Source organism: Amaranthus tricolor, chromosome 6, assembly GCF_026212465.1.
Source record: "Amaranthus tricolor cultivar Red isolate AtriRed21 chromosome 6, ASM2621246v1, whole genome shotgun sequence".
Taxonomy (NCBI): Eukaryota; Viridiplantae; Streptophyta; class Magnoliopsida; order Caryophyllales; family Amaranthaceae; genus Amaranthus; species Amaranthus tricolor.
In genome coordinates this window covers 29,444,991-29,512,532 of record NC_080052.1, presented here as the reverse complement: position 1 = coordinate 29,512,532, position 67,542 = coordinate 29,444,991, and the positions used below count along the sequence as shown (strand labels likewise).

Sequence of the window (67,542 nt, the reverse complement as noted above, 5' to 3'; positions counted from 1 at the left end):
TAAAAATTTCAGTCCTAATGTTGAAGTTCGGTTTGATGCACATTCTAAAGGATTACATGACCCATAGAACGTTTCCAAACTAGCTTAAACTAAGTGGTTTCGGTCTAAAGGACCATCATCTCATCTTTACTGTGCCGTATGTGAATATTTCCTTAATTTTTCTCGGCACCCATTATTTTTGGGGATTCGGAAATTATTTGTTAATGATGAAGATTTAATTTGAAGATCATTTTGCTATGAGGAAAAGAAGGTTCCCACTCGTGTGTGATCGTCTAATTATGTGATATATTATATCCAGCTCTTTAATTTCACCATTTTTTGTCAACTCCAGCTATGTGACCGTCTAATTAATAAGCTATATATCATAAGCGATTCGGATGCGATGAGTCATTCTGTACCATCGAATAGCCGGATTCTCTTGTCTAAGGTTATTATACAAGTTTTGTCTTTTGCCGTATCATCAATTTGTCCGAAATATTAAAAACTCGGACCCCCCCCCCAGGGCCTCCAATAATTTCGCAAAATTGTCTAAGTATTGAAAGTAGCCGAGTTATGCTACATCCGAATCATCGAAGACCCGGTTGAGTAATTGTCATGACGTATTATCATAAAGTCGGACCCAAATTTGGTTTGATGCACCTTCTAAAGGGTTATTAGATCCATAGAACGTTTCCAAACCAACTTCAACTGACCAAAAAATTCAGCCTCATTGTTGAAGTTCGGTTTGATGCACTATCTAAAGGATTATGTAACAGGCTCAAATTTCTTAATCTTAATCTTCTTCCGAAATTTCTTTTCGAATTCCTAATCCTTTGGTTATCTAATTCAAATCACCTTTAATTCTAAACCTTATTCCGATTTTTGTAATTTCTTCCAAATATTAAACTTAAAAATATATTTATATTCTTAAATTTCTTTATAAGCACTAAAATATTATTTTATTATTTTATACTACAAAAAGTAAAATTTTAATATTATATTTACGGTTTTATTAAAACGTTACGTTTCAATTTCGTTTCCTTAAACTAACTTTACTACTTATCATTTTAACTTTAAAACTTTGATTTAATTATTTTATACCTAAAAATTAACTATATTTTTTTATTAACTTTAAGTATAGTTTTAACTAAAATTTTCTAAGTAAACTTTCATATTTTCATAATCAAACCTTAATCATACTTTCCCATTAATCTAAAACATTTCACTAGCATAAACTAGAACAAAAATTTGATGAATCAAAATCCTTTCTACATCAATCCATAATGTTCATCACTTACACAAGCTATCACCATTTCCTTACACAAGTTAACCTTCTTCTACACTCCAAATTCTTACACATCCACTTACACACTCCAACTCTTACACATTCACTTACACACTCTAAATCACTTACACAAGTTAACCTTCTTTTTCATACAATCTTATGAACTAAAAAGTTGCCCAAAACCCATTATAAATACCCCTCCTTAGCCATGAGATCACTTACACCCCCATCATCAAATCTTTCTACCATTCTTTCTTATATCTTCACTTCATTAACATCTTACTAACTTTATACCCTTTTTATTTGTTGAAGAATCAAATGAAGATGGAGCTTGATCTTATCACTTCTTAAGCCGATAATCATCAACTTTTAAAAAGTCAAGTATTATCTTTTGGAGCTTGGATATCTTTTTCTTTTGGGTAATTGAAGATCTACTTCTTTGAAGCTTGGAACCTTGAAGACTTTCTTTTGGAACTTATTTCCTTAAGTTCTTATTTTTCTATTATTATTCTCTTACTTGGTTTAGCACCACCTTCGGAGGAAAATGGTACACATTTTCTTAACTCTCTCGTTATGTGATATTTATTTATGGTTACTCGATAATATAAAAGCATGATCAACATGATTTTATTTTAGTCATTTAAACTTTATATGGTAATATTAAAGTTATATCCAGTTTAGTGATATTTTCGTCAAAACAATAATACTTTTGGGACACTCAAAAAAAAAAAGTCATATATATGGAAATTTTTGATTAATATGATAATATAGATATATATGAATTTTACTAGTTAAATAAACTTATGTGTTTAAAATGATTTCATATCATCTTGGTGTTTTGATATTTTTTTGTTGGACTCAAGTAATTATAAAGAATTATTAATCGGTTTATCGGTAAAATAGTCAAACAAATTTGTTAAAATGCTTAGCATTGTTTTTCTTGAAAACTCATTTCATATAGATTTTGGACCCTTAATAATTTGTCGGATTATGTTATTTTTATAGTGATGATAGATCCGTTTTACTATTTTACTGGTTATTTGATAAAATATGTTATTAAGTACTTAGAAATATTACCCTTGACTGTTATGATTATTTATGACACAATAATGACTTAGTTTAGCCTCAGGAATCTTAGTATAGCTACGAAAATTTGTTATTTAATTAAATATTAATTTATTAGATACTAGTAATTTGTTTCTACTAAAAGGGTAGAATTGTCAAAAATTTGACTAGTGGAAGTTTGACTTATAAGAATGTAAACTATTTCGGTTTAGAGTCTTGTTTGATATTGCATGATATTGATTGTATGACTCTGATAGTAAGGTAACGTCGAACCATGGACCGGCATGTAAAATCCCGGCGTCCGTGTTAGCCGGCACGTAAAATGCGGTGTCAGACAGGGGGTCCGAGAAAAACCCATCCTGTGAAGTCTCGAGCATAACAGTATTGAGAGGAGTGACGACTCCCACCACAGTTAGGAATTAGGACTACGGTCCTCACCTAACCAGACCCTTACATATATCAGTTGTCATTATTGTTGTGATCTTGTGATGTGCTATGATGGTAAAGCTATGAGGCTTAATTGAACTTGATTAAATAAGCATTAAGGTTACCAAGTATTTAGTAGCAGTAATGAACTTCTGCAAGTATTGAGAATGTAACTTAATGGCTTAGTAAAGGTCAATAATGAGTAATAACCTTCTATATTGTGCTTGATGATTATTTTGTAAGCATGATTTAACTATCGCATCATAAGCTTATTGAGAAAATTGTACTCGGCTTTATCGCTGACCGATTTAATCGGCTGTCATCCGTATTATGGATGACAGTATTTTGCAGGAAAAAAAATTAGCTCAGGTTTCGATCCAGGCCGCAACTTTAATTATTCTATCGAGGACTTAGCTTCAATGATTTTACTTGATGACTATATTGTACTTATGTTTTTTTATAGTATTTAAGTAAACCTTATTTTATATTTTCTCAGTTGTAAGATATATTTTTACTTATGTTTTGAACATTTTTTTTATTTCAAATGGTTTTTAGCAGTTCGGCGTTTTACACTTCCGCATTATTTATCTTAAGTATAATTATTAATGTTAATTATGTAACGAGAGTGCCGCTCCTGCTACACGTGGTATCAGAGCTAAAGTTACTCGAATCTTGGAATTTTAGTTCCATGTGACTCGATAGCTGACTAAAAAAAAAAAAAATTAAAATTAAAAAAAAAAAAAAAAAAAAGTGGAAAAAAAGAAAAGTATTTCAAATGATTTTCAAAACAAGTCTTCCTAAAAATTCTATTTGTTTTCTATGTGCTTATGTGACTATGTGTAAAATTACGTGCTAGATTAATTAAGTTAATGTGAAAGTTAGTCACATGTTTAAAAAAATATTTTAGGTAAGAAATGGCGTAACTTCATCTGATCACGAAGCTAGAGTTCGAGAGCTAGAAGCACAACTAGCTCGGATGGAAAGGACAAATGAGCGACTGATCACCCTCATGGAGAATCAGGCTCAAGAGGCCAATGACGACGGGAAATACTTTAAGAATATGGCATATCATCGTCCGCCGCAATACGACGGAGAAGCTGATCCGGTTCGCTTTGAGAATTGGCTCGCAGAGATGGAGAAACTTTTAGAGGTCATTAACTGTCCAGCGCACCTAAAAGTAAAGCTGGCTTCCTTCTACCTATCTGGTCCAGCAGAGTTATGGTGGCGTTCTGTCAAGGCCACTATGACTGATACCTTTTGGGATGATTTCCTTATAACTCTTCGTCAACAATTCTATCCGCCATCACTCCAACGGAAAAAGGAGAATGAGTTCTTACATCTTCGTCAGGGTCTTATGACCGTGATTGAGTACAGTTGTAAGTTCAATGAGCTATCTCGATTTGCTTCTAACATCGTAAGCAAAGAAAGTGTTCGTGCATCCCGCTTCTTTGAGGGTCTTAATCTTAAGATCCAAAAGGGGATCGGGAAGTATTCTGACTTCCGAGATCTCTACGACCGAGCGCTTGAGTATGAGAGGATCCTTGAAAAAGAGGACAACGCCAACAAAAGAAAATTTAGTGGAGGCAACAACAACAGGAACAAGAAGCCGACCAATTGGGATCGCAAGCCGTTCCAACCAACCACTTCAACAAGAGTCACAGTTTGGAAGTGTCGCTTATGTGGTAAGGATCACCGAGGTCGTTCATGCACTGGGAAGATCATCTGCTTCAAATGCAAAAAGGAGGGTCATGTTTCCACTAACTGCCGAGAAGGGATCCAGTTGGGAGCTAGTAGTACTGGTAATTATGGAGCTCCTAGTTCTTCGGGAAATGTTCAGAGTATTGCAGCTAGGAGGACTGCCGGTTTGCACGCTATTAGCAACCATGTAGACAATCTTCATCAGGCGTTTGAGGGTAAGGTCATTTCTGGTCACTTTGTCGTAGGAGACTCTTTGGCTCATATTCTTTTTGATTCAGGAGCTGACCGATCTTTTATCTCTTCTTCTTTCCTTCATAAATCCTCTATCTCTCTTGAACCTCAAAAATTTAATCTCCAAATTCTATTACCTGACGGTTCACCATTCCTGTGTGACCGTATCTTTCCTAATTTCCCACTTAAGATTTCGGACAACCATCTACCTGCCGATTTAATAGTGTTTGAGTTGGGTACATATGATATTATTTTGGGGATGGACTGGTTGGGACGTCATCATGCGGAGATTTTGTGTAAAGAGAAGATCGTTCGGGTTAAGGCTCCAGGTGGAGAATGTTTGATTAGGAAGAATTCTGTGTTTCCCATTCAGACCATTTCTGCAGTTCAAGCCATTGAGATGATTAAACATGGAGATAAGGGATATTTGTGTTTTATTGCTAGTAGTGAGGAGAAAATCAAGTTAAGTCTTGAGGAAACCCCAATTGTTTGTGATTACCCTGATGTTTTCCCTGAGGATCTACCTGGTTTACCTCCAAGGAGAGAGGTTGACTTTCATATAGATCTAATTCCTGATGCTACCCCTATCTCTAGGACTCCGTACCGTTTTGCTCCAGCTGAGTTAGCCGAATTGAAAAAGCAATTAGATGAGTTATTGGAGAAAGGTTTTATCCGACCTAGTGTGTCACCCTGGGGAGCCCCTGTTCTGTTTGTGAAGAAGAAGGATGGAACGATGAGATTGTGTATTGATTATAGGGAGATTAATAAGATCACCATTAAGAATCGTTACCCTTTGCCCAGGATAGATGATTTGTTTGATCAGCTAAGAGGCGCTCAGGTGTTCTCGAAGATTGATTTAAGGTCTGGATATCATCAATTGAGGATAGCCAAGGAGGATGTTTCTAAAACAGCATTTCGGACCCGATATGGACATTATGAGTTTTTGGTGATGCCATTTGGGTTAACAAATTATTTGTTAATGATGAAGATTTAATTTGAAGATCATTTTGCTATGAGGAAAAGAAGGTTCCCACTCGTGTGTGACCGTCTAATTATGTGATATATTATATCCAGCTCTTTAATTTCACCATTTTTTGTCAACTCCAGCTATGTGACCGTCTAATTAATAAGCTATATATCATAAGCGATTCGGATGCGATGAGTCATTCTGTACCATCGAATAGCCGGATTCTCTTGTCTAAGGTTATTATACAAGTTTTGTCTTTTGCCGTATCATCAATTTGTCCGAAATATTAAAAACTCGGACCCCCCCCCCCCCCCCAGGGCCTCCAATAATTTCGCAAAATTGTCTAAGTATTGAAAGTAGCCGAGTTATGCTACATCCGAATCATCGAAGACCCGGTTGAGTAATTGTCATGACGTATTATCATAAAGTCGGACCCAAATTTGGTTTGATGCACCTTCTAAAGGGTTATTAGATCCATAGAACGTTTCCAAACCAACTTCAACTGACCAAAAAATTCAGCCTCATTGTTGAAGTTCGGTTTGATGCACTATCTAAAGGATTAGATGACCCGTAGAACGTTTCCGAACTAGCTTCAGCTACATGATTTCAATCTGAAAAAATTACTCCAAATATTGCCCAATTCAATGTATTGGCTGAATCCGAATATGATCCGACGGTGGTTCAATCTGAGGTGACTCGATGCATGGAGAAAAATCATCATCCTCGCCTTCGAATGAAATGCTACATAAAGGAAGCAAATCTTTGATTAGTATTGCCAAGTGAAGAATATATTATATTAATCTGATGATGATCATACAGTTACTCTTGCTTTTATTTATCAACTTATATCGGGTGTTTTATATTTGTTATATTCATGGGTCAACATGAAAAGTGATGAAGTATGATATTGACACATTGGAAGAATATTATATTATTTCTGCATGGGAATTCAATACTTCACCATTATTATTCTTAATATATTGGGTCTTACTTATATGTGGTTTTCAATGATGAGTGTATAAAGTCATCTGAGTTTTCACCTAGTTTGAAAGTCATATTATTATTGAAGTTCCAACACGTGGGCGTTATTTGTCACATTATGGAATCATCTAAGCTTTCAACTAGTTTGAAGTCATATTATTATTAAAGTCCCAACATGTGGGCATTATTCGTCATATTATGGAATCATCTAAGCTTTCACCTAGTTTGAAAGCCATATTATTATTGAAGTCTCAAAATGATTGATTTTGGGCAATATTTTCAAAGTATTTATCTTATTTATCAAACTTTCACCTAGTTTGAAAGTGAAATCCTTGCGAGTGTCACCTAGCTTGGTAACTCGGACTCTTATTAAGCCCCAAAACGATGATTTTGGGCGTTATTTGTCAATGTATTCATAGCGAGTATCACCTAGCTTGATAACTCGATCACTTATTAAGCGGACCTATGTCCGATCAGTATATTCATCAATGTTTTCGAAGGATTCACCTAGTTTGATTCCTTATCTAAGTCCCGGATGATTGACGGCTGGGCAATGCGGACTTATGTCCGATCCAAATATTTCTTAAATGCAGACTTGTGTCTGATTCGAATATTCATCAATGCTTTCGAAGGATTCATCTAGTATGATTCCTTATCTAAGTCACAGGTGTTTGACTGCCAGGCTATATCATCATATCAAGCTCAAATGTCGAATCATCATATCAGGCTCAAATGCCGAATCATCATATCAGGCTCTAAAAGTCGAATCATCAAAAGTGGCCCAAAGGCCAAATATTTATAATTCATGGGGCTTCCACCATCATGGGTCCATCGAGGCAAGAATTCGAAGTTTACCTTATTCGGACCTTATTGCATGGTTTCTTCCGAATATTTACTTGATCTGCATCACAGGTATGATTTTTTCCGCATAAAGACTGATACCCTCGCTACATTAAATTCCCTCATCTATCACTCTTCATGCGTGGGGCTAATGTTATGGGGTCAAATAAATAAACCCGTAATTTATTTAGTCAAACCCTAACCACCCAACTCGGTCCAATAACTTCTTAAAATAACTACCCATTACTCACCATAATCTACCACTCACCCATCATCCCCATGATTCCCACATTTATTCACCATTTAACCTCCATTCTACCATGATAAATACATGTCGCGTACATCATTTGCACGGGACTAAGCTTTTATATTGCTATCGTTACACCAAAATAAATATTCACCCTCCTACGTACAATCTATACTGAACCAAATATTCCTTCAATTGATCTGAACTCATCCTACAATCCGTTAATCTTGTATTCATTCATTATCATATATTCATTACTTTCTGTCTCCCGATCTGACTTGAGCGTCGAAGGGGTTTTCCGGGAAATCACCCCCCGGACAAGGCTAACGTTGTATTGAAGGATTTGAGGTCTCATCAGCGGAAGGATCATAAACATTTTCAGCATACTGACAGTTATCCCCGACCACACCTTTTATCCAGGTATTTAAATGTCTTTTACAATTCATCGTTTCATCACCGAAACAGTCATTATTGATGTTTAATGAATGGGGGAAAATTAAATAATGTATAAGAAGATGTTTGTGATTAAAAGAATTGCTTTGAAAATAAATCAAAAAAAAGAGAGAAGAAAAATATAATTAATAAAATTTAATCCTATAATTATTGCTATATTAAGTAAAACTAACACCAACTATTCTACTTTATTAATATGTTATTTTAATAGAAGTATAATTTTTTCTATATGAGGGATTTTCAATTTGGGAGTCCTGTGTGGTTTTGCACACTACACCTCCTAAGAATCGCCCATGAACATACCTTAAAGTTGGTATTAGTTTTGATAATCGAAAGTTTAAATTATTGTAGAAAAATCAGTCAAAGTTCACATTATTCACGGTAATTTTTCTTTAATATTTTAGATAATTATTTTAACTTTCAATGAAAAAAATATAATAAATAAAGTAAACTAAAAAATCTTATACTTCCAAAGGCAGAGTAATATTAAATTACATTACAAAAAATAAAGCTTGGGAGAACATAACTATACACCTTAAAACTAAGTACGGAGTAATTAAAATTTAATATGAAGCCAACTACATTTATTCGGAACTCGGAAGATGATATTTTCATAACCCAAGAATTTTGTATAATAACCGCATTCCTCTCTTTTTCTCTCTCCAAGTCTTTAAAAAAATTCTAATCTCCATAGTTAGTTTTAGGCTATTATCAATTTTTTGATTAATGATAAGTCTTTAAATTTGTCCGTTTTAAGTCTTTTGAATTAATAAGAATAAATTTTTGTCCTCTCTCAACAGGAGAGTTGTTCTAGCCATTCATTATGTTGATTTTACTTATATATTGCATTTTAATCTGTCTCTTCGTAAGAGTTTGGAGTTATGAAGTTTGGTTTGTAATTGATTTGTTGGTAGAGATTAATGCGATGATACGGCAGACACCAAAATTACAATTACCATGAACAACATCAAATTCAATTCTATCTCAAAACTACAACAGATTGAAAACCCCCTCTTAAAAGGCTGTGTCAAACAGCGATGTAAAAAGGAATATTCAGAATTGTCAGATCTCATTGAATTATCTTTAATTAAATTGTTATGTACTAATTATTATCTTTGATGTAAATATAGTATGACTCCTTATTAATAAATCAAGTATTATTAAAAAAAAATTTGTATAATAATCTATGGCGAATGACACTATACTAGTATGGGGTCGCAAGTTGTATTTAGAAAAATACATGCTCGTACTTTTCAATTGAATAAAAAAATGAAAATTGATGATAGTTCAATTAGTAAGTACTTAAATCACGTGGTCTCGAACTGTAAAGTTTGAAATAGTTGCTACAAAGTAATTATTAATTTATCCATCGTTTTAAGTATATTTTATTTATTGTTGTTAATGTGTAAGAAAAAATATATTTAGATTAAATCTTATTTGAATTATCTTATTGCATATTTTTATAAGGTAATTTTTTATAAATTTTAAATATATGTAGTTCAATATACAGATGATCAAATGAACAAATTAAATTGCGTAAAAAAATCAAATATAACAAGTATAATAAAACAAAGAAAATATTAAATTTTGTCAATCTTGTTTTAAATTTATTTTCTATATTCTATATCCTATAAGTGACATTTATTAAATTTAGTATTTCTTTCCTTTTTAAAAGTGAGTTTATAACTATTAAGTTGGTGTTTATATTTCATATATAATAGGTAGGTACAATTATGTTTTTATTTTAAACATAATATACGTGAAATTTTACATTATATTTTCATTAGATTTTTATATCTGCTATTGAATCAGTTAAACTAAGATTGAAGACAAAATAGTAAGTATATAACATTAACTCACACTCAATTTTCATTTTCTATTTAACATAATAAGAACTTATATTTAGTGTATTTAAATTATGAAAACTATGATTAGAATATGAAAACAAATAGAAAATGACAATTATACCCTCATGATAGCAATATTAATATATAAATACATTATGTTTAATAATTAATTAAGTTTGGGAGCCACAAAGAGCCCAATTAGCTTCACTTCCAACTCGAGGCATAGTAGTCTTCTTTGAGTTGATATCCACCTTAAAATTAGAGCCACACATTGCTCCTTCACTATCTATTCTTGGCATTGCCTTCATTTTATTCTTTGGATGCTCAAAGCTCATTAAACCTACTTCACTATGGAACATACATCCTGTGAAAAAAAACATTTGTAAATTTACAATCTATCTATCTATACATTATACTAAAGCAAAATACAAATGACAAAAGCACACTTAGAAAACAATGAGCTGTCAACTTCTCAAAAAAAATTTTCCCTCCATTTATCAAAGATGATGTCATGATTTGCTAATAGAATAAGTGGAAAATATATGACTTATCATTCATCATCATCCTACCCAGTATATCCCGCTCTTAGAAAAACTAAGGCCAGGGTTTGGGGAGGGAAAGACGGCGGCAACTCATACCCATAAAGGAAAGCGCGGCCAAAGGAGTCCCCCGGCTCGAAGAAGATAAAGAGACGTGAAAAACACGTGCAAGACAACTTAAAGTCCTATAAAAGATAATTTAGTAGCTTTCATTTTCAAAACCAAAAAATTTGTTTTTTGTAATAATAATAATTTGCTAGCTTTCGTTTTGGAAACCAAAAATAATAAGTTGTCACTTACAATCTTATAGTAATCAATAAGATAATTGAGCTAATTACATAGGTCCGTCTCAACATTAAGATAGTCTCATACAAGACAAGTTATTTTTAACTTTAAATTTGTATTATTATTTAAATTATTTTTAAATATATAAATATTATCATCATTTAAATATTTTATTTTAATTAATATTGTAATATGTGTTCAAAACAATTTATTAAAATTAGAATTTAGTTTAACATAGTTCATTATGCTTACTTAGTAAAGATTAAAACAATATTAAAATAAATTATTTAACATCATACATAACTTATAAAAAAATATTTTAAAAATCAAAAATGAATTAAATATTAGCTATTATATGCTATTAATAATTCATAGAAAATGAATAACCAATAATTTAAAATTTATTTTCTTTGTTTTTTTTAAATAATGAAAAACAATAAATAAAAAAAAATTGTACATCGGACAGGGATTACCTAGTTTATTAATGAACAAATTGTCATCTTTATTTGAACATAAAACCTATAGTTAGCTGATTTTGAGCATATACAAATAAAAATTGCGTTTAAATTTCATTTTATTTGTATAATTTTTATGTTCTTTAAAGAAGTTTTCACTTTTTATTTAGATGTTCTATTTGTTGTTCACATAAATAAATTTTCCATTTATATCACAAATTTTGGAGAAAAATAACCTTTGTTTTTACTCATTTTAATATTTTATTAATACTTATAGTCTCTACATATCTTCCACTAATTTCATTTTAATTTTGTTATTGTCTCTACATGTTTTTCACTAACTTCATAAAAATATTTTTTTATTAGTTGTAGTCCCCATATTATTTTCCATTAACTTTCTTTTAATACATTTTTAATATTTATATCCCCGCTTTTCCTCCATTAAATTTATTATTCTATAAAATAATATTTCTATTATCTAAAATATTCTATTTTCCTTAAATCTCGTGAACATTTGCTTGTGAAAACTTTATTTAAAAACAGAAAGAGTACATCTTTATAACGTAATCAAAAATATGAAATGAAGTGAGTAGCTAAAGTCGAACTTACCGGAAGGAAATGGTGCAAAAGATTTAGCACAACTTTCTTTAATTACAACCAAATTATCAGAGATAACCACAGATCCATCAGCAGCAATCCCCCAAAATAATTGCACTCTCTGATCAGTTCCCTGTTTTCAAAAATATGTTAATAAAGACCTTTAAAATAGTTAATTAAGTAATTAATTTGTTAATCAATTACAATTAATTAGGAGTAAAATTTGATTAATACCAGAGCAACAAATACAGTGCCAGCTTTTTGATCAAAGATGACAAACCCGAAGCAGCCTTCAAAACCCTTAAGAACTTGATCAGCAGGGTATGGACCCCGGTCTCGGAGGGTTCGATAAGCTTCAATTGTGAACATGGCTTCATTGGTAGTTCTTCCTAGACCATATTGTTTGTTTAAGGTGTTCAAATTATGCAAACTTCCCAAGAATAAGCAGTACATGTTGTCCACCCCCATAAACAATCTATAAAAAATTATATATCATTAGCCTATGTTAAAAAAATAGTACAATATTTATTATATATTATTTTCAGTTTTTTAGAAATTCTATTAATACTAGTATATTAATAAAAATGTCATATGATATGTATATCAGAATTACTAGAATCCCAATAGTTATTGATCTGTAACTTGGATTTTATACTTTATTATTTTCATATTGTTGTTTGATATAACCTTTTGTTACACCTTCATTTCATTTAAATGTAACATATATCTCTCAAATTAAGTGTGTATACATAGTGGAATCTCGTATTTTCAAATACTACTATATTTCAATTTTAAGATCATATTTATCTCATATTGATTAAAGTGTTTTTCTTTTATCCATACAATTAGAATTTAATTCACGTACAAAAAGGTTTAGTTTTATTTTCCATTGTTATAGGAATTCTCTAGCCTTATCTCCAAATAAAAAAAATATTATATTTTGGAAATGTCTTTTTACACCCTTAAATTAAACAACAATAATTAAAAAAAAATGTGAAGTTTATTAGTACATAATTACCTTTGATCATGTATTTGAGGTCCCTTACGAGAGGAATGAGCAAGAAAAGCAGAATTACCAAAGCCAATAGAAAGAGGGACATTATGAGAATAAGATTGTTGGAAGGTCTTAACAATATCTTGAGGATACTTTGGCTTGTTACCCGACCCGGTTGAATGTGAAACCGGGCTGTTAAGCTCCTTGGGTGGATCCACCAAGTTCTTGTTGAATATTGCCAACATTTTCTTTGATCTTATCAAACAATTAAGAAACTTAAACTCTTTACTGACAATAATTACAGATTTGATGAAATAAATGTATTTTTTCTTAAGGGTAATACGTAGAATGAAAGAAAGATACTCCTATGTAACAACTAATAAAATGTGTTTATATAGGTGGTGTAAGATGGATAAATTGAGAAGATTATCTATAAATTAAGCAACTTTTAATTAATTAAATAATACATCGATATGATCTGTCAATCTAATCTAATAATAATCCATAATATTCCTTCTTTTTTTGTTTTGAATAAATACACGAAAGTCAATGCAATCAACAAGATTCATAAGAATTTCCCTTTACACGTCTCCAACGAGGCATAAATTTAGTTACTAAAATTACTTATTTTAGAAATATTTGAGGCATAATTTTATTTTAAGTTTTCATATTAATATAATATCAAGCAAAATACTCTTATCTTTTAATATTTATAATACACATCATGAGAATATGCGTAATAAATGAGTTTAATAGATCAACTTAATTATATGATTTATAAGAATATAACCTCCTTTTTGACGTTGTCTCACATCAAGAGAGACAGTCTCTCACAAAATTATCGGATATTTATATATATCAATATGAGCCTAAATCTATTTATGATCCTGAAAAAATTACAACAAGCTAGTTTTTAATATGATGCAAGTAAATTAGCTAGGAGTCGTTTTTGATTTTGTAATTAATTTTTTTAATATTCTTTAGTATTATGCTGATAAATAATAATATAATCATCTTAATTAGATAGCTATAAGAAAATACTTGGGAACTAAATGACATTTTAGGAAAATTTTGACTTATTCAACAATCAACATATAATCTCCATATATTTTCTTAGCAAACAAAAAGAAAATATATTATTAGTCAAGAGGAAGGAAAATTTTAGTCATTAATAGACTTTCACCTTTAATTTAAAAGAAGATGATATATACAGATAATACATTTTAAGAGTTGTATATAAGAAAGAAATCTTTTATTTTTTTAAATATAATTTAATATTATTTTTGCTTTGAAAATATAACATTCTTAATTATATTTTATTATTTTGTCATTATATTCTTTCTTAAGAATTTTAAATAAGTACAAAAAGTATTAATTGTTCCCAATTTCTATACTAGATTTTCTTAGAAAGCTAAAATTATTGATAATAAATAAAATTTATTAATTGTTATATACAGTCCTAAGGACTATAAATATCATTACCTTTAAAAGAATTTATAAGTAAAAAAATATTTTCATACCTATATGGAGTATCATTTTATAAGTTTCACTAATAGAGTATTCTTTAATACCTTATTTATTTCATTATACTTGCTATATTAGACTTTCTACACAATTTAATGTGCTATTTTGATTATTTATATCTTCAATTACACATAACTAAAAATTATTAAAAGTTAATTTTATGAAAGTTTGTGATTGGACGATTCAAACAATATTGCGTTTGACTATATAACAAATACTCCCTCGTACTCTACCCTTTAGTCCCATTTTTTTGTTACCATTTACTTATCACTATTAATTTGTATTTTATTCTAAATATATAGGTTAAAACATAGTCATGTTGGATGTTATTTAATTTGTCTTAATACAAGAGTAATTAATATTAAACTTTTTATAATTTTAAATAAAAATAATTAGAAATATTAAGAGTTAATATATTATAGCGGCAAGTTGAAGAAATTAAATGAGACAAATTGATTGAGAGTATTTGAAAACATGTAAAGTAATAATGATAATTTAATAATAATAATGATAACAATAGTAGCAAAGAGAATTGATAAACATTCTATGTGTCATACATGACTCATGTGATGCGTTTGAAATGGATGATCGGAAAATTGTGAGGATTGAGCTTATTTATTCTCCTACAAAAACCAACTGCGTAAATATGTGTGCTCATTCGTCTTCATCAAAGGTGACTTTGATATGAGTCAGCATGTCCGCTGGATTAATTGATACATCTACTAAGATATAATCTCATAAAGTTCTTAAAATCTTTTTATTTATATTATAAATTTTGGATAAAATTAATTTTATCCATCAACATTTTAATATTTTAATAATTTTTATGGTCTTTACATATCTGTCACTAATTTCATTTTAACATTTTTATATTGCTTATGTTTTTTCACTAATTATATTAAAATGTTTTTTTAATAGTTGTGACCTCATATATTTTTCACTAACTTTCTTTTAATATTTTTAATGTTTGTTGTCCACACTTTTCCTCAATCAAATTTATCATTCAATAAGATAATATATTCACCATCTAAAAGATTCAATGTTTCTTAATTCTCATGAATATTTCATGAAGGAACTTCTTTAAGGAGCTGATGGAGTATTTTGAATGTTGTATTATACGATTTATTTTAGACATTCTAATGTGTTATTTTGGTTATTTATAAAAAATATTTATATATAAGTATGTAATTGGACGATTTAAGGAAGATCATACTTGATTATATTTTTTCTTACATGTTAATCGCAATATATAAAATAAATTTGAAAAATAAATCATTCCAATGACCTTAATATAAATATTTCAAAACGAAGAAAGTATTAGCTAGATTACCGGCCAATATATCAACTCCATGAGATTATACTCCTCATTTGATTAGTAATTTAAATAATCTTCCAAAAATATTATAACCTTCGTTTCTGAAAGTTGTTTCCATTTATTATTTTGAATTGTTTTATTTGTTAGTCTCACAATAAATCTTTTTATTTATGTCACAAATTTTAGACAAAATTAACTTTTTCTATCCCATTTTAATACTTTAATAATTCTTAAAGTCCCCACATATCTTCCACTAACTTCATTTTAACATTTTTATGTTGCTTATGACCCTATATTATTATACCGAAGAAAAAAAGAAAAATGGATAACGTTGATACGTATTATATACTAATGAATATTTTTTTTCCTAGATGTTTAAAAATAGTTATACATTTATCATAATTATTGATCAATGTAATTTTATCCAAATTTAATATTAAAATCAAAATTATATTATAATAATTATATTCAATTTAAACATTTAGTAAAATATATGTATTTTTATGAATATCAACTTATAGTACAAGACTAAACACATAAACAACGTTTGAAGTCATGTGTTAGGTAGTATGCAACTCTTAAAAATAAAAAATTAGATGACATCAAGAAGTTTCCTTTTCATCAACATAAACGTACACATAGGTAGTATTCCCCCCCCCCCCCCCCACACACATCAAGAATGGGGTTAGATTAAAAATTAAAATTTACTTATACTACCTATCAAAACACAAAGAAGAAATAAAAAAATCCAACTAAAAAAAAGCAAAAAAAAAAAAGCCTAATTAAAAACCGTAAACCTCATAATTAGGCAAACATGACATTACAAAATTAGTTGTAATTAGAAAGATATTTAGTTATTTCGGCTATTTTCATATGTTACTAATTTAATTTTTGCGTTTTTAATAAGACGGACAAAAGTAAGAAGTTTTAAAATTGTGTCCAAAGAATTAAGCTTGAGAATTAGATAAGGCCCAATTAGCTTCACTTCCAACACGAGGCATAGCACTCCTCTTAGATGAAACATCCACCTTAAAATTAGCACCACACATTGCACCTTCACTATCAATTCTTGGCATTGCCTTCATTTTATTTTTTGGATGTTCAAAGCTCATTAGCCCTACTTCACTATGGAACATACACCCTGCAAATTCATACATAAATCACTCTTAATTACCGTATAATCGTCGTGATTAAGTGCTAATCTTGACATCATTTTGAGCTTCTAAACATTAAATTGAAATTAAGAGTTTACCTACTTTTAGTAATGCCAAATTAATAGATTTAGCATAATCGTCTTTTTTTTCTTTACTAAATTCTATATCTCTATATCATATATTATATAAAATTCTTTTGGATGCTAAATTACAAATTTATCATTACTACGCTTAATAGAGCTAAATTTGATAAGAATTCTAATAAATTAGGTGGAACTATTCTGATGAATTTTGTACTAATACAAATAGAAAAAAAAATTTAATTTTTTATATTATAATGATTTTATCAATCTATATCTCTATATCATATATTATATCATTTTTATTATCGATCTATTTATGATAATTAAACTTCTAAAAATCATAAATTTTAGAACTTACCATAAGGAAAAGGTGCAAAGGATTTTGCACAGCTTGCTTTTATAACATCTAAATTGTCAGACATAACCACAGACCCATCTGCCGCAACTCCCCAGAATAGTTGCACTCTTTGATCAGCTCCCTGTTTCACAACCCAAATAATAACAATAATTAATCTCTGTAATTAATTAATCAATTAGGATTTAAGGGTGTACTCACAAGTCACATCCATATAATTTTTTTGCAACATTGCAATTACTTGTACTATTCACTTATGTTCCCTAATATGTGATTAATTTTTAATTATATTTTTTAATATGTGATTAATTTTTAATCTATAAGTTAAAATATAGGCAAGTAGGATCTTATTTGGTTCGTCTCGATGCAAAGATTATTGATATTAAATTTTTATAATTTTTTATTATATCTAATTAGAGATATAAAAAATTAAATTAGTACATTAGACCGTGTGAAAAAGCAAATATTAAAAGTATTTTGAAATAGAGAAATGATAATTTTTCATTTTTAGATGGCTCACTTATTTCGCAAAATTTCCATATTTGAAAATGGACTATACGACTATGTTATATAGTCAATACATTTTAATTTCTCTTTAATATTACCATTATAATTATTTTATTTATTAATTAACATTTTATTAAATTTTCACAATTTTTTTATAAAAATTACAAAATTATAAATAATTCAAATTGAAGGAATATAGAGTAGTATAGATTGATAATTACCAGAGCAGAGAACACAGTTCCAGCATTTTTATCATAGATTACAAATCCAAAACAGCCTTCAAGACCCTTAAGAACTTGATCAGCCGGGTATGGACCCCGATCTCGGAGGGTCCGATAAGCTTCAATTACAAACATAGCCTCATTTGTTGCTTTTCCTAGCCCATATTGTTTGATCAACGAGTTTAAGTTGTTCAAATTCCCCAAGAATATGCAATACATGTTGTCCACACCACAGAAAATCCTATAAATCACAAATTAATTCAATACAATTGTCATATAAATTAAATCAATACATATTGATTCGAAGTATTAGCCTGTGTTAATACATTAAGAAACAAACTCAACTAAAACCTTAAAATTTGTGGTTTTATAACATAGAAAAATACGTGATTATGTTTATTTTTAATATATATTTGCAATTTTAGAGTTTAAAGTGTAATTGTCTGTCTTGTATGAAATCGTCTCACAATGAGACGATTTCAAAATAAAAAATCCTTAAAGCTAAAATTTTTTATTATTTGACTACTTAACCCAAGTACGAGGAACATTTCGCATAAGACTATCTCATACAAGAATTTGTTAAAGCCTAAATATTTAAACTAACCCAAAAACTAATGTAAGATAACATTTGAGATCATGTGTGGTAGACATCTTTTACATCCCGACAATTGATACTCTAGAATTTAGAATATATTTATATATTTTATCAGTTTTTTGAAATAGCAATAAATGTGATTATATTTTTTATTAAATTCAAGTTGAATATCTATAAGTGAATTTGATCCAATAACCAGAATACCCACCAATCATACTATTTAAAAGCATTGCTATTTGGATTTTGGACATTATGGGTAAATTAGTACCTTTGTTGGTGAATTGGAATGCCTTTGGAAGGGGAATAAGCAAGGAAAGCAGAATTTCCAAAACCAAAAGAAATAGGTGTATTTTGAGAATAAGCTTGCTGAAATATCCTCACAATATCTTCAGCGTACTTGGGCTTGTTACCCGACCCGGATGAGTGTGAAACCGGGCTGTTCAACTCCTTTGGTGGATCCACCAAATTTTTGTTGAATATTGCCAACATTTTTAAGTATCAAGAATGATTAATAAATTTATAAGAATTCTTGAGAAATGGAGATTTGCAAATTGGATGTAGAATAATACCTTCTTTGGATAAAGAGTAAATAATGAAAGATTTATGTGTCCAAAGGTTGTGTATATATAGGTAGTCTACACCTGGAAACAAACAAAATACATTATCCATAAACCGAGTGGTAATATAAAAATACAAAATAAATATTCGTAATTATCTGAAATTATTTTATTCAATCTTTCTTGTGGATAAGTCTTACTCTTAGGACACTTTTCCAATATTTAGCTTAATTTAAGCCAAAAGTGATGGACCTTTCTAAAAGAAAATAGTTTTAGCTTAGTTTAACTTATGTATATATCTTTTTGTTTAACCTGATATATTATGTGAAAAAAATATTATTAGTATTAGAGTATATAATATATTATAAAAATTTAAAAAATAAAAATAAAAGTATCAAATATTATCTATACTAGTTGGAGTATTCTCTTAGTGCTCTTGTGTTTTTCTATTTAAAATATTTTACTTTAAGGAGATTAAAATTTTTTTTAAAAAAATTGTGAGCTAGTCCATAAAAAAAAATATTCATAAATCACACCCAATCTTGCACCGGATGATATTTTGTTTTTGAAAAAATATTTAATTGTGTATATCACTAAAACTTAAAATTTTTGGTGGTCAAGTTGATGAGTTGGCTGTTATCCAATAATTTGAGGGTGATATACATGAAATAAAATTAATAACTCAGCTAAAAGTTTACAATATTAACAATTAACATAAATATTAAGAAATTAATGGAGACCATTAAATTGTACGGGTATAAATTAATATAAAATTAAACGTAAGAGAACATTAAAATAAATATGTGAATAAGAATTAAAGAAAAAAAATTTGCAAAAATATATTAAAAATAAATATGTGATTTTTTTCCTTTTATTGTAAAAGAGTTTTTAGATATTAATATATTCTCTTATTTGCAAAAATATAAAATAAAGAAAATAATGAAAATACTGACTAAATAAAAATATTCATAATTAGAAAAACATATTAAAATGAAAAATGACACTATTTTCGCAAAATAATACTCATTTAAAATATAATACTCCATCTTATTCATCTAAAATGTTCCATTTGCTTTTGGGACACTATTTATCTATCACTATTAAATTGCATTTTATTATTAATCTATAAGTTAAAACATAGTCATGTGGGATCTTATTTGATTCGTTTTGATGTAAAGATTGTTAATATCAACTTTTTATAATTTTTAATTATACATAATTCGATATATTAAGGATCGAATAAGTGCATTGAATAGAGTGCATAAAGTAAATGAGACATTTTAGATGAATAGGAGGGAGTTCAATTTGCTCGAGGCCTATAGTTTATAGAAGGAAGTACTTTATACCAAGATTAAAATAAAATTAAGAATGACATTGATATGAGTCAGCATCTCTAATTTTGTCCACATGACTCAAAAGTGGATAAGGATGGCTCCTTCTACCCACCAATTTCTGACGCTTAATCAAAACACTAGTTCATGGAAAATCAAATTATTAGTTTTTTTTATGATTTTCTTACGGTTACTTTAACTATTGTTTAATAATAAATGATTTTAATTTTATGGGATATTTACCTAGATTAAACTCGAACAACTGAATAATCTGCTATAACAAGTTTTATTATTTTGATAAAAAAATAAATTAAAAAAATGTCGAAAAGAATATATAAAAAATAAAAATTTTAGAATTCTGTATGTAAATTTTCGAAAATTTTCTCCAGCTTTATATGAATTTTCAATTTACTTTTTTGGTAAATTACCTACTATAGCAGGTTATCTGGATACTTAAGTTTGCTCTAGGCAAATACCACATGAAGTTGAAATTTTTCATAATTAATCAATAATTGAGATTATTATAATAAAATCATAAAAGGGTTATTTTAGATAATTTTTCCAATCAAATATTTTTGTCTTTTGAATCTCATCTTGCTTATTAGAATTCAGTGATCGAATACTCATTTATAGTTGAACTCTCCAATGATATACTATTTCGTTGTGATAATTTAACAGTCCGTTTGGTAGGTAGTAATAAACAGTAGTAATGAAAATGAAAAACTAGTGTAATTTTAGTTGAAAAATCTCTTGGCTACCTTTATGGCTATACTTGTCCAACTTCAATCATCTCATTTTCTTTATAAAATGCATTACCATTGGGAGATGTGGTATTAAGTGGTAATGAAAATTTGTAAACAAAAACTTTTTTGTGATCAAAATTTCATTACCATGGGAATGATATGGAATTTTTGATGAAATTTTACAATATAAATCATTTTCATTACCACTATTTAGTACCACTAACCAAACGGGCCGTAAGAGTAAGAGATGGGAATGTAAATGTCTATAATATGAACTTGTTTAATACTCACTCTAATTGACAACAAATGTTTCATTTAATTTTTCACTCTACTCAAGGCACTAATTCAATCATAATTAAAAATTATAAAAATCCGATATTAATAAAATTTATATTAAGACGAATTAAATAAGATCTCACTTAACTATATTTTGACATTTAGATTAATAATAAAAATAAATTAACAATGATCAATGAATAGTGAAATGAATCAAATAGAATATTTACTCTGCATTGCATCGGAGGGAATACTATATTTATTGTATACCATTTTTTATTCAACTTAGTCAGATTATACCTATCTCATACTACGTAAATTTAATTCAATATACATTATTTTTATTGTGGACTAAATACATAGAAGACCTACTCCACAATTAGAGGTATTCATTTGGGTGATCGGGTCGGTTTCGGACAAGTGTCATTCGATTCGGTTGTATTTCGGATCTGTTATTTTTCGGCTGTGTGTTACAATGGGTCACACTCGGGTCGAGTCGGTTAGTCATGGTTCGGTTAAAGATCAGTTATTCAAAGCTATCGGGTTAACATCGGTTCGGTGTCAGTTGAAGTTCGTGTCGAGTGTCAATCGGTCTCAGGTTGTCATTGGTTACTAATTGGTTCGGTTTTGTCGGGTACAGATCGGGTTCGGGTTTTTTTTTTAACAAGAATTCGGCTACGTATTATTAATTACTATTGATTGAATCAATATCAGTCATTTTTTAATTGATGACAAGATTCCCTTTACTTAAAGCAAAATAGTTAAAATGCAAATCAATTAGTAATCATTATTACTTTGTTACTTTTACTTGTTTGATCGGAAATTAAAATTATAATGTTCTATCAATTTTCATCTAATTTGATTAAAAATAGTTAAATAAACATTGACCATTGATTATTAACTCTAAACATATGAAACCATGTATTTATAAAATTTAATTTATTAAAATATCTAACACTTTATTAGATTAACTAATAAGGTGATTGAATATGAGTCTATCATACTTCTATGTTAAAAATTGGTTTAGGTACAACAGTTCGATCTAAAATTCGTTCGGGTTAAGTCGGTTTTAGCCGGATAGAATTCGGTTTCGAGCATGATTCGGGTCGGATATGACTTGGGTCGGTCATTATTAGGTTCGGGTAATCTCGGTTAACGATTATGTGTCGGTTACAAAAATCGGTTACAACTCGGGTTCAGCTTTCCCATTTTCAGTTGTCAACCGGTTCGGGTACTGCCGGTTCGATAAACCTAAAAAAGGAACACATTTTCGGGTCGGTTTACTTTCGGTTTCTGTTCATGTTTTCAAGTCGGGCCACTTTTGAACAACTCTATCCACAACACTAGAAATAGATAATGGGCAGCTATAAAATAGACTTTGTGATGATTATGGGCCGGCTGTAGTCCTAATATTCCGTAAATTTGAATCTTTAAGTCAAAAAATCAAAAAATGAACCAAATAATTCAACTTTCAAACTTTATCCAAAAGTAAGCGTGAAATTCTCAAACCTGAGGTTTGGGGTTGTTTGCAGTTAGTTATAACTGCGAACTGGTCAAAAAAGACAGCATGCTCCACAAAAACAAGTCAAATAGCTGTTCGCAATCACTAACTGCGAATAGCTATTTTGTCTTTTTTGTCTTGTTCGTAGTTACTGACTGCGAACAACCCCAAACCTCAGGCTTGGGAGTTTCACGCTTACTTTTGGAATAAGTTTGAAAGTTGGATTATTTGGTTCATTTTTTGATTTTTTAACTTAAAGATTTCAAATTTTCTAATATTCCTTGTTGATATAATGTTGGGTAAAACATTACAAATTCTTGTGAGAGACAATCTCTTTAAGAGAATATCTCTGATTAGATCGGCCCATAAAAGATTATGTAAAGTAAGAGTATGTAAAGTAAGAGTAGGTATTAAGCTTTAATAGACTGGGCCTGAAAGATGCCTCATAGAGACGGTCTCTCAGGAGACTGATTATGGGTAAAATGAGCAGATGATTCCTTGTTATATAGCAAAAAATTGAATAAATGAAGTTTTTATTTAAAATAAATTTTCAAAATAAGTGTCTTCGTATTTGGGGCTAATGTTAGGCTTGTTCGCTGTTATTAATAGCAAACAAAAGAAAAAAAATTACCACGACTTTAACAGTGAACAAAAGAAAAACAATGTCACAACATTTGAAGGAAAAAAAATGATTGATAGGCGAACAAACATGTTAATTTTTTTTGTCCCTCAAACTGTTACGACATTGTTTACTTCTTGTTCGCTGTTAGTAACAATGAAGTAATGAACAAATACCTAACCTCAGCTTTGACATGAAGATGCTTATTCTAAGAATTAAAATTCTTGTATTCTTTTTAGAATTTGTTTTCAAAAATAAGTTTATTTTCTCGAATTTTCTTATATAGCGGGAGGTTGAATTGTTCGATAAGGAGATGGCGTATTTACCAAGGAGTTCCTAAATGAGAAGGTTATCACTCTTGTGTGCGTGAGCTAAAACAAAGAAGTCTTATTCTTGCAATATGTCTTAGATGACACTTTAATTAATATATAGAGTTATCTTACAATGTGACCGTCTCATACAATAACTAAGCAAATGAGAAAGATTCAAGAGAGTTGGTATAATCTTCTAATTCAAGCACAGTCCGTAAGGATTTGAAGAATGATGGTCGGACATGTCCATTTATGATATTTTTGTTGTATGAACGAACTTGATAGAGCATCTTATATCTTAATGACATTAAATGTCTGCAGCCTATATATGAGCCTTGATAGCAATAAAAATAAATTTAAATTTTAGAACCTATTCAACAGTTTAACAATTATAAAATTTATTGAATTTTATTTGATTGGAATTACAAATTTTATTAATACAAATATTCATATATTCATAATATTTCTAGAAAAATTCATCACAATAGCGTATACAAATATCTAGTAAAACTTGCTCTTTTTTATATAAAATATAGTTTAACGACGGTCCTGATGGTGGAGTTGATAAGTGCAATTATTTGCACTTATTTATATCATTTTATACTCCTTAATGATGGTCGTTGTTAGTAATTCCGTGATTATTTTGAAGATTTATGCTACTTTACTCGTTTTGGTTATTCATGTTGATTTTGAGTTGGTTTTGATTGTTTTAAGCATAATTCTTATGGTTTTAGTGATGACGGAGTTCACTAAGAAAGATTTTAGCTCGGGTGAAGATGTTCTACAAAGAAAATGAGCAAAAGAATAGAAAAGTGTTTATAATGCAAAAGTTTTAGGTGAAATTTGATACATGTCTACTCATTTATCCATAACTTTTGATAGGAAGATTGAATTAATGCAAGGTTTCCAACATTGAAAACTAGAGTTTCAAGAGTTTTCCAACAGTATATTATAGACCAGTTCTATAATCGAACAAAAAATGACGATTGTTTGAAGTTTGTAGAAACTATCAGCCAAAAATGTCAACTCGGCTTCCTGGTCGTGGAAGTGGACGTCGAGTAGGCTTTTTCTTCTGGAATCCGTGCAGCCCATTTTTCAATACTTTAATTTTGTATTATTTATTTTTATCTTTATTTTAATTAATTTCTTAGGGGTTTATTTAGGGGTTAATGAGGAGCATTTAGGTGAAGCCTCCATTAGAGGGAGCATAAGGAGGATGATTGAACACCCCCTGCTTTCTCCTTCCTCCATCATCTTCCTAGAACTCCATTTTCAATACTTGTAAACTTTTAATTTCTTGTCTTTAATTTACTTTCTTATTAGTAGTTTAGTCTTTCTTTATCAAATTTGTATTAGTTTAATCTTTTCTTGTCAAACTTTAATTGTTTTTCCTAAAAATTCTATTCTATTAAAAGTAGTATTGTTCTTCATATTTTTGTCTTTTGGATCTATAATTGTGTGTCTCATAGTCTAATTATTGTTTTTCCTTTCAAATTTCAATATTATCATTTTCATTCATGTTTAGTATTATCTTAGGGTTTGTGTTCATCGCTTCCACCATGAAGAGTAACTAGATTTATTTTCTAGGGTTAGAGTTTGAGCCTATAATTGAAGTATGATTTGATTATTGAATGTGTCTATGAAATTAGGATTAAAGTGATTGAATTGTGCTAATAACACTAAATTACATATGTTTTGTTGGACTAGTCAATAGAGTGAGATTAGGATCAACTTTGCTTTAGAGTAAATTTTAGTTAAATTCTTATTAATTCATTCAATAAAACTAGCATGTGAGAATCGACTTAATAAGGTCTAAATCTAATAGTTAATCAACAGAGCGAGAATTTGTAATTAACAATATCATATTTAATAACGTAATTAATCCGACATTTCATAGACAGTAACAAGAGTTTAATCATATAATTATAAGAATTTATGGGATTTTCGACACCTTGAATCTCATCGGGCATGGAGGTCAGAGATAGAATCCTGATTTATAGATGAACTCCCTGGGGATGAATCCTTGGCATTAGCTACACTGTTACCATCACTTATGAACGGAGGATGAGAAGGAAGAGGCAGAGTGAGCGAGTGGCTACTAAGCATCAACACAACTGAAGACATAGTTGGTCGATCTTCTACACTCTCTTGAACGCATAACAATCCCATATGGATGCATCTTATCATCTCTGTTCTTGTTTCTGTTCTTAATCTTGGATCAATTATATTTACCACCGTATTTTCTCTCCAATTCCTCCATACCTGAAATTAAGTATTAAGCTTATATAATTCAACAAAAAATTTTAATTGATACATAATTATATGTTATATATTCAATCATTAATTAAAGAACCGTCGACGTTTAACAGATAAAAGGATATGGGTCATAGTTTTATTTTACACAATTTTTTGTGAGAGACTGTCTATTTGAGAAACCATCTCTAATTAGACCGGCCCATTATATATTTTTTAAAATATTGTAAGTAGGTATTAAGACTGATATTAGTGGATATTTAAGATATTGAAAGTAGGAGTTAGGAATAAGAATAATGTAAGTAATATTAAAAATACGATAAATATGCATTAATCTTTAATGGGCTGAATTTGATCACGTCTCTTAACAAGACAGTCTCTCAAGAGACTATCCGTTTATTTTAAGTATCACTTGTTAACTAGATTCCTTCACCATATATAATGCAAATAATATAAGGGTAACGCATGTATTATAAACATGTAGATAATGGATTTTATGTAATTGGTTCAAGGGATATTTCATTTTCTTGACCAATATTTGAGGATATAAGCACTTTTTTACAGGGTGATGGACAAGGCCACATTGGAGCTTATTAGGAGAGTATATACTTACAAAGCTTAAAAGGTCTTCTGAGTCTTCTTCATTATGTACACCGTAGCTCTTTCTACCTGTAATGATTTCTAGTACAAGTACGCCAAAACTGTAGACATCTGTTTTTACTGAAAAGAATCCATGAAATGCATATTCCGGAGCCATATACCCACTGCAAGATAAAAATAATGTCAAATTTACATACATGAAATGATATTTTCTCATGCATTAATAGTTTTCATGTGATGGAATTGGTTCATACAATAATAAGAAAGCAAGTGGTAGACTAAATAACTAATCCATATGGGTTACTTACTAGGTACCAACAATTTTATTGGTATCTCCTTGGGTTTGATCGATATCAAACAATCTTGCCATGCCAAAATCTGCAATCTTGGGATTCATATCAGCGTCTAAAAGTATGTTGCTAGCCTTCAAATCACGATGGATGATTCGAAGTCGAGAATCTTCGTGAAGATATAGCAATCCTCGAGCTATGCCTGTTATAATCTTATATCGGATATTCCAATCCAAATATGATTGCTTGCTTGCATCTAAACACATGTTAGAGTCATTATTAGGATTTAGCTAAAAGTTGTGTTTGGTTTGAGAAAAATAATTTCTCTCAAAAACTTATTTTTTAAAAAATTATTTTTCAACAGAAAATACAAATGACAACTAGTTTTATTTTTCTAGAAATCAAAGTGAAGACATTGGTGATGAAAAAGTGACGTATACTTTTGCATCCCAATTATTCATTTTAAACAACATATCAAAATCTAAAGAAAAGAAGAGATAATTAATTCACATACATCAAAGAAAGTTCACAACTAAAATCAATAGATAGTACTTCATATCTTAAGGAATTCAGTCAATCAAAAGTTTAAGTTGATGGATGAGGCCCCATTATAAGTTATATTATCTAACACGCTTCCTCATACGAGATCACTTTGGGCCAAAAGTGTGGATGCAGCACAAACGTTTCTCATACCTAGCACCAAATAAGGGGTGGATGAGATTCGAACCCCTGACTTCTTGACACGCTAACTTTTAATATCATGTCAAAAACTAAATCAACTAAAAGCTTAAACGAATGGTCGAGGCCTCAACATATATTATATACTATTAAAAGCATAGAGTTACTCCTCAAATTTATAAGGTGATGTATAATCTTTTTAACTCTTTTTATCTAAAATAAAACCACTCACATGTAAATAAATAATAAATAGAGATTTCAACATAATAATCTTACCGAATAAGAAATGATCTAAACTTGTATTGGGAACAAATTCATAAACAAGAAGTCGTTCATCATCTTCTAAGCAAAATCCAAGTAGTCTAACGAGATTCCGATGTTGAAGCTTGGCCACTAACATAACCTCAGTCTTAAATTCTCCATCACCTTGTCCTGATTCTTTTGACAATCTTTTCACAGCAATCTCTTGCCCATTTACTAATTTTCCCTGTTTCATTTATATATTCTACTTTAAATTTCTTAAGACACCCGTCAAGACGATATACAACTAACATATACTTCTTTCATTTTTAGAAAAAAATTAATTTCGCAACGTTTATACTAGCCAATAAATGCACATTACTACATTCTGATAAATGAAACAAAATTTTATATAATTGTGTTTTTTATAGATCTTACGAGAAAAAAATTAACGAGAAAGTATATTTATTTATGGATGACGCACTCACCTTATAAACTGTGCCGAATCCACCACGTCCAAGTTTATTAGAATGGGAGAAGTTATCCGTGGCCATTTTAATGGTGTCAAAACCATATTGTAGAGACACTAACATTCTGCTTTCTTCATCTTTCTCTTTATCATCAACACTTGTATATAATGATGCTACTTAAAATTAAGGTTAACATAATTAGATGAAGAGTATATAATTGTAGACCAAATAAATTAAATAATTAATTAACAGAGAATTTTTTTCTTACATTGAGTATTTTTTCTGGTCTTAAATTTATTTCTACACAAGAAACAAATAGCAAGTAGAAGAGCAATTGATATGAATACGGGAATACTAATTAGAAGAGCGATCTTTGTGGTGTTGCTTCCTTTTCCTGCAAATTCAATTGGATAAAAGTTGTATACTCAAAATTCGTTGTGGAAACAAGAAAATGAAAATCGATTATTATAAACTTGATTTAAAAAAATTTAGGTAATGAAAATAAGACATAAAATAATAAATTTGTTGTTTGTGAATAAAATATAAGCCCACTTTGATATGGGCCAAACCCATAACTAAAATAAGCCCACTAAGAGCCTCTACATATATACCTCTTAAGAGGTAAGTTAAGGGGTTGGAAAAATTGGTATTTGCTTACAATTTAGACAAAAGGCTTTATCTCTCGTAAAATACGACTATACATTATAGTAGCTTCAAACACCTCACATCAAAATAAAGTCCTAAGTAGTAATCTATCTTGCTGCCATTGTGCACTCGGAAGGACCTATCAAGCAATTTTAAGGCACGACCCTCGGGGACCACCCCAGCGTTGTTGGTGTTTATTTTCAGGTATTCAATGGTTTTCCGATCAACCACCGTTTGACCACCACATCCACCCAAAGGTACTCATTTATTAAATTGTTTCGATTTTTAACCGGAACACTTGCACTAATTATTTTTACTGAATTTAATTTTTTTATTCAATCAAACTTATTTTATTAAAATTAACCTTTTGTTTTATGAAAATTAACTTAATTCTATAAATTGAGGAGAAACCACCCTTTGATTACCAATTAGTCATCATCTCCACACAAAAAAAAAAAACTACTTCTTCCGTTCTTTTTTGATCTTCCACTTTGGGTTTTTCACACATATTGAGGAAGATAGAATCTTTGAGTTGTAGTGGGTATTATTTTAATTAAATAGTAGTGTGAAGTAATAATTGTATTGGAAGTATGAGGTTGTAGTGGATATTATTTTAATTAAATAGTAGTGTGAAGTAATAATTGTATTGGAAGTATGAGGTTGTAGTAGATATTATTTTAATTAAATAGTAGTGTGAAGTAATGATTGTATTGAAAGTATGAGAGAGAAAATAATTATAAATAAAAGAAAAATGGTACATTAAAAGAAAATGGGGGGTTTTAAGGGGTAAAAGTGGGATAAAAACTTTCTAAAAATAGAAAGTATTTTAAAGTAAAAGAACTTTTGAAACTAAACGTTATAGTAATGTCACAGTGTGGAAGATCAAAAAAAAACGGAGGGAGTATCACTAAAAAATAATACGTACTACAAAAAAAGTCAATAATTTTATAGTCTTAAGATACTTAATTACTCCGTTCTTTTTTGTTCTTCCTATTTATATTTTGCACAGTTGTCAAGTAATTTTCGAGTCTCAATGTCTTTAAATACGCATTATAAAAAATATATGATAAAAAGTGTTCGTTAAGACGAATCTAACGAGATCTCACATGAATATATTTTATTGTTTATATATGTCTTAAAAATCTTAATTAAATTTCTCTCTTCAAAACATAATATTTTAAACGGGAAGAACACGAGCAAAAGGAGGGAGTATAACTCAACATACGTATCAGTATGTATATACAAAATGTACCTCTATCCTCCACCCAAAAGAGCTAAAAGAATGTATTTTATATTTGAAGTGGTCTCTCCACTCTCCTCCATTTTAAATATTTTAATTATTATTCTTAGTAGTGACATATATTACTATTATCTTAATGAAATTGGAGTATTTAATTGTTCTCCTTCGGAATATATCGAAAAAGTATCCCCATGCTATATAAACAAATTGATTTTTTAATAGAAAAAATAATTCCATCTAATTAATTATTTTTAATAATCTAACTTTTTCTCTCTAGTTACCTTTTACTTAAAAACCTATTATAACAGGAAACAAGATTAAAAAAAAAAAAGAAAGAAAATGAAAAAGAAAAGGAAAAAACCTGATTCACTTCCCCTTCCAACAATTAAATCCAGCCACCTCCACCACTAATGGCCGCCCCCTTCTCCTCCCCTAGCAACGAAGACCTCCTCTGCCCTCCCCCACACTGCGAGACTCACTTCTCCTATCCTTACCAATCTTCCAAATTCACTATTTCTTTATCATCATCATCAATGGCTTCTTCATCAATTTTCTTAAACCCCTCAGTTTTCTTCATCAGATCATTAATTTCTTCATCATTAACAATCGATTCTTCATCACCATTTCTTCATCATCACTTTTTTTTAATTTGAAGATGATAAAGAAGCCATTGATGATGAAGAATGGTGGGTTTAGGACATTGATAGGGATGGGGAAGAGGGGTTCTCGCGGTGGGTTGAGTTGCTGTGGGTGGTCGTCGTTGCTAGGGAGGAGAAGGGGGTGGCCAGTGGTGGTGAAGGTGGGCGGTAGGCGGTGGCCGGGTGTTTGAGATGAGGTATTGGAAGGGGAGGGGACTTAGAAATCAGTTTTTCTTTTTTTTTTCCTTTCTTTTTCTTCTTTTTTTAATTTTGATAACCTGGTATAACAAGTTATTAGGGACGAAATTGAGAGAAAATGTTGGATTATTAAAAAATAATTAAAATGTGGGATTATTTACGGTGGATAGGTGAAATGTGAGATTATTAATATTAATTTTTTTGTGAATTTTCCCATTTCTTAATGCCTATAGTAAGAATTAATTCTTTCTTTCTTTTATCCGTAAAGATTTTCTAGTCTATTTTCGAATTAAAAAAAAAAATTTCAAAACCACCCCATACATAAAAGTTTAATATATTTCTTGTTCTGTCCTTCTAAGTTTGCACCTTATAATTCAAAAAACTTTCAAATATTTAATTTAAAGGGTATTATTTCCTCTATTTTTATTTGTTTTTCTCAACCATTTTTGCGCAGATTCTAATGTAAACTTAAAATTTAAATAATTTTAATTGTGAGTTTTTAAAAATTTTAAAATATTAATATTTAGAAAATATCTATTGAGAAAAATCTATCAAGATCTCAGATACGTGTATTTATTCATATGGATTCATGAAAAATCATATTTAAAGTTTAATCTTAAAATTCATAAATTTTAGTTGAAAAAAAAGAACGTAACTAATAACCATCTCTAACTACTTCACTACAATCCCAATACCACCCTTAAACCTTTCATCATCCAACTAGTAAGTAGTAATATTAAAACTAATTGGTGAATATTAATTGGTCAATTTACGAACCCGATTCTTATTTGTCGCCACCTTTTTCATTTTATCGCCACCCCCCCCTCCTAATGAAATTACAAATTTGCCCCTGATCTTTAAAAATTTACAAATTTGCCATTGAGTTAATAACTTTTCATTTTCATTTTTTTTTAATTTTTTTTAATTATTCTTATTTATATTATTATTGTTATTATTATTATTATTATTATTATTACGGTTATTATTATTACGGTTATTAATAATAATAATAATAATAATAATAATAAAATTAATAATAAAAATAATAATAATAAAAAAAATTAAAAAAAAAATACCAGTCGCACAAAACGTGCGACTGACAGTCGCACAAAACAGTCGCACGTTTTGTGCAACTTGTATTTTTTTTTAATTTTTTTATTATTATTATTATTATTAATATTGTGGTTGTTATTATTATTATTATTAAATTATTATTTTTGTTTTAATTATTATTGTTATAATTGATGTAAGAAAGAAAGCGTAAAATTTTATTATTAGAGGAAACCCAAAATATAAATATTGGCTAGATTATAGAAATTAGGAGTTTATAAATTACTCCAATACAGAAAACCTTAGCCAAAACAAATTTTTTTGGGATGATGCAAAACTAATGACCAAGACTCATTTTATAAGGAGAAGAATAACAAGCCTTTGTTATTCTTCCGATGTGGGATAATGATAAACATTAATCTTCCAATGTGGGATAATGAAAAACATTAATATTTCAATGTGGGATAATGACAAACATCAATCTTCCAATGTGGGATTCAAGACATAACCTTACATTGGAAGATTGATGTTTGTCATTATCCCACATTGGAAGATTAATGTTTTTCATTATCCCACATTGGAAGATTAATGTTTATCATTATCCCACATCGGAAGAATAACAAAGGCTTGTTATTCTTCTCCTTATAAAAGGAGTCTTGGGCATTAGTTTTGCATCATCCCAAAAAAATCTGTTTTGGCTAAGGTTTTATGTATTGGAGTAATTTATAAACTCTTATTTTCTATAATCTAACCAATATTTGTATTTTGGGTTTCTTCTAGTAATAAAACTTTTCTCTCCTCTGCATGTGAACTTAGTCAACACATTGTCGGTGAACCACGTAAATTCTGTGTGTTTTGTGTTTGTCAATTTTTATGCTTTCTTTCTTACATCAGTTATAACAATAATAATTAAAACAAAAATAATAATTTAATAATAATAATAATAACAACAATAATAATAATAATAATAAAATTAATAATAATAACCGTAATAATAATAATAATAAAAAAAAAAATATCAGTTGCACAAAACGTGCGACTGCTTTGTGCGATTGATATTTTTTTTTTTAATTTTTTTTATTATTATTATTTTTATTATTAATGTTATTATTATTATTATTAGTATTATTATTATTATTATTAATAACCGTAATAATAATAACCGTTATAATAATAATAATAACCGTAATAATAATAATAATAATAATAACCGTAATAATAATAATAATAATAATAATAATAATAACTATGATAATAATAATAACAATATCAATATAAATAAAAATAATTAAAAAAAATTAAAAAAAAATGAAAATGAAAATTTATTAACTCAATGGCAAATTTGTAAATTTTTAAAAATCAGGGGCAAATTCGTAATTTCATTAGGAGAGGGGGGTGGCGATAAAATGAAAAGGATGGCGACAAATAATAATGCCCTTTACGAAATTAGTGAAAAGGATTTAATGATTATTTGAAAATTACTTCTGTAAGAAACTTTTAGTGGGCGGTGAAGGTGATATATGGTCAAACTTATAGGGGAAACTATCTGACCGATAAAAATAAAATAAAAAATGAGCAAAATAAAAGAAAATTAAAAGAGATTAAACATTAATTTATTTTAAACAAATAACAAGCCTATAATTAATAAAACTAATCTATCTGCCCCCACCAAATTTGTCCCAAGTATTAATTTGGTATAAATCCAGACGAGTGGTTAAATGTAACTTATATTCAATATTATTATCCACTTTTTTGAAGTTGCATATATTTAATTATAAATATTTTAAATTATGTTTAATTTTTAATTAATTTATTTATTTAAATTTCAATGGAAACTCTTTGTCTTCTGAAAGCAGTATGTTAGGTCAAAGTGGGGTCCCTATTCTGCCTGCGTGACAAATTGTGAAATTGCCTACGCGTTTACAGTTGATCTTGCTTTTTGTAAGTTTCTTTGTTTTTCTCCTCGCTTTATTATATTATTACATCCCGCTTTGAAAATATTCAATAGTTTTATTTTGTGTTTTTAGTATATTTGTTATTAAGTGAAGATACCAACACAACAAAAATATTAGTAAAATTTAGAAAAAGTTAATATTAATAATTTAATTTTTTTTCTATTTGTTGTGAATAATCTCGTCTTTAGATTAATTTTTAATAATCCAACCATTTGCCGTTAGTTTGCTAAGAGTATAATTTTTTATTTTATAATAATTCAACCTTTCTCTCTAGTTTGTTATCAGCATACCATATTCGCTATTAGTATGTTAATAGCAAACTAAGTGCAAAGTTTAAATTATTAAAAAATAATCTAAAAGTCAGATTATTCACAATGAATGAGTAAAATGTTGAATTATTAATATTAATTTTTCCTAAAATTTATTGTTGTAGTTTATAAATATGTTTTATACTCTCTCATACTTCTTCTTATGAGAGTTCTTTAAATTAGAAGTGTGGATGGCATTTAAACTCATAACCTTTTTTTTAATTCAGTTAAAAGTTTAAGTTGGTGGTTAAAGACATATTTAATGTTATGAACTCTATCATATAACATAATTAACTGTATATGGTTGATTCATCTCTCATCTGATCATAATTTTATTAAAACTAAATTTTTCAAAAGTTTAATTTGGCCGTATTTAATATTAAAGATATTAAAACTTAAATTAGTTTTATACAAAATGTAAATATTTTGAAGTTTTAAGGAATTCACTGGTTTGAATATAGGAATTAAACTCCATATGAGAATCTCTAATTATAACTTCCATAAGAATATAAAAGTCATATATATGAAATTTCTATTCAAACAAACAACTAAATGGAAGGGAGTATTAAATTGATTTTTATTCTTCTAATAGTATATATTATTATTATTTTATACCATCCTATAAATTTACTGTCAATGGGCTTGATATAAATATTAATATAAGTAGTTTAGTGATTGGTATTAAAATCAGACAAAAAGTTTAGATTACATAGATAATATTAAATAAAAATTTAAAAGTATTGACGACCAATTCAATTTAATCTACAACACACTATATATATATATAATAAAATGAACAATAAAATATAAGTTAAACTATGCTTATTCTAATGAAAAATTCAGCTTGTGAGACTCTCTCACAAATTATTAGTTTATTTTTTTAATTGATCACTTTAAAATTATATATAATCACTTTAAAGTTATAAGTAATTATTTTTAAAATTATAAAAAATAATCACTTTAAAATTAACAGGTAATGCTTTAAAACCTAATCTAATAATCACTTCTTATTTGAGAATTTGTATAAAAATAATTAGTTGGTTTAATCCAATGAACTCAGAATAAATAAAAATAAGTTCTTGAAAATTGATTTTTTTTTCATAACAATTAGAGGATAGATCATAGATTTACCTGATGGAGGAGGAGACGTTGGCGATGGTGGCGAAGACGGTGGTGGACTATAAGACTTGTTATTAAAAAAAAGATAATCCTCGTATCTGATTTTGCAGCTTGACCCAAGTATTTGTGCTCCAACACTATTATTACAACAACCAGGAAGCTTATTTATATAATCCCCGAGACAATTAAAACAGTCTCGATAAGACAAATTAGGAGAACACTGCATCAATCCATAAATCTTCTTAAAATCTCCATAATCAGAACTTCCTGTTGCAAACTTAAGCTCAGAATCACCAGATGCTGCTTCATTTTGAATACTATATAATAATCTTCCCAGAACTTGATTAAACTCATTAACATTATCGGTCACCTTTTGAGTATTAGATAACATCGTTTGAGATAAATCTTGACTCATTCCCATATTCGAATAGCGCAACATACAATCATCATACCATCCGTATGCCGCTTTTTGGGTGGGGCATGTTTCGGGAAGTTTTTTAATGGTGTTATCGAGACAGTTATGGCAGTGTTGGGGGGTCACATCACCTCCGCATAAGGCGGTGGCGTACACTTTGTTAGGGTCGTTACCGATGGTGAGATTGTAGAAGAAGGCAGAGTTTGTTTGGGTGTTGGATAGGGTGGACAAAAGGGTGTCGAGATTGGTTTTGTATGTGCTTGTGTTGGTGTAGTTACCATTTAGGAAGCAATAATGGGCTGTGAAATTTGGTGCTTGACAATATGTTGGGGAAATTGAGAAAAGTTGTATAAGGATGAGGAATAAACAATGGGGTTTTGCCATTTTTATTTGGGTGTTTCCTGTTTTGGGGTGGATTTAGATGAGGGTTTATATAATAGTCCCATCTGTACTCCCTTCTATTCACTAGAAGTGTTATATTTGTTTACTCTTAATTTGTATTTTATTATAAATTTATAAGTTAAAATATAGTCAAGTAGAATTTTATTTAATTAATTCGTTTGAATGCAATGCAAAGATTATTTATATTAAGTTTTCATAATTTTAATTATACCCAATTAATGGTGAATTTAAGGTGGTATGTTATAAGGTGTGAAAATTTCTGTTGGAATAAAATTCAATATCTTGGGGTTTGTATGGTCAAGGGAAGTTGTTCGGATGATGTCAAGAACGATTTTAATTGCATTGAGAGCATCACTCATAGTTGGTCAAATTCTATCAAAATTCTTACAATTCTTTTTTTATCACACAGTTTCATTATGAGATAGATCTATATCATTTATTTATTTTTCTCAGTGATTTGTAAATTATCAGTTTAAGGTTATAATCACTTTAAGATTTAAAAAAATTGTCCACTTTATTTTATAAGTTATTATTTTAAGATAATAAATTTACATTGGATTAACCCAATAAAAATAGTCTTATCATATGACTACCTTATGTGATTCTTACTTCTTGATTTTTTTTATTATCTCATGGTTAAAAAAATCATTTTTATCCTTCTCAGTTCTCATAATGATATCAGAAACTCATAATTTTTCAATTTTTTTCTAGAAAAAAGAATTTTTTTAAATAAGTATTTATATGTCAAATGACTGTACATTATAAGAGAAAAAAATTAAGAACTTTGTATAATTTATTTATATATTTAATTTATGTAAATAAAAAATTACGGTATAAAATTCATGAAAGTTTTATGTGGGTCAAGGTGAAACTTCACACATGAAAATTACCCACTACTGAAAAGTGACAACCATGATATTTTTAGATTTTGATCATGTATTTAGCTCACCATCGCAATGAACAATTAAAGTTACATAAGGTGATCACGTGTACTATAATTTAGAGGCGTATTTAGAATTGAAAAGCACTGATAGTCATTTCTTGACGATAATATGAAAAATTAATAATTTATACTCCTTTCTATTCAGTTCATTAATCCCATTTTTAAATATGGTTAAATCACTTTATTAGTCTCATTTCTATTTTTAGTATATATTTTTACTCTTTTACCCTTACTCATATTACTTTTTTACAATTATGCCTTCATTAACCTCTATCAACTAACCCCTAGTAATCCTACATATTCTTAATAAAACACATTAATTACATTTACCTACCCATCCAAAATTAATCCTTCCCTCCCTTTTTGTAAACATAACCCTAATATCTTCATGCAGTCTCATTTGGAAGTCTTTATCTACCTTCAAACCGTAGATGTTCTTCATACCTCATTTATTCTTCGATCACACTTTATTTACACATTAATTCATGATATTTTTGTTCGGTTGTTCTTCGATTTTGTGGGTTTGTTGTTCAATTTTGTCGGTTTATTCTTCGATTTTGTCGGTTTGTTCTTTGATTTTGTGGGTTTGTTCTTCAAAATCTGAGTATTTCCAGATCTGAGTTTGTTCTTCGATAATTCGATTTTGTGGGTACATAATTTATGATATTCATGTTCTTATGTTCCTCGATTTTTTGGTTTGTTTTGGGTTTGTTCTTGATTATTTTGTGCCTTTGTTCTTCAAAATCTGGGTTTGTTCTTTGATTTTGTGGGTTTGTTCTTCGTTTTTGTGGGTTTGTTCTTCGATTTTTGGAATGTTGTTGATGATTTGGTCTTTCTTTTTTTGCTATTTCAAGGTCTGGCTTTGTTCTTCATTATTTTGTGTGCTTGTTCTTCAAAATCTGGGGGTTTGTTCTTCAAAATTTGGGTTTGTTTTTGAGTTTTTACTGATTTTTTCCTTTGTTTGTTCAACTTCTGGGTTTCTTGTTGATGTTATTTTTTTTTTTTGGTTTCAGGATCTGTGTTTGTTCTTGATTATTTTGTGGGTTTGATGAACACTGCTAAGATTGTTGATAATGATAGCCCTAAAAGGGTTGATCTTGATAACCCTAAAAGGGTTCATGATGATTACCTTAATTATCCTGATGAATTCGATGATGATTATGAATCATCTGTTGAGACTTATCCACGTTGGGGTCAAGAACTGGATTCTGAGGGTGAACCTATCTACACTCCAGAACTGGACGATCCTAACATGTGTATAACTCGATAGATGCTGTATTTGCTGAAAGTGATTGTGAGCAGGAAGAATGGCTTGATAGCCTTGTTCTATTTACAAGTATGTTTATGGTCATGGATTGCATATTTTTCTTGGCTAATGATGAAATGAATTTTTGGGTTGTTGTTTGAACTGATGCATTATTAAATACATGCCTAATGAACTTATGTGAGGGCAAATATTCTAGGTCACATTCATAGCATTATTCTATGCATTTATTGATTTTAGGAAGCTTGGTATTGCCACCAGATTTGATCTTGGAGGCTACCAAATGCCACCAAAACCAAATGATCAGATAAATAAGGCTTTTAACTCAATAATGAACAAAAAATTAAACATGAGAGTAACTACTAAACAACCATTGTTTTAATTTAACTGTAATTCCAATACAATTGTTTCACAATAAACAACATAAATTTTTATACTTGTTGTTTGAATTTGAAACAAATGCTTCCCAAAATGTATCCACAAGCTGTCCAAAAACTGTCAAAAAGTGTGATTGATTGTTGTGTTGTTGGCTGTCCAAAATGTGCATTCCTCCCTTGATACTTTACGTGCTGCTGGCTGTTTGGTTGTTGTTGTCCATGCTGATTCTGCCCTGTGTGACTTGAAGTTGGGGTTCACTGACTTGAACATCCCCTTGAAACCCAATCATTTGGACTAATTCATTAATTGTTTCAATGCTCACCTTAGTTAGCAAGTGTTGAAGTGAATCAAAAATCAAAACTTTGTCCACTGACAAATAATCTGGCAATGTTCCTTCTCTTGCTTATTTGGTTTTGTTCATGTGTGGTATATATGTGGTAGTCAAAACCACCTTTTCTTTTGATGACTTTAATCAGAACCCAAATCTCAAAGACTGAGGATTTAAATTCTCAAATGCCAAATTCACAGCTCTTAATAGTTGTCTTACATTGTATGCTGCCTTTTGAAATTGTAATGCTTGAATAGATCTAAAGAAACCATGATCTAACACATTCATGTCATGTGAATTTGGTGGTTGTTGCACAAGTTGGATATTAAATTCATCTTTTGTTGCTTCATCAACAAATTCCTTGTCTTTGGGTGCCATGTGAGGCTTTGCATTATCTTATTGAATGATAATGTCTTTTGAAAGCATACTAGGCCATTTAGCTCTGATTGTTGGTATGACATTGGTTATGAGCATTGCTCTCATATGCTCTTTAGTGATTAATTGAATTGGTTTAGTTTCTAATTCTTGCCTCCTCCTGTTCTTTGAGCTCCTCTTCGCAGGTTCCTGACTTATAAAAGGCCACATACCTATCTTTCCATCAAAAATCACATCACCATTAGATGAATATATTGGTTTTGCTACAGCACACATAAACATAATGATCTTAGGAATAAACCTTTTTGATTGAATTTCCCTATGTGGCTCTACTTCACCCGGAGCAAGATAGTAAGTTTGTGTTTCACGGGTTAGATAGAAATGTTTTTCATCTATGTGAATGATGTTATCTTGTGATTTGAATTTATATGCATCAATTTGTTCGTCATAGTAACACTTAGAAATTGCAAAAAATAACTTGTGCAACTTATTTTTTTCAATAAGGATAGGTTTTAGAGGATTTGTGTGCTTCCTTATGATTTTCTTCTTCTTCCATCTAAATACAATTGATTGTGAGACCCCCATTTGTTTTGCCACTAAATGTTGCGTTGTCTTGAGTTCACATTTGATTGCTTTGAATTTGTCATCATCGAATTGAATCTTGTTACTTAGTTCTCTTCCAATCCTCTTAATCCCCAAGTTGATTACTGTTTGGTTGGTGTTGATTTGACTTGGAACTTCCTTCCATAACCTTGTTATGGTTTTCCTACAAAGTTGAAATTTAGTAGCTAGTTTGTTGATTGTGCCAAGATCTGGTCTTTCTTTTTTGTTGATGGATGAGAGGAGTTTTTGCATAATTTGTGTTTTATGATGTGGAGTAACATCTTTTATTTTACCCATTGTGTTTTTTTGGTATGTAATTAATGTGTGCAATTAATGTGTGTAATTGATAGAGTATATATAGAGGATTTTTGATTTTTTTTCCCCTCCTGAGTTGCTGTTTTCTGTTTTCAATTTTGGATTTTCATTTTTTCATGCTTCCCTCTTAAATTATGTTTACCTTACATTTGATTTTTTCCCTCCTGAGTTGTTGTTTTCTGTTTTCAATTTTGGATTTTTATTTTTTCATGCTTCTTTCTCAAATTCTGTTTACCCTACATTTGATGTTTTCCCTCCTGAGTTGCTGTTTTCTGTTTTCAATTTTGAATTTTCTTTTTTTCATGCTTCCCTCTCAAATTCGGTTTACCCTACATTTGATGTTTTCCCTCCTGAGTTGCTGTTTTCTATTTTCAATTTTGGATTTTCATTTTTTCATGTTTCCCTTTCAAATTTTGTTTACCCTACATTTGATTTTTTTCGCTCTTGAGTTGCTGTTTTCTGATTTCAATTTTGAATTTTCATTTTTTCATGCTTCCTTCTCAAATTCTGTTTACCCTGCATTTGATTTTTTTCCCTCTTGAATTGCTGTTTTCTGTTTTCAATTTTGGATTTTTATTTTTTCATGCTTCCTTCTCAAATTCTATTTACCCTACATTTGATTTTTTTCCCTCATGAGTTGCTGTTTTCTGTTTTCAATTTTGGATTTTCATTTTTTTATGCTTCCCTCTCAAATTCTGTTTTCCTTACGTTTGATTTTTTCCCTCCTGAGTTGTTGTTTTTTGTTTTCAATTTTGGATTTTCATTTTTTCATGCTTTCCTTTAAGTAAATTTGTTTTCAGTTTTTCGGAACTTTTGGACATTTGGTTACTTGATAAAACAAAAGGATTTGACAAATGTGGTTGTTTGGCATTAATTTTGTGGCCTAATTTTAATGCATCAGTTTATGTTTTGATTTTTTTTCTGAAGTCGATGAAAGAAAAAAATACGCAATCACATGATCAGCAAAGACTACGACTATCCTGATGCTGTTGAAGAGTTGAAAAGGTTTGGGGAAATTAAGTAGTCGATCCTTATGTAATTTTATTTTACGTTGTTGGAACAATTAATTTTAATCAATGGTGAACTATGTAATGTATGAATTCATGAATGTATTAGTGAGTACTTGTATCAGATTTTCTATTTTCTGTATTTTCAGAATTTTTATGTTAATTTTCAGATTTAAAAGGCAAATTTTTTGAAATTAGGAGGTAAAATTCAAATTTTGGAAGGAATCATTAATTTAATAAGAAATCATTAACAATTTACTAATTTACATTCTCTCTCCTATTTAAGTGGTCCTATTTGACCCACCTAAAAATTGGTGAAAAGTCAAATGGGACTAATGGGAGGAATAGGAGGGAGTATTACATTTAGAAAATCAAATAAAATAAAATATTCTCTCATTCTCTAATGTATTTTACGTTTAAAATATTTTATTTTAAGGAGAGAGAAATTTAATTAATATTTTTCAGACATATAATATACAAATAAAATATATCTATATTAATATATACTATTTTATTATATATTTTTTATAATTTATTATAATATACATTTAGAAATATCAAGCTTCATAATTTAGTCATGTGAAAAAATAAACCAGAAGAAAAAAAAACAAGGGAGTAATAAATAAAAGGAAAATTTACCCAGAATAATCCAACTTATTTACGATTTTCCTACAATAATCCCAACTATCGATTAACCATGAATAATCCGAACTTAGAACGGTCTTTGCCTTGGGTACACCCGGGTGACCTGCTACCTATTGTAGCAAGTCATTTTGAATATAAAAAAAAGATAAATATTTTAAAAAATGGAAAATTTACCCAGAATAATCCAACCTATTTACGATTTTCCTACAATAATCCCAACTATTGACTAAATGCCAGAAAATTACCTGTTGCACCGGTAAAAACAAGAGCAACAACAGCACAGGTTAAGTGAGTCAATAGTTGGGATTATTCATGGTTAATCGATAGTTGGAATTATTGTAGGAAAATCGTATATAGGTTGGATTATTCTGAGTAAATTTTCCTAAATAGAATTGATTAATAGTATACTTAAAGAGTAAAGTCAACTACAATATTTGAAAGGTATTAAAACAATTTTGGAAACGCGCATTGGTTAGGTACATTTTTGATTCCTCCAACTTACAATAGGACAGTCGTCGTAAGAAAGTCAACATTTTTAATAGGGGTGGAGTGAACATAACGCGGACCTTGTTTAATTTTTGTGAACTTTCAAAATTGAGGCTGTTGTTTGTTAATTATATTGTTATTACGCTAAAATTTTAATTTTCATTATAAATTCTAACTACATTATAATTAAATTTATAAATATATCTTAAATTAAGTTGATAAGAATTATATTTTCATTCCTAATGTTAAGAAGGGAGAGGAAAAATATATATATATTGGATAGATAACTAATACTCCCTTCTATTCACATTAAGTGTTTTATTTTCTTTTTGAATTAAGTCATTCTAAATGTGTTATTTTTTTTTATGTTAACTTTACTAATTTATCCGTTCTAAATTTAATCTTTTCACTTGTTAACCTCACTATACCCCTATCAAAATTCAGCTAGTTTCTTGAAAGACCGTCTCTTTGAGTCTTTGAGAGACATATCTCAAATCCACCCATTAAAAATTAATGCATATTTATGCGTACTTACGTTATCCTTAATGCTTATTTACCGTATCCTTAATGCCTACTTTCAATATCTTAAATGTCTACTTATATCATTCTCAATGCCTACTTACAATATTTTAAAAAATATATAATGATACGCCCCAATTAGAGATGATCTCTCAAAGAGACCGTTTCTCACAAGAATTTGTGATCAAAATTTATAAACACTACAATCTTTCTCTTTTATATTTTTTTCTATTTAACCACATAAAAATTAGTGAAAATTCAAATAGGACACTTTAGGTAACTAGGAGGGAGTAATATAGAAGAGTAAAATTTGAAGGATTTAAAGATTAAGAAATTAGATGTTGATTATTTTTAGAAATTGAGACAGTGAAAAAAAAAAAACTAATAAAGTGTGATCTTATGACCATTAATATGTTAAACCTCTAACTACCTGCTCTAGCATTATATTATTCTTATAAATGAACTATGAAGTATGATTTTTTTATATATGAGTCTCTTTAGTGCGGGGTTTTGTGTAATTTGACATCTTATACACCTTCAAAATCACTCATGATTTTATTTAAGTCTACTCTTTTACTTAGCAATATTTTTAGTTTGGTTAAAATTTCCAACTTTTTAAAATTCTTATCCATACAATTTCTTTCATTTTTAAGCATATTTATTCCCACAATTTAACTGTCCCCACAATTTTTTTAATATATTTGAGCAAATTATAAGTTGTTTCGTTATTTAGTTATTTCGGCTATTTTCACATGTTATTAATTTATTTTTGCGTTTTTAAAAAGATGTTTTTAAAGTAAAAAGTTTTAAAATTGTGTCCAAAGAATTAAGCTTGAGAATTAGATAAGGCCCAATTAGCTTCACTTCCAACACGAGGCATAGCACTCCTCTTAGATGAAACATCCACCTTAAAATTAGCACCACACATTGCACCTTCACTATCAATTCTTGGCATTGCCTTCATTTTATTTTTTGGATGTTCAAAGCTCATTAGCCCTACTTCACTATGGAACATACACCCTGCAAATTCATACATAAATCACTCTTATTTACCGTATAATCGTCGCGATTAAGTGCTAATCTTGACATCATTTTGAGCTTCTAAACATTAAATTGAAATTAAGAGTTTACCTACTTTTAGTAATGACGACTCGGCTTCCTGGTCGTGGAAGTGGACGCCGAGTAGGCTTTTTCTTCTGGAATTCGTGCAGCCTATTTTCAATATTTTAATTTTGTATTATTTATTTTTATCTTTATTTTAATTAATTTCTTAGGGATTTATTTAGGGGTTAATGAGGAGCATTTATGTGAAGCCTCCTTTACAGGGAGCATAAGGAGGAGATTGAAAACCCCCTGCTTTCTCCTTCCTCCATCATCTACCTAGAACTCCATTTTCAATACTTGTAAACTTTTAATTTCTTGTCTTTAATTTACTTTCTTATTAGTAGTTTAGTCTTTCTTTATCAAATTTGTATTAGTTTAATCTTTCCTTGTCAAACTTTAATTTTTTTCCTAAAAATTCTCATTTATTAAAAGTAGTATGGTTCTTCATATTTTTGTCTTTTCGATCTTTAATTGTGTGTCTCATAGTCTAATTGTTGTTTTTCCTTGCAAATTTCAATATTATCATTTTCATTCATGTTTAGTATCATCTTAAGGTTTGTGTTCATCGCTTCCACCATGAATAGTAAGTAGATTTATTTTCTAGGGTTAGAGTTTGAACCTATAATTGAAGTATGATTTGATTATTGAATGTCTATGAAATTAGGATTAAAGTGATTGAATTGTGCCAATAACATTAAATTAGTTATGTTTTGTTGGACTAGTCAATAGAACTAGCGTGTGAGATTAAGATCAACTTTGCTTTAGGATAAATTTTAGTTAAATTCTTATTAATTCATTCAATAAAACTAGCATGTGAGAATCGACTTAATAAGGTCTAAATCTAATAGTTAATCAACAGAGCGAGAGTTTGTAATTAACAAGATCATATTTAATCACGTAATTAATCCGACATTTCATAGACACTAACAAGAGTTTAAGCATATAAGAATTTAGGGGATTCCCGACACCTTAGATCTCTTCATAATATAATTTAAACCTATTTCATATTGCATTTTTAGTTTGTTAGACAAAAATCAATCATACATTTTTATCTTTGAGCAATATAATTAATAGAAATTAGCAAGTTTCTTGTCCTAACTTCTTTGTGTTCGACCCGCGACTACACATATACCGTGCGCTTGCGGTTAAATAAAAATTACACATCAGGAGTTGATCGAATAAATCTCTAGAGATCTTTCTATAGACCTACTACCTAAAAACAAGCATGATGATTAAACTCGCATTAAAGAATTTTCTTATTAAAATTATAATAGCTTTTGATTATCATTTCCACCATTTAATACCGACTAATACCAATTGGACACAAAAAATTGGAGACATAATGATGAACAAGATGTTCATGTCTTGAATCTCATCGGGCATGGAGGTCAGAGATAGAATCCTGATTTATAGATGAACTCCCTGGGGATGAATCCTTGGCATTAGCTACACTGTTACCATCACTTATGAACGGAGGATGAGAAGGAAGAGGCAGAGTGAGCGAGTGGCTACTAAGCATCAACACAACTGAAGACATAGTTGGTCGATCTTCTACACTCTCTTGAACGCATAACAATCCCATATGGATGCATCTTATCATCTCTGTTCTTGTTTCTGTTCTTAATCTTGGATCAATTATATTTACCACCGTATTTTCTCTCCAATTCCTCCATACCTGAAATTAAGTATTAAGCTTATATAATTCAACTAAAAATTTTAATTGATACATAATTATATGTTATATATTTCTTGGTATATATACCTCTAACAAACTATCAAAGCCCTTCTTGATTTTTTTATTCTAGTATCTTTTTGTAAAATAAAATTACATATAAATAGGGGTACTTTGTTATAAAGAAAGAGGTAATTACAAAAAAAAGGAAATATAATAATAAAACAAGAAAAGCATTCCCAGTGAAATCCGTTCTCTTCCTCTTGCTCCTTCTTTCATTCCTCTCAAACAAATCAATTGAAACTCAATCTGCATAAATCAATTGTGTATTCTGTTCTACAACATGGTATTAGAGCCACTTCTGAAACAACAATTTGATGTTCGAGCAATTCCGTAATCGCATTCTGGTATCCTTGATTTTCTAATTTTGTTCTGACCTAGTTTTATCTGTGCTTGTTCCATTGTTTTTTTTAGAAATCCATCTCATTTTGTTATTCTGATTCAAATTCCTTCAATCTCTGCATAATTTTTGTCTTTCTTTCTTGAATCTTTATTTTCCAATTCTTCATTATGTCCATTTCACAAAATATTCTTTCTAAATCACAAGATCCTGCTAGCATTTACTTCATTCATCCTTCTGAAAACACATCTACACCTTTAGTATCTGTGAAATTCAATGGTGAACATTTTAATGAGTGGAAAAGGAGTATGATTATAGCATTATCTGCTAAGAACAAGCTAGGGTTCATAGATGGAACTGTTATGAAACCTGATGAAACTCATGAAGATTACAAGGCATGGAAGAGATGTAATCATTTGGTGATTTCTTTCATTCTGAGATCATTAGATAATGACTTGCTAGAAGTGTTCTCTATTTTGCTACAGCCAGAGAAATATGGCAAGATCTGGAGGAGAGATATGATCAGACATCAGGTCCTCAGTTATTCACTTTGCAACAAAATCTAAGTGACTTGATTCAAGGAAGTAGTTCTGTGGCTGAATTTTTCACTAAAATCAAATCCTTGTGGGATCAAATTAATGGCATAAATCCATTACCTATCTGTACATGTAATGGATGTTCATGCAACTTGACTCGGAAATTTCTTAAAGCTCAACAAGAAGAAAGACTCATACAGTTACTCATGAAGCTAGATGATAAATTTGTTAACATCAGGACTAACATTCTCATGATGCAGCCACTACCAAATATGTCCGTAGCTTATAGATTGCTAATTCAAGAAGAGAAGCAGAGAACTGTTGCTTAGTTGCAAGGAGAATCTTCTAATACTATGGGTTTTGTTGCTGACTATAGAAAAGGGGAATACAGGAGACATGAGTACAAACCAAATAGGTCATCTCTTCAACCCAACAACTATTCATTACCAAGTAATTACAGGAATAATGGTGGATACAAGAAGAATAACAACATCAATTATTACCGTGACCATTGCAAGGTTCCTGGACATTCCAGACAAAGGTGCTTTGTTCTAAATGGCTTTCCTCCTAACTTTCAGCCAAAGACACTAGACAAAGGAAAGAAGGTTGCAGCAGTCATTACACAAGATTGTGATGAACAGCAAGATCCAGAAGCTCAGGCCTATATTTCTGTACAAGAATTCAATGAAATCAAAAGCTATCTCAGAAAGCAAAAGGAAAGTTCTACTGAACCACAAGCTTATGTAGCAGGTATATGCCTCTTAATTAATCTCAAAGTTAAGTGGATTGTAGATAGTGGTGCAACACATCATGTCTGTTCTGATCTAGCTTTGTTTGAGATACATAAGAAGTATGATCATGCACAAAACACTATAACTATGGCTGATGGAAAGAAATCAACTGTGGAACACATAGGTTCTGTTAACTTGGGGAATGGGATCATATTAGTAAATGTATTACATGTTCCAGGATTCAAGTTTAATCTGATATCAACTCATTAGTTGTGTAAAGATCTTAATTGCACCATTACATTTACACAGAACAAGTGTATACTACAGAATCCTTCACAGAAAAGTTCCCTGGTTCTTGGTGAATTGAAGTCAGGATTATATGCAGTAGATGAAGTCACAAATCATAATTCTGAAGTTGATTTAGTTGCTGCCACTGGTGTTGTCACACAAAGTTCAGAAGAGAGCAAGCTTTGGCACTTAAGGCTTGGTCACTTGCCATTCAAGAGATTACATCATGTATGTAGTATGAATAACAATAATAAGACTATAGATTTCATATGTCAGATATGTCCACAAGCTAGACAAACAAGGCTACCATTTCCTAAAAGTCTTTCTAAAAGCAAGAAGTGTTTTGAGCTTTTGCATATTGATGTATGGGGCCCCTACAAGGTCAAGACTCATGACAATTGTAAGATGTTTTTGACTATAGTGGATGATTTTTCTAGACATACATGGATTTTTCTTCTCAAGCACAAAAGTGATGTGGTAAATTTGTTATATCAGTTTGTTACTTTTGTTAAAACCCAATTTCAAGCCAATATTTTGACTATAAGGTCAGATAATGCAAAAGAATTCTGTGAAGGTGATATTCTACAATTCTACATGAAGTATGGTATTGCACATCAGAAGAGTTGTGTTAACACTCCACAGCAAAATGGCACTGTGGAAAGAAAACACAGGCATTTATTGGAAACTGCAAGGGCTTTATATTTTCAATCCAAAGTCCCTATTCAGTATTGAGGTGATTGTTTATTGTGTGCCACTCATCTTATCAACAGGATGCCTTTGAAAGCAATTTTCTTTCAAACTCCTTATGAAAAGTTACATGGCAGCAAGCCTTCTATGGAGCATCTCAAAGTTTTTGGATGCCTGTGCTACTGCTCTACCAACAAAACTCACAGAACCAAATTTGACCAAAGAGCCATCCCATGTGTTTTCTTAGGTTATCCTGCTCATCAGAAAGCTTATAAGGTTTTAACTCTTGATACTAACAAGATAATTGTCACTAGAGATCTTGTTTTCCATGAAAAACATTTCCCTTTTCATTTCACTGCCTCAACTCCAACTTCCTTGCCTATTTTCCTCCCTGCTGAAACAACAATTGATCCCTCTTTTTTTCCTCCTTTGCCTGAACCACTTTCCCACTCTATCACTAATCAACCTCTTAACACAGAATCTTTCAGACCACAACCTTCTCATGAACAACAATCTATTCTTCCTCAAATTATTCCTCCACAAACTGACCTCCCACCACCTAGAAAATCTTCTAGACCACATAATAAACCTCCCTGGATGCAAGACTATGTGTGTGCTACAATACTTAATGCGCATTGGTGCAATCTTGTTCAATTCTCCTCCCTCCCACCTGATAACAAAGATATTATTGAGCAAAATTGCAGAATTCTTGAACCAACAAGTTACTTAGAAGCCTCCCAAGATCAAAAATGGGTTGAAGCCATGAATCAGGAGCTTGAAGCTCTCAGCACCAATCATACCTGGGATGTAGTGTCTTTGCCACAAGGAAAGAAATCCATTGGGTGCAAGTGGGTTTATAAAGTAAAGTTGAAAGCAGATGGTTCAGTAGAAAGGTTTAAAGCTCGATTAGTTGCAAAGGGATTCACACAAAAGTATGGCATCAACTACCAGAAAACTTTTTCTCCTGTTGTCAAAATGACCACCATCAGATGTCTCATTGCCATTGCTGCTAGCAACAAATGGCCTTTGCACCAACTTGACATAAACAATGCCTTTTTACATGGCACCTTGACTGAAGAAGTGTACATGAAATTGCCAGAAGGTGTTCCCAATCCAGAAAATAAAGTGTGTAGGATGGTCAAGTCTCTCTATGGTTTAAAGCAGGCCAGCAGAGAATGGTTCACTAGACTTAATCAAGAGTTATAGCAACAAGGGTTCAAGCAATCCAAAAATGACTATTCTCTGTTTCTATTGAATACAACTTCAGGCTTGACTATTGTGGCAGTATACATAGATGATATTATCATCACAAGTGCTGATTCTTCTGTCATTTCCAATCTCAAACAACATCTACACTCTACCTTCAGCATGAAGGACCTTGGCCTGCTTCATTACTTTCTTGGTATTGAGGTCACACATGTGCAGCAAGGTATTATTTTAACACAGAAGAAGTTTACAAATGAACTTCTTCAAGATTGCAATATGGATGTTTCTAAGACAACTAAAACTCCTATGCCAACCACAGTAAGACTTCTAGCAGATGAGGGTGACCCCTATCATGATCCAGTTCAATATAGGTCTTTGGTTGGGAAGCTAAACTTCCTTACACACACCAGGCCTGATTTATCCTTTGCTGTTCAAACTTTAAGCCAATTTATGCAACACCCAAGGCTTCCTCATGTTCAAGCCCTCCAACATGTACTTAGATACATCAATGCAACAGTAGGCCAAGGTATACTCTTGAAAGCAAATACACAACTCATTTTACAAGCCTACTCAGATTCTGATTGGGCATCCTGTCCCAATACTAGAAGATCTGTTACAGGCTACCTTCTTCTTCTTGGCAACTCACCCATTTCTTGGAAATCCAAGAAGCAAAGTACCATTTCAAGGTCTTCCTCAGAGGCAGAATACAGGGCTATGGCAGCAGCATCAGCAGAAGTCACTTGGGTTATCAACCTTCTGAAAGAGTTAGGTCTCTGTAATTTGCTTCCTGTACAACTCAAGTGTGACAATCAATCTGCAATTCATATTGGCAGGAATCCAGTATTCCATGAAAGGACTAAACATGTGGAATTGGATTGTCATTTTACTCGGGAGAAAGTGATGGAAGGTCTCATAGAACTCTCTTATCTTCCTACAACAGACCAATTGGCTGATGTTCTCACAAAACCTCTTCCTGCTGCTCAACACTCCAAGCTGGTTCACAAGCTAGGCATGCTTCCTGACCAGCCTCCCTAGCTTGAGGGGGGGTCTTGGTATATATACCTCTAACAAACTATCAAAGCCCTTCTTGATTCTTTTTATTCTAGTATCTTTTTGTAAAATAAAATTACATATAAATAGGGGTACCTTGTTATAAAGAAAGAGGTAATTACAAAAAAAAAAGAAAATATAATAATAAAACAAGAAAAGCATTCCCAGTGAAATCTGTTCTCTTCCTCTTGCTCCTTCTTTCATTCCTCTCAAACAAATCAATTGAAACTCAATCTGCATAAATCAATTGTGTATTCTGTTCTACAACAATATTCAATCATTAATTAAGGAACCGTCGTCGTTTAAAAGATAAAAGGATATGGGTCATAGTTTTATTTTACACAATTTTTTGTGAGAGACGGTCTCCTTGAGAAACCATCTCTAATTGGACCGGCCCATTATATATTTTTTAAAATATTGTAAGTAGGTATTAAGACTGATATTAGTAGACATTTAAGATATTGAAAGTAGGAGTTAGGAATACGGCAAGTAAGAATAATGTAAGTAGCATTAAAAATACGATAAATAAACATGTAATCTTTAATGGCCTGAGTTCGATCACGTCTCTTAACGAAACAGTCACTCAAGAGACTAGCCGTTTATTTTAAGTATCACTTGTTAATATAATGCAAATAATATAAGGGTAACACATGTATTATAAACATGTAGATAATGGATTTATGTAATTGGTTCAAGGGATATTTCATTTTCTCGACCAATATTTGAGGATATAAGCACTTTTTTTACAGGGTGATGGACAACGCCACATTGGAGCTTATTAGGAGAGTATATACTTACAAAGCTTAAAAGGTCTTCTGAGTATTCTTCATTATGTACATCGTAGCTCTTTCTACCTGTAATCATTTCTAGTACAAGTACGCCAAAACTGTAGACATCTGTTTTTACTGAAAAGAATCCATGAAATACATATTCCGGAGCCATATACCCACTGCAAGATAAAAATAATGTCAAATTTACATACATAAAATGATATTTTCTCATGCATTAATAGTTTTCATGTGATGGAATTGGTTCATACAATAATAAGAAAGCAAGTGGTAGACTAAATAACTAATCCGTATGGGTTACTTACTAGGTACCAACAATTTTATTGGTATCTCCTTGGGTTTGATCAACATCAAACAATCTTGCCATGCCAAAATCTGCAATCTTGGGATTCATATCAGCGTCTAAAAGTATGTTGCTAGCCTTTAAATCACGATGGATGATTCGAAGTCGAGAATCTTCGTGAAGATATAGCAATCCTCGAGCTATGCCTGTTATAATCTTGTATCGGATATTCCAATCCAAATATGATTGCTTGCTTGCATCTAAACACATTTTAGAGTCATTAATTAGGATTTAGCTAAATGTTAGTGTTTGGTTTGAGAAAAATAATTTCTCACAAAAACTTATTTTTTAAAAAATTATTTTTTAACAGAAAATACAAATGACAACTAGTTTTATTTTTCTAGAAATTAAAGTGAAGATATTGGTGATGAAACGTGATGTATACTTTTCCATCCCAATTATTCATTTTAAACAACATATCAAAATATATAGAAAAAAAGAGATAATTAATTCACATACAGAAAGTTCACAACTAAAATCAATAGATAGTACTACATATTTTAAGGAATTCAGTCAATTAAAAGTTTAAATTGATGGATGAGGACCCATTATAAGTTATATATTATCTAACATGCTTCATCATACGAGATCACTTTGGGCCAAAAGTGTGGATGCATCACAAACTTTTCTCATACCTAGCGCCAAATAAGGGGTGGATGAGATTTGAACCCCTGACTTCTTGACACGCTAACTTTTAATTTCATGTCAAAAACCAAATCAACCAAAAAATCTTAAACGAATGGTCGAGGTCTCAAGATATACTATATACTTCTAAGAGCATAGAGTTACTCCTCAAATTTATAAGATGACGTGTAATCTTTTTAACTCTTTTTATCTAAAATAAAACCACTCACATGTAAATAAATAATAAATAGAGATTTGAACATAATAATCTTACCGAATAAGAAATGATCTAAACTTGTATTGGGAACAAATTCGTAAACAAGAAGTCGTTCATCATCTTCTAAGCAAAATCCAAGTAGTCTAACGAGATTCCGATGTTGAAGCTTGGCCACTAACATAACCTCAGTCTTAAATTCTCCATCACCTTGTCCTGATTCTTTTGACAATCTTTTCACAGCAATCTCTTGCCCATTTACTAATTTTCCCTGTTTCATTTATATATTCTACGTTAAATTTCTTAAGACACCCGTCAAGACGACATACAACTAACATATATTTCTTTCATTTTTAGAAAAAAATTAAATTTGCAACGTTTATACTAGCTAATAAATGTACATCACTACATCCTGATGAATGAAACAAAATTTTATGTAATTGTGTTTTTTATACATCTTACGAGAAAAAAATTAACGAGAAAGTATATTTAACTTTGGACGACACATTTACCTTATAAACTGTGCCGAATCCACAAACGTCCAAGTTTATTAGAATGGGAGAAGTTATCCGTGGCCATTTTAATGGTGTCAAAACCATATTGTAGAGACACTAACATTCTGCTTTCTTCATCTTTCTCTTTATCATCAACACTTGTATATAATGATGCTACTTAAAATTAAGGTTAACATAATTAGATGAAGAGTATATAATTGTAGACCAAATAAATTAAATAATTAATTAACAGAGAATTTTTTTCTTACATTGAGTATTTTTTCTGGTCTTAAATTTATTTCTACACAAGAAACAAATAGCAAGTAGAAGAGCAATTGATATGAATACGGGAATACTAATTAGAAGAGCGATCTTTGTGGTGTTGCTTCCTTTTCCTGCAAATTCAATTGGATAAAAGTTGTACAATAAAAATCGATAGTTATAAGCTTCATTTAAAAAAAAAATAGGTGATGAAAATAAGATGTTAGTTCATTTTTTTAGGAGTATTATTTTTTAACTTGTATGAAGTTTTTTTTTTAAATTTTAACTTGTTTTTAATCTATCAAACTTATTATACTAAAATTAATTTTTTATGAAAATTAACTTAATTTTATTGGAACTCTTTTTTATGAGTATGATTTGTCGTCCTTCTTTTTTTTCCAGACTCTAATTATAATTTTTTCCTATAAACAAATTAAATACACTGAATATAATGATAAATTTAATTTTATGAATTGAGGAGGGACCACCCTTTGTTAATTACCCATACGTCATCATCTCAACAAAGACAATACTATCATATAAAAATAATGCTACAAACAAGCCAATAGTTTTATAGTCTTAAGATACTTATAATTTATAACTCATCATATGTATCATGTATGTATACACAAAATGTATGCGTATCCTTCACCCAAAAGAGCTGACAAAAATTAATTTTATATTTGAAGTGGCTCTCCATTCTAAATACTTAAATTAATTATTATTTTGTTGTGATATGGAGCATTATCTAATTGTTTATGAAATTGGAGTATTTAATTGTGCTCCCTTAGAATATATTGAAAAAGTATCCCCATGCTATATAAACTAATTGATTTTTTAATTGTGAAATTTCCCATCAATATAAAAGACTTTCTAATTCACTTTTGTATTTATAGTTATTTGATTATCAACATTTATAGTAAGAATTAATTTTTTTTATTTGTAGAGATTCTATAATCTATTCTCAAATAAAAAATATTTTCTCAAAACCACCCAAACATAAAAAGTTTAATAAACTACTCCCTCTGTCATTCTCAATTTGCATTATTTTCTGTATAAGTTTGTCCCATTTATATTACACCTTTTTTTTGGGTTATAATCACACACTCTTTCTTTTAATCTTATTCATAAACTTATCATCTCTCTCTAATTTAACTCTTTTTTTACACAAATTCTTGTATGAGATAGTTTTACCGTGAAACATATCTCATAGTTGGGTTAAATTAACCCAATAATAGAAACTTTTAGCTTAGAGACTTCTTATTTTGAGGTTGTCTCACCTTGAGACGGTCTCATACAATACGAATTATTTTTTTATCATTTATTTCTTTTTTTTTCATATTTTTTAACTCAATTTTTCTTTTTACTAAATTTCATCAAAAAAATTTAAATGCATACTTATAGAGACGGAGGAAGTATTAAGTAATAACCATCTCTAACTAGACCACCCTTAAATCTAGGGATGGCAATTCAAACCGAATCCGACCCTAATCCGACTCGAGTTCGAGGAAAAGGTTATCCGACTCCAACTCCGACTTTACGATCCGAATCTGAGTTAGAGACGGACCATAGTTGGACCTTATTAAAAATCCGACACTCCGACCCTGAAGGAAATCCCACTTTGAAATTGACTTTTAACCCAATATTTTGTTTCCTTTAAAACTCTAAACGTGACTAATTCAAGCTTTCTCTCATACTAATTGTAATTTTTTATATTGAAAAACTATTTGGTATTTTTATTTAGATCAATCAATCAATATACGACAAATCAGATCAAGAGAAATAAAATATGCCAAATCAAAATGCGAGAAAAATTTGTTAAATTGTAGTATTAGGAATATTTCTCATGTTAAACTTGAATTCAAAGTACATAATTTTTTGTTAAATTGTATTTGAAAAATATATTTTGTTAACTTCGTATGCTTTAAATCATTGGTACAATATCACAACAATAAAGTTTGATAATAATCCGGCTCTGTATCCGACTCCATTGGAGGTCCGAGAGTCCGAGTCGGGCAAAGTTGGAGTATGCATAATCCAACTTCGAGTGGAGGTGGACTGAAAAAAAAAATTCGACTAAAATTCGGAGCAAAGTCGAAATATGTATAATCCAAGTCGGGTCCGACCCATTACCATCCCTACTTGAATCTTTTCATCATCCAACTAGCAATATAAAAATTGGTCAATTTTCGAAACCAGTGAAAACGATGTAATGATTATTTGAAAATTTATTCACCAACTCTTTTGTCTTCTAGAAAACAGTATGATAGGAAAAAGATTTTAATACTTCTACTTTTATTATGCCACAAGACTAGAAGAAGACTAGATAAAGGAAATGGGGTCTCTACTCCGCCTGCGTGACAAATTGACTACGCGTATAAAGCTGGTCTTGCTTTTGTAATTTTCTTAGTTCTTCCCCTCGCTTTATATTATACTCATCGAGTCATCGTTTTTTAGTTGTCAGATTAAATATTCACAAAAATCGAGAAATTAGAAATTTTAGATAATAAATAGAATATTTTATAAAGAAAAAGTTATCCAATATAATTTGATTTTTTATAATTTTCCTATAATAATCTTATACATTGATTAATTATGAATAATTCAAAGGGTCTTTACTTAGAGCAAACTTGGATAGCCTGCTACAATAAATTTTACTTTTTTTGAAATAAGATAAATAAAATAAAATAAAACTTCGAGAAAAATATTAAATAAATGTTCAAACTTTTTCTCGAACTTTAAACTAATTTTCAAAGTTTTTCTCTAACTTTAAATTAATTTTCAATTTATTTTTTTTTTGTAAATTAACTACTATAGCAAGTCATTCGATAGTCCGAGTTTATTCTAGAAAAATAAACCATAAAGTTGGGATTATTTATGTTTAATCAGTAGGTAAGATTATCGTAGAAAAATCATAAAAAGATTGAATTATTCTAGGTAATTTTTCTTTATACGGTAATTTACCTGATGGAGGAGGAGACGTTGGCGATGGGGTCGAAGACGTTGGCGATGGTGGCGAAGACTGTGGTGGACTATAAGACTTGTTATTATAAAACAGATAATCCTCGTATCTGATTTTGCAGCTTGACCCAAGTATTTGTGCTCCAACACTATTATTACAACAATCAGGAAGCCTATTTATATAATCCCCAAGACAATTAAAACAGTCTCGATAAGACAAATCAGGAGAACACTGCATCAACCCATAAATCTTCTTATAATCTCCATAATCAGAACTTCCCGTTGCAAACTTAAGCTCAGAATCACCAGATGCTGCTTCATTTTGAATACTATGTAATAATCCTCCCAGAACTTGATTAAACTCATTAACATTATCGGTCACCTTTTGATTATTAGATCTTATATGTGCAGGTAAATCTTGTCTGATTCCCAATATTGTTTGATTCGAATAGCGCAACATACAATCATCATACCATCCGTATGCCGCTTTTTGGATTGGGCATGTTTCAGGAAGTTTGTTGATGGAATTATCGAGACAGTTATGACAGTGTTGTGGGGTTACATCGCCTCCGCATAAGGCGATGGCGTTAACTTTGTTAGGGTCATTACCGATGGTGAGATTGTAGAAGAAAGCAGAGTTTGTTTGGGTGTTGGATAGGGTGGACAAAAGGGTGTCGAGATTGGTTTTGTATGCGCTTGTGTTGGTGTAGTTACCATTTAGGAAGCAATAATGGGCTGTGAAATCTGGTACTTGACAATATGTTGGATAAATTGAGTAAAGTTGTATAAGGATGAGGAATAAACAATGGGGTTTTGCCATTTTTATTTGGGTGTTTCCTGTTTTGGGGTGGGTTTAGATTAGGGTTTATATAATAGGTTATGTAATAAGGTTTGAGAAATTTCTCTTGGGATGAAATTCAATATCTTTGGGTTTGTATGGTCAAGGGAGGGTGCTCGGGTGATGTCAAGAACTGTGGGAGATTGTCTAATAATATTTTTACGTAAAATTAATTTTTTATATTTTTTTACGTGCATATTTCAATATATAAAATTTTATAATAATACATTAAATTGCGTAAATTGATATTATTAAAATATTAAATACTTCCTCCGTTCTTTTTAACTTACATCATTATTGACTTCGACCACTATTTATCAAGTAAATCGACTAGTATATATTCTCGGTAATCTATAAGTTAAAATATAGTCATATAAGACCTTATTTGAATCGTCTCTATTCAACGCTTATTTATTTTTAATTTTCATTATTTTTTGATATATATAATTGGAAATATTAACAATTAAATTCAAACATTAAAAAGTGTGAAAAACAATTGTTAAGGTAAAAAAAATAACAAGCGTAATAACGGACAAGCACTATAAATCAAACTAGTGTAAAAGTAGAGTCAACTCAACTGAAATAATTGAAAAGTATTAAAACAAAGTTTGGTCCGATTAAATTGTAATTTTAGTATTTGGACTTAATTACGATCTAAATGGTGTGGTTAAATTTTTTTTTAAAAGTACGGTTTAGGGTTTGGTCTCAATTTTTTTATTTTTCAGACCAGACCAGATCACAATTAGTACTATGAAAAAACCATATTTTTTTAAAAAAGTTGCTACCTAGATATTTGCTTATAAACTGCTATTTCGTTTATTCTATTATACTTGCTATATTTGACTATTTACGCAATCTAATGTGTTATTTTAATCATTTATATATTGCACTATACATATTTAAAAATTATAAAAATTTAATTTTATAATAATATGCAATTAGATGATTTAAACAAAATTTTACTTGTCTATATTTTTTTAAACACATTAACACCAATATATAAAACAAGCTTAAACGATAAATAGTGAAAAATTTATTATGTAGCTACTAATTTCAAAACCTACAAAGTATAAGTTTGTGTACCTACTTATAGTGGGCGGCTGGACGCTTATTCAACTAGGGAAAGGATATCTAGCATCATTTGAATGTAATCTCAACATTCAGCGTACATCATTATTGGGTTAGTTGGTGAAAGAAACTTTTCTACCAAAAGGTATTTCATTCACAAATTATATCTTAATTATATTTTAGACTACTAATAATTTTTTAATTGTTCCTTTTATCCTAGTGTCGGGTTGTTTTTATTCGCTTTTTTTTTTTTATCTTTTTGTATATTTACTTACTCAACATATTTATTATATTGTTTCAATCATAATTTTATGACTAATATTTTTCTACAGGTAGTTTTACTTTTGAAGTAACGATGTCACTCAAATTTATTTTTATAGAGAGCTCTTATTTTTTGGGTGTAAATTAATCATAGTCCTTTCGTCTTTTCATTAAAGGAGAAATGAGTATGAATTGTCTACACGACTGCACCCTCCCTCGCCCAGACCGTGTCATTACGAGCGACATATTGAATTGAAGACCATGATATCTAAGGTTTTTCAATTCAATCAACACCCAGAAAAACGATAATGGGGTTACCATTTTCTCGTATTCCAATGATACATCTTCATCTCATCATCATAACTTTCACCTTCCCAAAATTAATCACATCTCAATCCACATTCATAACCCAATGGTGCAGCGATACAACATACCCACCAAACAGTACATACCAGACCAACCTCAAAAAACTCCTTAATTCCCTCTCCACAGACACTCGCATCACCTACGGCTTCTACAACTTCTCCCTCGGCCACCAACCCGACAGAGTAAACTCATTAGCCCTCTGTCGAGGCGATGTCCCGGTCATTACATGCCGTCTTTGTATCCAAAACGCAGCTAATTTACTCCCCCAAGTGTGCCCTAATCAAAAAGAAGCATTTGGGTACAGTGGGTATTGTTCTATTTTCATCTCCAACCGTTCTATTTATGGACAAATACAGGATAATGGAAAATGGTATATCAAAGATAATAGTGATAATATCAAAAATGGTAATGATTTTAACGGCACTTTGTCTTCTTTGATGAGTTTGCTACAGAATCGCGCTGCTTCTGGTAATTCTGAGAGGAAATATGCGTCAGGAGAAGCTAAATTTGGGGGAGGGCAGAGTTTGTATGGTCTTGTACAGTGTACTCCTGATTTGTCAAGGAGAAATTGTATGCAGTGTATTGATGATTATTTGCAAAATATTTTGCCCAATTGTTGTGTTCAGAGAAATTATAAGGCTTCTGGAGCGATTTTTGTTGAACCAAGTTGTTTTGTTCGGTATAATATTGAGCCTTTCTTTGGGAATGTGCCTGATTTAGCCTTGTCGCCACCACCACCGCCACCGCCATTGCGACTGCTTCCACGGTCATCGAACAATAGTAGTTTAAAATCTACGGCAGGTAAATTGCAATTTTATAAATGAAGTCATTTTTCGAAGTCAAGATCTTGAGGTTAGACATTAGGGTTTGGCAAACTTTTTAGAGCATTTTGGTTGGATTTTGGTCGCACCACCAAAAATCATGTGCTTATTTTAAAGTCAAAATCAAACGATTACTTTTTTTTTTTCTTTTTTATAGCCTTTTGATGACTTTGTTGACCATTTAAAAAAAAAATTAAAAATAGCTTATAATTACTCTTTTTTTCTTAAATTTGTTCTTATTTGTTGTTTTTGTTTCATTTGTTGTTTCTAAAAAAGTATTTTTATTTATATAACAAATTTTGACACATCTTTATTTTAATATTTCATATTTTATTTATCTTTTTCATATGTTACCAACTAACTTTATAAAACATGATATTTGTGGTCTCTATATTTTTGCCACTAAATGTCTTCAATTTTTTACGTCAAATATATTATTCAATAAAATAATATATATTTAACATTTAAAATATTTATTTTTTTAAATTTCATGAACATTTTTTTGTGAAAACTTGAAAAATGTCACCTTAACAATTGACATGAGTCTTAATAAAAAAGTCAATGCTACGTGCTACTAATTTGTCAATTAGAGTTCAACTGAACCAGCAACTAATTGGTAAACAATCCTAGTTTTCTTACCACTAGTCCATGGATTTAATTTTACTTAACCATAATGGTGATTTTTTTTCCTCGTTTCCTGTGATTTAAATTAAACTATACAAAATAACTCTGTTTTTGTAGTTCATAAAAGCAAAAAAGATGCTAAACTTATTGCGATATGTTTTCCGATTGCTGTGTCAACAATACTTGTTATGAGTATCATCTTCATCATCTTATCATGGAGGAAGAGACCAAGAAAGACTTGGATGCTGAAATTCAGTAGTAAGCCTTTTGATCTATTTATTATTTTTTTTTTAAAAATGTTGTTGCTTCTTGTTAATTAGTGTATTAAACTATTTCTGTGCTAATTAAGTGCAGAAGATGAAATTAAGAATCTCCAGTCCTTGCAATTTAGTCTTCGTAGTATCAAACATGCTACACATAATTTCTCCGATGATCATCAGCTCGGACAAGGTGGATTTGGCATTGTTTACAAGGTAACGGATAACAGAAAAAGTCTTGTATAGACCTGATCCACGCTATTTTAGTGTGCATCAACCTTAAAATGTATTAAAATAGCAAATATTTTTAGTTGACCAATACAATCTAAGTACAATCATTGAGAATTACTTGCTATTTTAGGTTGGTGCATACTAAAACAGAATGGATCAAGTCTATACAATACTTTTTACTAGATTGTAACTTAGGCTCAAAAAACAAAGAGGATGTTTTCGATTCATTTATAGTAAACATGTTCCGCAATTTGACATAAATAAAAATGTATATAATTTGACAAGTAATTTTATAGTCCAAAATAATCTAAAACCAAAAAACAGGTAAACTTCAACTCCATTGAGAATGAACTACATGTTTTATGCTCCGTCGATGTAATTCTAGGAAATTTACGAGCTATTGCGATTTCCATTTCAGGGTGTGCTTCCTGATGGGCAAGAAATTGCAGTGAAAAGGCTTTTGATGAACAAAGGACAAGGAGATGTGGAATTCAAGAATGAAATTCTAATACTAGACAAGCTTCGACATATAAATTTGGTGAAGCTTCTAGGCTTTTGTTTGGAAAATAAAGAAATGATTCTTATCTATGAGTTTGTTGCCAACAGAAGCCTTGATCATTTCATATATGGTAAGGACTAAGGACTTAACTTCAAATTTTAGAAATTAAATGAGTTTTTGTTCTTGAATTTATCTGAAACTTATACTTGGTTAAATAAATGCAGATCCATTGAAGCGTCGGTCTATGAGTTGGGAAACACGTTACAAAATTATTGTATGCATTGCTAAAGGGATCTTATATCTCCATGAAAACTCTCGACAAAAGATCATTCATCGCGATCTTAAAGCAGGGAATGTTCTTCTTGATGCCGATTTTAATCCTAAAATTGCTGATTTTGGTATGGCAAGACTCTTTAAGATTGATCAAACTCAGACATTTGCTAGCAAAGTTGTCGGTACTCTGTAAGTAAACAAAATTTTTCTAAATTCGTAAACTCTTATATTGTTTTTATGACGTACTTGTGAACAGTCCTTAATCCTTATAGCCGATCCTAATTAGAGTGATGATTTATTGCACCGTAGAGGCTATATATCACCGGAATATGCACTACAAAGTCAGGTATCAGTAAAGTTGGATGTTTACAGCTATGGCGTACTTATACTAGAGATTATAAGTGGGCAAAAGATCACTTCATTCTTTTACCAAGAGAATCAAGAAAACCTCCTTAGCTTTGTAAGTGTGGTTAATTTCTCATGTGTCGTCAAGAAACCAACTCAACCAAAAGCTTAAGTTGATGGTTGAGACACAGGATCCATTATATACTCTAATATGACCTCTCGCACGAGAATCTATAAGGACGTAGTGTGGATGTAGCACATGCCCTTCTCATACTTAACTCTAAATATTCCATTTTAAATGAGAAATGGTTGCATATTCACATAATAAAACTCAAATGTAATTACAATATTCATGGGTTAAATTTATAGGCTTGGAGAAATTGGAAGGAAAATACAGGTTGGAATCTAATAGATCCTGCAATATTATCAAACGATTCAAACCCGGAAATATTAAGATGCATACATATTGGTTTGTTATGTGTCCAACACAAAGCAGAAGACAGGCCGATTATGTCTACAGTAGATACTATGTTGAGTAGCCATTCTGTACAGCTTCAAGTACCAGCACCGCCTGCATTTTTCGCGGAAAGTAATTGTCTATCGAATATGGCTTCGGAGTGGAGTTCTACGACTACTGATCATCAGGCAAGCATCAGATCAGGAAGAGATTCAATAAATGGTGTTTCTATTACAGAGTTGGAGCCTAGATTATGACATTTTATTAGGCCTGATCAAGCTTACCTTCAGGAGAATTGGTTGCCGGATGGAACCTAAAAATTTTATTTTGGTATCAGAGCCGACGTTATACAAGCCTAAAAATAAATTTATAATTTATCAACATTGAGATTCAATTTTGATAGTAAATATCTACAATTATGTCTAGAGTAAATTATCACAAAAATTGATATTATAAAACATTTAATAAGAATTCCGTTGATCATGTATGTTTTTCCTTATAACTATATGAGGTTGAAATATATTTGTAAAGTATAAAAAGTCAATATGGTGCGAATTTTAATACACACAATGGTGGTAGTATTTTGGAGAGTTCACTTGAAAAGTTGATGATTTCTCCCCTATATGTTTACATAATTTCATTTAATGTTATGCTTTGAATTTTTATAATGTCATATATAAACTCATTATTAATTCTAACATTTGTAAGATTGTGTATTTTCACATTTAGAAAGTAATAGAAATATATATATATATATATATATATATATATATATATATATATATATATATATATATATATATATATATATATATATATATGTTTTGAGTGTGAACTATTAAGACAAATATCTTCGCATTGGAGGTTGATGTCTCCAGTCTCACAGTGTACTCTCACCAAACTTTTTGGTAACTATATTAATGTTGTTAATGGTGACTCAAACTAGCAAGCACCATTGAAGAAGATGAGTATGGGTCAAAGAGGAGGTCCGCGGGGCGCGGAGAAGCTGCTGCCTCATCCGCGGGGCGCGGAGTGCGTTCTGTCTCCATTTCGCGGCTCGCGTAATTGTACACGGCTCGCAAAATGGCGGTTTCTTTTCACGGGAGGTGTCTTTTGGGACGGTTACTTTGTGTTTATTATGTAATAACTTCTTTTTATTGGGCATTAGTATATAAACTCCCATTTTAGGATTAATAGATGATGATTGACAAAAATTGAGAGAGATCACAAGAGAGCCATTAATTTGTGAGTGTGATTAAGATTTATCTTGTAATTCTTTGCGATTATAGTGAAATTATTTGATCTTGGTGTCGGTGGATGTAGCTATCACATTGATAGTGAACCACGTTAAATCTCTCGTGTCAATTTCTTATTTTGCATTGAATTTTCTTATTGTTTCATTATTGTTCACCGAACTTGCTTCTGCTGTCGCACAACAATTAATTTAGTAACAATAAAATTTTGACATCCCAAAAGTGAAAAGAATGAATTGAAAAACATACATTTCATCATTTTCTAAATAAAAATTTGCCACTATTGTTATTAAGAAATTAAAATGAAGACGCTAAAATTAAATTAACTATCCTCCTCTCATTTTACAGCTAAAGTAAAATTTAGTAAAAAGAAATTATTTAAATGAAATATCAGTATATATTATATATTCTAAAATCAATAAAGACATCTCTTTTTTTTATCCCTAATATATATCTGCAACTTCAACCTTTACTTTATATAGCCATTCATAGGTTATCTAGTGAAACATTATTGTAAAATTTATAAATATGAGTTAGTAAAGGGGATTGAAACTTTATTTATAGGAATCGAATCCAAAGTTATAAATGATATTTATATTTGTATTTTGCGAATAACCACGTTAACAATGTGGAAGCATCTTATATCAACTAGTAGTATATAATATTCATTAATTAACCCTTTTGTTTTTGTCTTGTCCTCTCTATATGATTAATAAATATAAAAATATGCTTTTGACCGTTATATGTTTTTTTTGCCAAAATATAGAAAAAATTAGGTTTAATTGTGTTAAGAATACTACTTATGTCCATGAACATATTACATAATTCCTTTTTTATCCCTCTCCTTTCTTGTCATGTATTATATATATTCCTTCCTTTCATGGGTTTTGTATTGTAAATTGTAATTGTAATATGCTGATTATGTTTGAATAACATATCCAATTGTTCTGCTCTCTGGGTTCCTACTTTCTCTTTTAACATGGTATCAGATGGAACGATCCATTTTTTTCCCCTTTGTCCCATTACCATTTTGATTCCTTCCTCTCTCTGCTCCTCACCATTGTAGCTGTTTTTCTTTTTTCCTCTTCTAGTTTTTCTCAGGAAAGTCTTCTTCTCTGCTCCTCACCATTTTTTCTCGTTTTTTTTTGTTATGATTCTTGAATTTCTGTTCTTTATTAATATTGTTTGTTATTCATCCTGTTTTTTTTTTCGATTTTTCATCTTGGATTTGGATTTGATTCTTCCTTTTTCGTTTCATTGCTGTTCTTTTTCTTTCGTTTTGTGGTTGATTTTCTGGTTTTCGATTTTTTTGCTTTTCGTTTTTTCCTATTGCATGACCAATAATTTTTTCATCCTATTGCTGTTGTTTCGTTTCGATTTGGATTTGGGTTTCTGGTTTGTTATTGTTCCTATTGCTGTTCTTTCATCCTATCTTCGTTTTTTTTTTTTCATTTTTCCCAACCCTAATTTTTCTTCTGTTTTTCCTCTTTCTTCCTCATCATGTCTGCTGATTCTATCAACGATTTCACATCCAACAATTTCAATTCTCGAATCATTGATCTCACCACTGATCCGAGCACTGTTTTTTACATCCATCCTTCCGACACCACCGCCCAATCCTTCGTCTCTGAAAAATTCGACGGGCAAAACTTCATCACCTGGAAATCTTCTATGATTATTGGTCTTTCTACTAAAAATAAAATGTGCTTTGTTGATGGATCCTCATACAAACCATCACCCACTGCCCCTACATATCAAGCCTGGATTCGCTGTAATGATATGGTAAGAGGATGGATTCTTAAGTCTTTAAGTCCTATTATTGCCAAAAGTGTTTTCTTCTTCAAGACTGCTCAAGAAATGTGGCAAAATCTTGAAGAACGATATGGCCATACTAGTTCTACACAACTCTTTGCTATCCAAGAAGAAATAGCCACTATACAACAAGATAATGATGATATAGTTGTTTTCTATGCCAAAATCAAAGTTCTGTGGGATGAATTAGATGAGGTCAGCCCTTTGCCTAGTTGTGAATGCCTCCACTGTACTTACAACCTAACATCCAAATTCCTTAAGGTTCTCCATGAACAACGCCTTATGCAATTTCTGATGAAGTTAAAGGATGAATACAGACAAATTCGTAGTAATATCATTATGATGCATCCTTTGCCCACTATCACAGAAGCATACAAGATGGTCTTACAAGAGCAACACCACACCACCCTCACACAGAATAAAACTCACTCTGAACCTCTTGCTTTTACTGCTGACAGACTTTCACCAAACCAATTTCCCCCAAATAGATCCTATCTCAACAAAGGTAGACACATCTCTCACAAAGGCATCCTACCTACATACAAAGGAACAACCACAAAGACTTCTACTTTACATTGAGTCCATTGCCACTGTCCTGGACACACCATTGATAGATGCTACAAGCTTCATGGATATCCTAAAGATTACAGGACTCAAAACCAAAAGAAGTTTGCTCATCATTCCCAACTTGACATACAAGAAGAGTCCTCTACTCCTTCAAGATCTACTGATATGATGCATACAAACTTTACTCAAGAACAATACTCCCAGCTCCTCAATCTCCTTGAAAAACAAAATTCTGATGCTCTTTCCACACCACAGCAATCTCCTGATCAAAGCCTACACACTGCCTTCCTTGCAGGTAACATTTGTCTTTTATCTCACATTGAAACTGATTGGATTATTGATAGTGGCGCTACTGATCACTTTTGTTCTAACCTCCAAATGTTCCACACATACAAAAACATTGAGAATCAACACACTTTCATCACCATTCCTAATGGAACAAAAATCCAAGTCACACACATTGGCACTATTTTTTTAACAAAACATCTTCAATTAAAAGACGTCTTATATGTTCCAGATTTTCATTTCAACCTCATCTCCGTCCATAAACTTTGCCAAAACCTGAATTGTAACATCACTTTTAATAATCAAAATTGTTTTTTACAGGGTCCTACCCTTCCTAAGAAGATAGTTCTTGGTAAATTGAAATCTGGCCTTTACTATGCTAAAGAAGTTTTCTCCAGTAATTCACAACAGCCCACTCCTCCTATTCCTTCTGCTGGCAATGTCACCTCTTCTTCAAGCATCTACACACAACAAGCTAAACTCTGGCACTTAAGAATGGGTCACCTTCCTTTTTCCAAGCTCTCTCATGTTCTTCCTTTCTTTAAAAATAAACCAAAATACATTGACACTATCTGTCAAATATGCCCTGCATCCAAACAATGCAGATTATCCTTTCCTACTAGTGAAATAAAAAGTACTAAACCCTTTCATTTACTACATATTGATGTATGGGGACCATATAAACATGCTACCCCAAGCAACTGTAATTTTTTCATCACTATAGTTGATGACTTTACTAGATATACATGGATTCATTTACTTCAATATAAATCTGATTCTGTTAATGTTTTACAAAAGTTCATAGCATACATTGAAAATCAATTTCAAAGCAATGTTCAAATTATAAGAACAGATAATGCCAAAGAATTGTGTGAAGGTCC

At 30.4% G+C, this 67,542-nt stretch overlaps 4 protein-coding genes and 1 pseudogene across 5 annotated transcripts; 1 reads left to right on the top strand and 4 right to left on the bottom strand.

Annotated features, from left to right (window-relative positions):
• Nucleotides 1–9,995: 9,995 nt before the first annotated feature.
• On the bottom strand, nucleotides 9,996–13,279 carry LOC130815846 (stem-specific protein TSJT1-like). The gene is made up of 4 exons (XM_057682349.1): nucleotides 12,914–13,279; nucleotides 12,130–12,370; nucleotides 11,908–12,028; nucleotides 9,996–10,383 (listed from the first exon to the last, which is right to left on the bottom strand). Exons 1-4 carry the CDS (start codon nucleotides 13,132–13,134, stop codon nucleotides 10,190–10,192), a joined length of 777 nt encoding a protein of 258 aa, XP_057538332.1. The 5' UTR covers nucleotides 13,135–13,279; the 3' UTR covers nucleotides 9,996–10,189.
• Nucleotides 13,280–16,208: 2,929 nt separating this feature from the next.
• LOC130815447 (stem-specific protein TSJT1-like) lies at nucleotides 16,209–19,452 on the bottom strand. The gene is made up of 5 exons (XM_057681925.1): nucleotides 19,401–19,452; nucleotides 18,912–19,284; nucleotides 18,049–18,289; nucleotides 17,324–17,444; nucleotides 16,209–16,869 (listed from the first exon to the last, which is right to left on the bottom strand). Exons 2-5 carry the CDS (start codon nucleotides 19,130–19,132, stop codon nucleotides 16,676–16,678), a joined length of 777 nt encoding a protein of 258 aa, XP_057537908.1. The 5' UTR covers nucleotides 19,133–19,284; nucleotides 19,401–19,452; the 3' UTR covers nucleotides 16,209–16,675.
• Nucleotides 19,453–25,825: 6,373 nt separating this feature from the next.
• LOC130815098 (cysteine-rich receptor-like protein kinase 29) lies at nucleotides 25,826–36,508 on the bottom strand. 2 transcript variants are annotated; one of them, XM_057681448.1, is made up of 7 exons: nucleotides 35,678–36,508; nucleotides 28,781–28,906; nucleotides 28,531–28,685; nucleotides 28,079–28,289; nucleotides 27,143–27,380; nucleotides 26,848–26,998; nucleotides 25,826–26,243 (listed from the first exon to the last, which is right to left on the bottom strand). In XM_057681448.1, exons 1-7 carry the CDS (start codon nucleotides 36,462–36,464, stop codon nucleotides 25,941–25,943), a joined length of 1,971 nt encoding a protein of 656 aa, XP_057537431.1. In that variant the 5' UTR covers nucleotides 36,465–36,508; the 3' UTR covers nucleotides 25,826–25,940. The 2 variants fall into 2 exon arrangements, with proteins under 2 accessions (XP_057537431.1, XP_057537432.1); XM_057681449.1 differs by lacking the exon at nucleotides 35,678–36,508 and adding an exon at nucleotides 30,759–32,127.
• An 8,930-nt stretch (nucleotides 36,509–45,438) lies between these two features.
• On the bottom strand, nucleotides 45,439–57,596 carry LOC130815097 (cysteine-rich receptor-like protein kinase 44; annotated as a pseudogene).
• Nucleotides 57,597–58,668: 1,072 nt separating this feature from the next.
• Nucleotides 58,669–63,316, top strand: LOC130815095 (cysteine-rich receptor-like protein kinase 44). The gene is made up of 8 exons (XM_057681444.1): nucleotides 58,669–58,755; nucleotides 58,943–60,038; nucleotides 60,800–60,940; nucleotides 61,037–61,155; nucleotides 61,589–61,799; nucleotides 61,894–62,131; nucleotides 62,252–62,402; nucleotides 62,657–63,316. The coding sequence occupies exons 2-8, from the start codon at nucleotides 59,180–59,182 to the stop codon at nucleotides 62,999–63,001; spliced, it is 2,064 nt and encodes a 687-aa protein (XP_057537427.1). The 5' UTR covers nucleotides 58,669–58,755; nucleotides 58,943–59,179; the 3' UTR covers nucleotides 63,002–63,316.
• Nucleotides 63,317–67,542: the final 4,226 nt, after the last annotated feature.

Bases quoted from the DNA above. Each gene is read 5' to 3' on its own strand.
- LOC130815846 (XM_057682349.1), bottom strand. From the start codon at position 13,134: ATGTTGGCAATATTCAACAAGAACTTGGTGGATCCACCCAAGGAGCTT. The intron at 12,371-12,913 runs GTAATTATGTAC...AATTTTTTATAG, and splicing joins CCTCAAATACATGATCAAAG to ATTGTTTATGGGGGTGGACA. The intron at 12,029-12,129 runs GTATTAATCAAA...TTTTGAAAACAG, and splicing joins GCACTGTATTTGTTGCTCTG to GGAACTGATCAGAGAGTGCA.
- LOC130815447 (XM_057681925.1), bottom strand. From the start codon at position 19,132: ATGTTGGCAATATTCAACAAAAATTTGGTGGATCCACCAAAGGAGTTG. The intron at 17,445-18,048 runs GTAATTATCAAT...GTTGTGAAACAG, and splicing joins GAACTGTGTTCTCTGCTCTG to GGAGCTGATCAAAGAGTGCA. The intron at 16,870-17,323 runs GTAAGTTCTAAA...ATGAATTTGCAG, and splicing joins CTTTGCACCTTTTCCTTATG to GGTGTATGTTCCATAGTGAA.
- LOC130815098 (XM_057681448.1), bottom strand. From the start codon at position 36,464: ATGGCAAAACCCCATTGTTTATTCCTCATCCTTATACAACTTTTCTCA. The intron at 28,907-35,677 runs GTAAATCTATGA...TTGAATTTGCAG, and splicing joins AACGTCTCCTCCTCCATCAG to GAAAAGGAAGCAACACCACA. The intron at 28,290-28,530 runs GTGAGTGCGTCA...TAAATGAAACAG, and splicing joins GATTCGGCACAGTTTATAAG to GGAAAATTAGTAAATGGGCA.
- LOC130815095 (XM_057681444.1), top strand. From the start codon at position 59,180: ATGGGGTTACCATTTTCTCGTATTCCAATGATACATCTTCATCTCATC. The intron at 60,039-60,799 runs GTAAATTGCAAT...CTGTTTTTGTAG, and splicing joins TAGTTTAAAATCTACGGCAG to TTCATAAAAGCAAAAAAGAT. The intron at 60,941-61,036 runs GTAAGCCTTTTG...AATTAAGTGCAG, and splicing joins TTGGATGCTGAAATTCAGTA to AAGATGAAATTAAGAATCTC.